This window comes from Echinops telfairi, unplaced genomic scaffold (assembly GCF_000313985.2).
Source record: "Echinops telfairi isolate 266 unplaced genomic scaffold, ASM31398v2 ScPeMD7_1;HRSCAF=3_0, whole genome shotgun sequence".
Lineage (NCBI taxonomy): Eukaryota > Metazoa > Chordata > Mammalia > Afrosoricida > Tenrecidae > Echinops > Echinops telfairi.
Window position 1 is genome coordinate 30,103,675 of NW_022103896.1, and position 56,120 is coordinate 30,159,794.

General features: G+C 41.3%; 1 protein-coding gene across 1 annotated transcript; it reads right to left on the minus strand.

Annotated features, from left to right (window-relative positions):
• Positions 1 to 14,958: 14,958 nt before the first annotated feature.
• TRHR (thyrotropin releasing hormone receptor) lies at positions 14,959 to 53,438 on the minus strand. Its single transcript, XM_004697431.3, has 2 exons — positions 52,502 to 53,438; positions 14,959 to 17,123 (listed from the first exon to the last, which is right to left on the minus strand). Exons 1-2 carry the CDS (start codon positions 53,288 to 53,290, stop codon positions 16,716 to 16,718), a joined length of 1,197 nt encoding a protein of 398 aa, XP_004697488.1. The 5' UTR covers positions 53,291 to 53,438; the 3' UTR covers positions 14,959 to 16,715.
• Between the last annotated feature and the right edge of the window lie 2,682 nt (positions 53,439 to 56,120).

Genomic DNA, 56,120 nt, shown 5'->3' on the forward strand with positions numbered 1-56,120 from the left:
TCTGGGGGATGGACAACAGAAAAGTAGGTGAAGGGAGACTTTGGACAGTGCAAGATATGACAAAATACTAATTTATAAATTATCAAGCGTTCATGAGGGAGGGGGGAGGAGGGAGGGAAAAATGAGGAGCTGATGACAGGGGCTTAACTGGAGAGCAATGTTTTGAAAATGATGAGGGTAATGAATGTACAAATGTGCTTTACATGATTGATGTATGTATAGATTGTGATGAGTTGTGTGAATCCCTAATAAAATGATTTTTAAAAAAAGAGAAGAATACAGATTTTCATAGTACATTGTTATTATCCTTTTAATCTTATTGGGATTTGATGTAATTTCCCAGTTTCATTCCTCATCTTGGCTGTTGATGTTTTCTCTTCCTTGGTTAGGTGTACCAGCGGTCTGTCCTTTCTGTTGATCCTTTCAAAGAACTAGCTTTTTGCTTCATTGAATTTTTGCATTGCTCTCTTATCTTCCCAGTCATTTAACTCTGTCCTGATTTGTATTATTTCTTTTCTTTTGCTATTGAAGAGATTGTTCTCTTGACTCTGTTCTAGTTGATGAAGGTTTTGTAATAGCTTATTAGTCATGTCTCTCTTTCTTGTTAATATATACATTAATCACAATTAAACTTCCTCTGATGACTGCTTTTGCTGTATCCCATAGGTTTTGGTACATTGTACTCTCATTCTCATTAGTTTACAGAAGCTTCCTAGTTTCTTCTCTAATCTGGGCCAGTACCCATTTGTGTCACAGAAGATTGTTATTCATCTTCCAGTTGTTTGCCCTTGTTTTTCTGACTGTCCTTTTGTTGATTTCTAGCTAAATGTCATGGTGACTCGAAAGGGACATCCGAGTGATCCCTATGTGTGTGAATTTACTCAGGATCGACTTGTGTCCCAGCATGTGGTCTAATTTTGAAAATGAGACATGTGCACTTGAAAAGAATGTGAATTTTTTTGTGTGTGCGTTTGGATCAAGAGCGCTCTAAATGTCTATCAGGTCCAGTCGCCTAATTGTAGTGTTTAACTCTGTAGCCTCCTTGCTGAACTTCTTTCCCAGTGATCTCTCTTTCTCTCATAGTGGTGGTGTATTAGTCACCTATTATGATTGTTGAGTTTGTGATTTAATTTTTCATCTTTTGAATAATTTGTTTAATGAAATTCACAGGTCTCTCATTTGGCATATATATATATTTATTATGCTTACTTGTTCCTGGTCTACTGATCCTTTGAACATTTTACATTGCCCATCCTCTTCTCTTGTTATGGTTTGCACCTTGAGGTCAATTTTGTTAGAGATTATGATTGCAACCCCTGATTTTTTTTAAGTTGTCATTTGCCTGGTATATTTTCTGCCAGCCTTTCATTCTTAGTCTATTTTTGACTGTGAGCTTAAGATGTTTTTCTTGCAGGCAAAAGATTGATGGGTTATGTTTCCTGCGCCAGTCTGCTAACCTTTGTCTTTTAATGGGTGAGTTCAAGTCATTGACATTCAGAGTTATTACCACCATCTCTGGTTTCATTCCTATCATCTTGTACCTTTTGTGTAGGGTGTTTTCCTATCTACCTTCATGTCAGTGTGCTGTTTTTATGCGGGCAGCTTCATTCTTGCCTTATTTTCACTCTGAGGCAATGTTATCTTGGTAGTTGTTTTCAGCAAGTTGACTTCTGGATGGAGTTGCACTACATGGTATTGTCCTGCTTGCGCTTGGTGTATGCTGGTCTTCCGACCACAGTGAGTCAGCAAGGATTTTTGCAGGGTTGGGTGTCTTATGGTGTATTCTTTGAGTTTCCCTTGTCCTGGAAGACTCTTACCTCACTGGCTATCTTAATAAATAAATATTTTGGCATGGTAGAGGATTCTCGGGTTGGCATTTTGTTCTTTATGCTTTCAGAAGATGTTACCCCACTTTTCCCTTCACGTCATGTTATCTGCTGATAGGTCTGAGCATATTCTTACCTGAGCACCATTGTATGTGACTGCCTTTTTTACTCTTGCTGCTCTTAAAATTTTCTTGTTCCTTGAAGTTGGATAATTAGACTATTAGGTGCCTTGGTGAGTTCTTCCTGGGGGTTTGTCTAATTGGTGTCCTCTCTTCTTCCTGTATAAATTTCTGATTCTCATTCATTAAGGTGGGAAAGTTTACTTCCAGGAATTCCCTCACTAATTTAGCTGTTGACTTCTTTGTTGTGTCTTGTTCTGGTAGACCAATTATTCCAATATTGTTCCTATTCATCGCATCTGTTATTGTTCTCATGTTTTCTACCACCTCTTTGATTATCTTGTTTGACTGTCTTTCCTGTTTGTGGAACTCTACCTGATTGTTCTCAAGCTCACTGGTATGATTCTCTGCCTGTTCTAGTCTGTTTGTGATGGCCATGATCTTGTGTTTTGTTTCTGTCACCTCATCCATTAGTTCTTGTATTTCTATTTGGTGTGGGTGGACTTCATCCCATTCTATCATGGGCTTCATCTCCTCTGTTATGGAATTCATCTCCTCTATCCTTTTGTCCTTATTCTGCGTTGCTTCCCTCATATCCTGTATTCCTCCAATCAGCATTCTGAATATTTCTTTTTGTGGCAGATCAAAGTCTGATTCTTCTATGAGCATCGTTAGGTTTATGACTTCCCCAGCTGTTGTGTTTTGCTTTTCTTGTTTTCTTGTTGAGGGTATTGAGGTATGTTGCTGTCTGCGTATCATTTTGTAAGAACTTAGAGCCATGTTCCTGGGAGACCAAGGGCCCCTTAGCTCTTTCTCTGTGTGACTGGTATGAGTGTTTTTGATGACTCCTTGTGGCCTACAATGTCGGTGGGTCAGTCAGCCTGCTATGTAGGCAAGGTGCTGCAGTGACTCAGTGACCAGTGGCAGTGGGAGGTCTTATGGCGGGAGCTGAGGCAGGTATGCCACTGGGCCAGGTTGGGGCAGGCCTGCTACACCTGCACGGGTTTGATTTGGACTGTCTGACCACAATTTGAAGCCTTTTAAAGACTCTGTGGAGCCCAAAACTGGTATAGCCAGATTTTGGCTTGGGGGTGGCTATCAGAACCTGTTATCTTTTCCTGCTTTGTTTTGTTAAAATACTAGGTTGTGCTCTGTGCATTAGAGTTCTGGCTGTCTTGTTATGTTAATGTTATGCTAATGGACAGAGTTCTGGCAGCTCACATTCAAAGTTACACAAAGGAACAGAGCCTGGAATCGAAAGCATTAAAAAATTATTTTTCCCTTTTTATACTGGGCTTGTGCAGTACTCTGGGTGTGCTGAACTGTCCCCCCAGGGAAAAGCAATCAATCAAATTTACATGAAGGTGCATAGGCAAAGTGAAGACCCCAAAACAGATGAGGGACTGCATAAAGTGGAATTGATATCAAGGAATTCAAGAAGAAAGTAAATGTTTTTGAAAATTATGATGGCAGAAATTGTACAACTATGCTTGATCTAATGAAACATGGATTGTAATTATATATGTAAGTACTACTAATAAAATGTTGAAAAAAGAAAAGGCTATTAAAAGGACAAGAAATAAAAGATCACAGTGGATATTAGAAGAGAATCTGAAACTTGCTGCTAATAAAAGAGTGGCTAAGGCCAATGGAAGAAATGATGAAGTCAAAAAGCTGAACAGAAATTTCCAATGGGTAGCTTGAGAAGACAAAGTCAATATTAGAATGAAATGTGCAAAGACCTAGAGCTAGAAAACCAGCGCATGAACTATCTCATCATATCTTAAACTGAAAGAACTCAGGAAAAAGTTTAAGCCTTGAATTGCAATCGTGAAAGTTTCTATGGGCAAAATATTTTATAATACAGGATATATCAAAGGAAGATGGAAAGAATACAGAGACTCACTGTACCAAAAAGAACTAGTTGACATTCCACCATTTCAGGAGGCAGCATATGAACAAGAACCAATTGTACTGATGGAGGAAGGTCAGCTGAACTGAAGGCATTAGCCAAAATCAAGGCTCCAGGAATTGATGGACTACCCATTGAAATGTTTCCACAAGTTGATGACACACTGGAAGCACTTACTTCTCTATGCCAGGACATTTGCAGAAAGCTACTTGGCCAACTGACTGGAAGATATTTATATTTATACCCATTTCAAAGACAGGTGACACAACAGAATGCTCAGATGATAGAATAATATCATTGATATTGCATGCAAGTCCACTTTTCCTGAAGACCATTCGATACCAGTTCTAGTAGTAGATTGACGGGGATCTGCCGGAGATTCAGTCTGGATTCAAATGAGGAGGTAGAACAAGGAATATCCTTGCTGATGCCAGATGGATCTTGGCACAAAGCAGAGAATAGCAGAAAGATGTTTATTTCTGCTCCATTGACAATGGAAAGGCATTAGATTGGGTAGATACTAAGAAACTATGGATAACCTGGAGAAGAATGGGAATTCTGGAACACTTCATTGGGCTTATGTGAAACTTGTGCATGGATCAAGAGACAGCTGTTTGAACAGAATAAGGGAATACTGCATGGTTTAAAATCAAGAAAGGTATGCTTCGGGGTTGTATCCTCTCATCATATGTATTCAATCTTCATGCTTTGTGAATAATCAGAGATTCTGGATCATATGAAGAAGAATGTGGCATTAATATTGGAGGAAGGCTTTTTAACAACTTTCCATATGCAGATGACACAACCTTGTTTATTGAAAGTGAGGAGGACTTGAAGCACCTGATGATGAAGATCAAGGATTACAGTCTTCAGTATGGATTAAAACTCAATGTAACAAACACCAAAATTCCCACAATGGGATTAAGAGGTAACATCAGAGTAAATGGAGAAAAGCTTGAAGTTGTTAAGGATTTTGTCTTGCTTGGATCCACAATCAATGCTCATGGAAGCAGCAGTTAAAAGATCAAATGATGAATTGCATTGCATTAGGTACCATATATACTCGTGTATAATCTGAGTTTTCCAGCACATTTTTAATGCGGTTTTTGTGGTAAAATTAGGTGCCTCAGCTGATATTCAGGTCAGTTTATTCTCCAGCATATGCTGGTGGAGTTCAATGCCTTTGGGGCATACATCAGCATTGCTAAAATAACTTTGTAACATTTCTAGAACAAGGTCAAGGAACCAAGTCAGAGGGCCAGTGAGAGCCATACTTACAGGTAAGGATGATGTGTTAGTCTGGATTGACTAACGAAACAAATTGATGGACATGCATATGTGTGTAAGGGAGATCTTTATGTAAAAGAGAGTGATTGTATATTGAGAAAACATCCCAGCCCAGTCCAGATCAAGCCCATAAGTCTGATATTAGCCCATGTATCTGATATGTCTATAAATTCCTCTTCAGACTCATGCAGCCATGCAATAATGCCGAATGCAGGGAGATCACAGGCCAGTGGGTGGAAAGTCTTGTGGATCCAGTGGTCATGGAAGTATCTCTGTGCTGGTGTGGGTCTTCACATGGCTTCTCCAACTCCCTCTGGCTTCATCAGTGTAGCTTGCCAACAGGAATGTCTTGCAGGAAAATAATGTGTCTGGCTTCCAGTGAGCTATTTATCTCTGTCACGCCTCCAAATAATGTCATCTAGCTGTTACATGATTGGCAGGCTAGATTCTACCCCTTCCTCAAGTTGACAGATTATGTAACTACCACAGATGGTAAGAGTGGTCTTGAGTGAAGACCTGTCTCCTGACCATTGTTGAACCTGACTCAAACCTGTTAACTTCACTAATCACTCCCTGGTGGCATACTGGTTACACATTGGGTGCAAACTGCAAGATCATCTCTTCAAACCCATCTCATCTGTGGGAGGAAGCTGAGGCTTTCTACTCCCACAAAGATTTATAACTTGGGAAATCTACAGAGACAGTTCTACACTATCCTATAGGGTTGCTATGCTTCGGCATTGATTTTTGAGTTTTGAACTTTACTAATAAACCTCATAATAACAAACATCATCTGTGAGTGGCCATTGCATTGTGTGGCTGTTGTATTGGATTATTGATCCCAGCAGAAAGAAGTGAAGAATGCCTGGGGAGGGATTGTTGGTGTCACAATTGGTAAAGATTGGAAACAGGGGCATATCTAACCTCCATCTCATAGGAATCAGCTTTAGGGGAAGATGGAGCTTAATTTTTCTTCCCATTCATGAATTTAGAAGTCAAATCAAGCTGCAATGTCATTTTCACATCTGCCACAATAGTTGAAGATATGAGCCACATTGTGTGGTAGTTACATAATTTCATGTCAGCTTGAAATGTAGGGGTGGAGTTTAGCCTGTCAATCAGGTCACAGCCCGATGGTGCCTCCCTATGGGCATGATCTCCTTATAAGGAGGGTCCTGGGAGTCCTCCCTCTCACTCTGCCCTCACCTTCTTGTGTGGAGCCATGCAGAAACTATGCCAGCTCTGTGACGCTGCCACCACCATTGGATCCACACAACTCTGCACCCACTGGCCTGTGATCTTCCTGCTTCTGCATCATTGCATGTGGCTGTGTGAGTCTGAAGAGGGATTTATGGACTAGTATCTGACTTATGAACTAATGTTGGACTTATGACTTGAACTAGACTGGGCTGGGATGTCTTCTTGATATACAATTACACTCCTTAATATAAAAATATTTCTTATACATATATGAGTGTGATAGGTAGGTTTATTGTGCCAACCTAGACAATAGGAACATCTGGAATTAATCAGGTCACATTTGATTGGAGGGCAAAGAGATACATGGCTCTGCAAGGTCCGCCTCCCTCTCTCTTGCTCTCTGGTGATTGAAGCGTTCTGGGGCATGCTGCTCCTTTAGCTACACTACCTGTGGGCCAGGCCATCCCATAGATTGTGTCACTAGAGCAGTGGTTCTCAACCTTCCTAATGCCATGACCCTTTAATACAGTTTCTCATGTTGTGGTGACCCCCAAACATAAACTTATTTTCATTGCTACTTCATAACTGTAATTTTGCTACTGTTATGAATCGGGTGACCCCTTTGAAAGGGTCGTTCGACCCACAAAGGGGTTGCGACCCACAGGTTGAGAACCGCTGCACTAGAGCTCGAGGCTCCCTCAAGACCTGCTTCACTGCGCTGCTGGTGCTAACTTCGGTTGAGCTAGAGGCTTGTGGATCCTGTTGCCTTGAATTGCTTCCATTCTATATCCCATCTGGGCCTGCTTCACTAAGATCCTGAGCTGCTATGTTGGTGGCCCACCCTGATGCTTGCTGCCAGTGGGCAGACTCTGTTTACCTTGCCCACGGGAGGATTCTGCTGTCTGCTTCCTTGACCCTGGACCCAGAAGCCCACGTGAGTTGAAGGACTTCCAGTGTATTAACTGTGTCATGGAATTGAGTTGAACTGAGCCCTCTGTACTGCTGTGTGCACTAATTAGCTGTTATATTCCTTCTCTTGCTGTATAAACCTGTCCTCTTATATCTCTATAAAATCATAAATATCCTGTGCTTGTTTCTCTAGAGAACCCTGCCTAACACAATGAGTGTCTCTGGATTTGTTTCTCTAGTCAACCTGACTTAAAACATATGGTATTTAAGTTTGTAGTGTGGAGTCCTTGTTGAAACATTATAATTGTCAATGCTGAATTTTCGAATCAAAGACAATTCATGTCCTTTTCTTTGGACTTTAAAAATATCAAAGATACATAATATATTTTCGTTGATGAATAAATGTGTGCATAAAATATAAAATGAAAAAATCTGTGGTTGTTGAAAATATCTTGATATTTTTCAACTACTAATAGCATATTCACAACTTTGCAAAAATATTGTACTTATGCTGGTTTCAAGAATTTTACCAAAATATCAGAGTGTGCTGTGGTTCAATATTTCTGATTTTTTGAGACATTGGATATCACATTATTTGATACTTTTATAATGTCTCTATGTGTGAAAGTGTGTGTACATAGGGTCTGGTTGGTGTGTGTGTTTGCTTGGACTAAAATGAGACTTTTAAATTATACTGTTCCCAATAAACTATGAAGCTAACCGGCTAACTGAGTGAAGTGTGTGTCATTCAAGAAGCTTCTTGGAGAAAAATTCTCTGTTGTACCTGAATTATGTTCTATAGCCATGAACATTGTTAATCATTTTGAAAATGGAGTTGGCCTAGTTTTCACACTTAGCTAATTAAAAAACCAAACAAACCTGTCTTAGAGCCAAATTTGAAGGCTTATGGAGGCAGATAGTGTTGGGGGTAAAAAACTGCTTTTGCCTTGAGGTATATAAAAGCACCCTCACTTATCTGCTGAACACTAAATGCGTCAAACAATTTTATTTTATTTGGATTCTTCAAGTGTACAAGAAGGAGGTCATTAAAGCAAAGGTTGACATGTATTTAAGCAAGTATTTCCTTTCACATGCCAAAATGAACTTTATGGAGCTTAGTCTGCCTACTAGATCAGCAGCCTGGGGTACTTGTCCAACAACAGGAGTCCACACAGAGCTATAATATTGTCCTGTTTGGGAGAAAGATGAGACTGTATGCTTCTGCAGAGACTTACAGCCTGAGAAGCCCTGTGGAGAAGTTCTAATCTACCCTATAGTGTTGTTAGGAGTCGGGAACAACTCACTGGTAGTGGAGGAGTTATCCTGATATTCTGATTTTACTGGTGGTAGCAAATTTGAAAGAACTAGTTGCTTTCTTTAGTCAATCACTGATAAACTGGGCTGGTTTTGGAAGCATATAGTGTTGTCTACAGTCTTGTCTAAGGTCCATTTGTGTTTATCTACCTTTAATTATTTTATTTTTCCCCAATAAACTTTGTTTCTAAGCTCTCAATCTATATCAAATTTATTTGGAGCCTCAACAATAACAGATCAATTTGCTATACAATGACATGTAAATATTTACATTTATTCTACTATTATTGAAAAGAAAGAAAGGCATTTGATACAACCTCAAACCCTGTTGCCCAATACTCAATTGATCTGTTTAATCCTCATGTTTTTTGCCTTTTATAACATCACCGCTAAATGGACTCCTTAATATATCAGTGAAGTAATGGATTTGAAGACCTGGTCATATTTGTTCCAATGCAGATGAATTTATTATTAAAATGGAAGACATCGATCTGTGTATTATCATAGATCAAGTGATGTAGGGTCAAACACTGGAAATGAAATAACTTGGGAGAAAAAGAGAACTAAAGAGCCAGATGTCTCAGTTCGATGCTTTATTGTTCACAATGCACATATTGGAACAGACCACAGTTTCCTACTGCAGAGAACACAATACTGCACTTTCTTCAAGAGGTTTTGTCCTGCAAGGACACAATGGTCGTGTCCCAAATGATGAAGTGAGTTAGTGTACAACTGTCTAAATGCGATAGAAGAAGCCAAGCTTTCAGAAGGACACTATAAGCTACACGCAGGTTAACAAGATTGTCACAGGTAGTCTGAAGCTTATCACTACATTATTATCAGTTTCATATTTAATGTTAATGCTCATGAAGGGCCTAGATCCTTGACCTTTCTATTTAACATAATTGGATAAATCTACATTTGTTAAGATTCTTGAAATATATACAAGTGGAAAAATATTGTTTCACATATAGTGACAATATAATGTTGAAATACACACACACACATACACAGAGGAGCCCTGGTGCCACTGTAGATTGTATGTTGGTTTGCTAACTTCAAGGTCAGCAGTTCAAACTCACCAGCTGCTATGGGGGAGAAAGAAGAGACTGTCTTCTCCCATAAAGGTTTACAGTTTCAAAAACCCTGTACAGGGTTGCAATGAGTCTGAATCAACAGGTTAGCAGTAGGTAAATCTACATCTCTCTCTCTCTATATATATATATATATTTCACTGAGAAAATTAAAATGATAAGAACACTTAGAATTATAACTCTTCTCAGAGAAATAATATATTATTTTTCTATAGATAAATCAAATTCACATCGTTTAGAAAATAAGCACAGGTTCCACATATATTTTTGCTTCATATTCTTGTGTAGGAGTGATTATTTCCTTATCTGACATAAGTACATGTAGGTCCGAACTGCCTTTATTGGGAGTGTTCTTGGTGGCAGCAAAATTTAAAGAACGAGTTGCCTTGCTCAATCAATCTCTGATAAACTGGATTACTTTTGGAAATGTATCCTCTTGACCTACGGTTTGTTTACTCCTCTTATTTTCCCCCAGTGATTTTTCTATTTCTAAACTCTCACACTAAATCAGACACATCCTTCAAAGAACCCTTACCTGCTCTACAAAGCCCTCCTTAACAACTCTGGAACTCACCGAGGCTGCCTTTAGATCGGAGAACACACTGAAGTCTGAAGCCAGATAATTTGGCTTCCAACCACATACTCTGGTTTTCTTACAGGTTTTTTGGTCACTAAATTGGTAGAGCCAATGTTTTAGCCTTCTTTATTTTTCATTATTAATTAGCTGATAGAAGTGAAAATGTTACTGAAACATGATACATATGTAAGGGGTAATTTTGACCACCACCCTGCACACTGAAAGCAATGCTTTTTAGTGAGCTGGGATAACTGTTTAAAAAAACAAGTGAAAGGAATAGAAAATTAGTGATCTTTCTGTGAGACTACATCTATATGAACATTCTAGACAATCTAAGAATGTAATCCTTTAGTTTGGCATTTATTGATTTATTCATTCATTGAACAGACACTTAGGAATATTATTCACATTTGGGTCATCTGTAAAGTATAAATACGTATCTCCGAGACTTACTTTTAAAGAGTATTCCTTTTGATTGTTTATTAACTATTATATGATAAATAAGAGCCTCAAAGACTATGTGGAGCATTAGGGCTCTGTGGTTTTCAAGGTACAATTAGAAGCCTCCAGGGCTCAACATTGCCAAATGGAGGATAAACTTCCTGGTTATTCTGTGGTATACCAAAGCGAACATGGTTTATTCTTCCTGGCTAGGTAGCCAAGAACTTGGCATCCTTATTGGGGCATTTGTGCCATTTCAGGGATACCGAGACCATTCATACTCACGTTTGAATTCAGACTTCCTATTTGTGAAGGTTTATTCTGCCATGTTGTATATGTTTTTCTCTTCTGAAAAGGCTCTATCTTCCTCTCTCTCAACCTTTTAAGATTCTTGGCAAAGTTCAACACGACTCTTTTATGGCAAGTCAAAGTCACCCCCAAGTGCAAGAAGTGAATTCATTATTTCTGAAGCATCTGCCCCTTCAAGTCTCTGATAGATTTCAGGATCTCTCAGTAACCCCATTAATCTCCCTCATTCTTTTTCCTAACAATTTTCAAAGTGCTTCCATTTCCATGATGCCGGTTGAGGGCCCATGGTATGAACTTGATCCAGACCCTCCTTGGTGAGGTCATCCATGCATTCACTATACAAAGTTACTGTTTGTTAGCAATATAATATTTTTCTTGTTGGACCTAGATTTGATGGTTGTGACAATATGCAGTACTGACAATGGGTAGTCCATTTATTTCACTCGCTCCACATATAATTTCCAAAATTCCAATCCATTATTTTCTACTGGACCTAACCATGAATGTGCTTGATGTAGGAGAATATAAAAACAGACATGTCGACTTTGTGTACAAACATTTATAATCACTCTTGGCAAAAGACCTTGTGTAAGGTTTAAAATAAAAACTATAAAGGATGAGTTTATATCAGTGTAGTCTATTTGGTGCTAACCAGCTCAGTAATAAACCGTGCCCTATGGGATTTGTTGCTAAGTGATTTGAGATTATTTAGAGCAGTGGTTCTCAACCTTCCTAAAGCCGCCACCCTTTAATATGGTTCCTCATGTTGTGGTGACCGCCAACCATAAAATTATTTTTGTTGCTACTTCATAACTATAGTTTTGCTACTGTTATGAATCGAGTGACCCCGGTGAAAGGATCATTGACTGATTTAGAGCAAACAAACGGATATAAAAATATTAAAAACCAAACTGTTACATTGTCTTTTTTTGGGGGGGTTGGGGGTTGTCATTGGATTGTGAATGCCTTAAGAATAGGAAAATCCTTTCATTTCTCAAACACATTTTGTGCAGCAGCTTTGCACACATTAGGTATTCTTTTATTGGCTTCCACCTGAAACCTTTGTAATCCAAACTGATAACCTTGTTTTGTGTGAAAAAAGTCACACTGAGCTGTTCAAACCCATGCATGATTCTTACCAGGTGGATGGGGACGGAAGTGAAATAGCAATACTAGTTGAATCGTTTTTACATAATTTGAAAATGATTTGATGACAACCAAGATTTCCAGAACAACATATTTCCTTATATATACATATACTGGAAAGAAAACCTATATTTTTATTTAAAGATGTTCATGTTCATTTCTAGTCGAGTGAAGTTAATTGAATTTTTCTGTTCTGAGAAAAGCGATGCTTGTAGAAATATAAAAGTTCATGGGAGAAGAGGGGAAGGAGAAAATAAACACCAATACAGAATTCTGTTAGATTTCTGTATGCCTATTACTCTTAAATTTATATTCACTTAGCCAAGTCTTGTTTTTAATGGCTAGTTGTTCTAGGAATATAAAAATAAATAAAGAACAAATTGTTAGATATTTTAATGGTCACCCCCACCCCTTAGGATAAGCTCTGATTCCAAATATTTTGAGAATTTTTTTCTTCGACTACTTTAGTTGCTCTCACTCACTGCTGGTTTCTGTAATGCAAATACAGACATGTCAACCCTTCTGCAGGTGGAGTTGAGAGGCACACGTAATGGTGGATGCAATACATGCAGAGCTCACAGATTCACAGATCCTGGCATAGACAATTAAAAGTTCCTTTCAGCTCTTTCAGGTCTCCTCCCCCCACCTAAATTCCTTTTTTGGGTAATGCCTACTGAGCTAGCATAGTTTAGAATAATACAACTCTTTCATCATTTGAGAATAGACCAAAACTTGGCTAAAACATAATGCCCTTATTATTGCAATATATTTTTCTGAAAAAAGACTTCAAACATTCATATAAAACTTGTTTACACTAAAGTAAGTTTGATGCCACAGTTTTGATTTTATCAGTTGTTGCTCAAATGAGTCATGTGGTTTGGCCCGTTGTTAATGGGTGTAGGTCTGGCACTGACGCTGTCAAAGAATGAAGAAGATAGAGTTTTGCACCCGCCCCCCCAATTCTCTTGAGCATTTGGAATATTTGTCTCAGAATTTATTCTCAAGAAATATACTCAGGATACTAAACCTTTCTTAAGAAAAACATTAGGTTTGCTGGTTTTATTCATGATCCGTGCCTTCTGCCTCATTACCTCAGGGCAAGACCTAACCAAAGACACCAGCAATTAATAAAACTAGAAGGTAATAAAATAACTCAAGGAATTTTATTAAGAGATACCCTTATTACATTAATTTGCTCCACAAGAAAAGTTTTAATCTACCTCCTGATTTTTCATTTGATAACATATTAAGTTTTGATTATTTGTGGGACTAGTTTATGATTTAGTATAGTGTGATCGACAATATTTAAAAAAGTTATATCCCTTCTGTGTAAACCTAAATGTCTATTGGAGATTTCAGGGGAGCATTTAATTTTATAATGGCATTTGCTTAGGGTTGAAACAGTATGAACTGTCTTCTTTCAAATTTCCCAGGTGGTTCAAAACTAAAAGATTATTCACAGATAATGTTTTAAAAATTAAAATGAAAAATCTAAGCCCACATATTAAATTTCAAAAAGTGGGAAGTGTATTTTCTTCTGTGTAAATTATGTAACAATAAATGTAATATTTTTCAGCCTCTGCAATATATGGTTTCTATTAATTGGGCCACTAGGTGGAAGGAATTGTAATCAGGATGTTGGCTTAAAGCAAGAATAAACTGGGGGTGGGGGAAGTATTTTCTCCATTCCAGAGGAGCTTACACAATTTAGGGGAGCAGCTTTCATCCTGCATCTCTGATCTTATTAAAATAGAAATCATAGATATAGTGACATGTAGTGAATACAACATTGACCACATCAGACTCAGTTCTTGTCTATTAGGTCTGCTATGCATTCCTTTGTCTAATGACATTTCTGAATACCCCAACCACTTTTGTTAAGCAACTTGGCACATGTGTGTTGCCTTTAGAGTCCCTGGGTGGTGTGAATGGTTAATGTCATCAATGGTTAACTGGCTTCTGGGCTCTGGTCTACCTAGAAGTAGTAGCTCTAGAGAAAACACTAAGGCTCAACTTCCAAAAGAGTAAGCCATTGAAATCTTGTGGGTCACAGCTCTGCTCTGAAACACTCAGGGTTGTCATGAGTCGGAGTGCATTCGAAGGCAATTGCTTTGGTGGTGTTTTGTATGTGCTTGCTTGATCTGGGGTGGGTGCACTCTGGGGCTCTCTTAAAGGATTCCAAGTAAAGTCAAACCCAGGAGGAAAAGTCAGTTACCATAGATTGCTAAGTATCACATGCATAGCCCTTTAGGGCACATCCTATAAATATTTGTTTGCCTTTGTTTACTGCTACAGTGATGGGATAAAAACGTCCACTTGGAGTCAATGAGGCCGTATTTCACAACATCATACTTCTGATGACAGTTTCCATGAAGCAGTCGCTTAAACAGAAGTTCTAACATAGAGCGATGTGTAGGCATGCCTCCAGGATATTGAGGGCTCGGTTCCAGACCACTGTACTAAAGCAAACACCATGATAAAGTGAGCCACACAGATTTTGAGGTTCCCCCAGAGCATAGAAAAAAGACAGTTTTACTATCATGTAGTCTATTATGTAGGCTGTTGTAGTTAGGGGTCATCAAGTCTTCTCTGGCCCACAGTAACTCTATGCACAATAGAATGAAACACTGCACGCTCCTGCGCCATCCTCACAATTGTTCTTATGCATTGATGCGGCCATGGTGTCAATCCATCTTCTTGAGGGCCTTCCTCTTTTGCACCACCCCTCCACTTAACCAAACATGATGTCCCTCTCCAGGGACTGGTCTCTCTTGACAATATGTCCAAAGTGTGTAAGATGAAGGCATACCATCCTTGTCTCTAGGGAGTTCTCTGGCCTTACTTCCTCCAGTACAGATCGGTTTGTCTTTTCTGCAGGCCATGGTACTTTCAGTAGCATCTTGGAAAAGTGAGATTGTGTGAGGACTGTCAAAATGCAACACACAAACAGGAAGTGAGTGCCTGATGTTGGAAAAATGGGGCCAATAGACTTATGTGGTGCAGATTTACCATAAAAACATCAATTTGTTTTTCAAAAGTGCAATATCTACAATGGACAATAAAGAGCTGTACAATAAAGTGAAGTTTGTCTGGATTATTTATTGAGATGAGGGGAAGAGTAAATATTACTAGTAATTCATCTTCAGGAAAAAAAATACCTGAAACATAGAGATGAAACTGGGTAGAGGAAATGATAGCCAACAGGGCATTTAAAGGTGCCTAGCACTGTTTGATCCAGGGATTAACGATGAAGTATTACAAAATCGTCGACTAGGACAATTTATATACTGGGAGAGGCTCAATGACCAATCTCAGCAGGCGAGTGATTTAAAAGAAATAAAGGTTAAGAACTGAAACAATGTCCTGGGCAGATTCAATTTCACACCTCTCTAATAAACACTGCGAGCAGGTCTAGGCCAGGACTCAAAAGAAGAAATCCCGATGCTATCAGGAACTTGGTTTAACGCCATTGGGGAAAAAAAAAAAAGCCAGCAGAGATTTTGCAGAGACTTCAAATCTGAAAACAAACTATCACTAACCTTGGGCATGGATGGGAAGAACCGATAATGACAAGCACGGCAGGACAGAAAGACAATTGCAGCCAACTTAAAATCCATAAGCTGCAATGCTCTCGGGCAGGGCTGCACCCGGAGGGCCATCAGCCAGCCTGGGCTTTCCTGGAGTGCAACTGAGCTGTACTGACTGTTTCAGACGGTAAAGCAGGGAGGAGTCACCCGACAAGGTTCAGCAGTTCATGCACAAGAATGTTCAAAAAGGATTTTCTTCCTTAAATGTTTCAGAGAGAAAGTAAAACCTGCTTTTAACTATCTAGTCATGTCTTAGCAGTTGCTTTCCAATATTGCCTGGTATTTTTGTGTGTTCAGTTATTAACCATTACTTCTACTGTCCTACTTATCAGTGAAGAGGCTCAAAGAGTTGATAGAAGCTGGATTTATCTAAAAATCACATCTAATTTTGGATAGCTTTGAAATTCGCTTTGTATTAAAGTTGAATGATGAGCTTCCTCATAATTTTATAAATAAACATGACATTTGGTGCTGTGTTTTAATACGGTAAACTAGAAACTCATTCTCAGCAAGGAACCGTTCTCCGCATTTCCCCCATCGTCTCGGATAGTCACGAAATAGTCCGTACTTTCTTAAAAGAAACATTAAATACGAACATTTGAAAATCTGCATGCTGCCAAAACTATCAAATGTTGACATATGCTTTGAGGGAAGAAACCAGTTCTTTGAAAAAGTTGTAAGTTATGTAAAATCATGCTTAGCTTTGATATAAATTGCACAGCCTCAGAAAATACGGTGGACGTTTCAATTTAAATGGAAAGGGCTTTACTTTGATTTGTTTGGGCTGCTGTCTAGAGCTGAGCCACTTTGCCTGTAAGAAGGAATAGCGGAAACATTCCGATGTGTTGAAGGAGTTAAGGCCAAGACTTGCTAGAACCATGGCAAAGACATTTTCTGCTGTCTTCACATCCAATTATTGGCCATTGCCTCTCTTTTGTTGAGAACAACACACGTTCCGATTTACTCCGAGGTCCATTTTCTCCTAATTCGTAAGTCAACTTTGACTAAAGGTGGCCTCCGAAGCCAAGCAGGTGTCATCGAAAGACACCTTTGTGGCAGACAGGTAAGAGTCAGAGACGGTGAGGTCATCCAGCTCGGTGCTGAAATGGTCGGACTCCTTGATGACGCTGTAATTCAGGGCGACGCTGTAATTCGGGGGCTTCTCGGTGGGCTTCTGTTTGCAGTCGCAGAGCTTTCTGAAGGCCGCACGGAACTTCTGCGACATGAGGTTATAAATCACTGGGTTGATGGCACTGTTGAGGTAAATGCAAATTCTGCAAAAGAGCAAGAACCAATTTTCCTGGAAAGGACTGGAGAGAAAGGAGTTGACGACCACAAGGGTCCTGTAGGGCATCCATAAAAGGGCAAAGAGAATCACAACCACTGCCAGCATCTTAGTGACCTATGGTGGAAGAGAGAGAAAAAAGATGAGAACACAACAAAATCCTCCAAGCCGTCAGTGCCCTAGACGTCGTCCGAGACCAAGGCTTAATGCAGGCCGTTACTTGAAAGGTTTACGTGGCTACCGGGACAGGGAGACAAGATGAAACTCTACAATGAGGGGTGCCACCGTGAGGGTGGCCACCGTCAGCGAGTGGAGCGCACGGAATGCACTTCAGAATTGTCTGTCTGCAGGCAGAGGGGCTGAGGGACTTATTCTCTGGATGCTATCTTCCATTTGTCGATGGTACTTTACACGATGGTACTTTACACGACCAATCTCCCAGCATGCTGCTGCTCTAGAATTCCTGAGAGACAGTAGATCCCTGATGGGATATGATCTCTATCCAATCACTGTCCATTCCAGTCGTGGTGCCTTAAATAAGAAAGTTACTAAGAAGGTGTGACCCAGGGAAGCCAGCGGGTCTACACTAAGCTTTAGAAAACCTGGTTAATTTTTTAGTTAATTTGCATGTGGCCCTGAGAAACTGTAACTAACTATTCCCAAATGTCAACTGTAAAAGTGATCCAATATTGTTCCTTCAAATGATCTCAAACAACAAACCCACAAGATGTTACTTAACATCTGCTATGTGTTACACATAGGTCATGTTTACATAACTTAAAAGCTCTACTAAATAGGTATTTGTGTTAGTTAGATGATTTTGTGTCAATTTGAATTTTTATGACCAATTTGAATTTTTATGACAGTATAAGGATGGAAGCCAACCTGCCAATCAGGTCCGAGTCTGATGATGCCTCCATGTGGGTGTGACCTCCCAGAAGAAACTGGGAACCTCCCCCTCTCTCTGCCCCTCCACCTTCCTGCCTTTTGGAACTCTGCCTGCCTCCAGGGCAGCCCCATGGGGCTGCCTGATCCCGGGAGCTGTACGGTGCCCTGCCATGTTTCCACCAACCTTGGGTCCACTTGACTCTGTACCCAAAGGCCTGTGAGCTTTCTGCTTCCTGCTTCATTTTTCGGGCATTACAGCTGTATGAGTCAGAAGGATTTATAGACTAGCAGCAGATTTATAGATTTTAGTTAGACTGGGCTAGGATGCTTTCTAGATTTATAATTTCTTGATATGAAGCTCTTTCTTATACATATATTAGTGTCACTGGATTAGTTTCTCAAGACTTCCTGTCCCAACAGAGTATTATAACCTCTAATCCACACAGTGGAAAACTCAGTGGAAAAGTACTTCTAATAGGTAAGTACTTTGTTAGAAGCTGCAGAATATTCTAGCTGGGATTGGAATAGAACATGGCCCAAATCCCAAGTGTTTGCTTTTTCCACTGAACAACTTTGTTGTGGAGCAAAGGGAGGGAGAGGACAGAGAAAACAAATTCCAAAATTTTATGCATATTTCAGCAATGTACACGATGGAGGAAGTACATGTCTAAGACTGCCCGGGGACAAGACTATCCATGGGCATCATTTAGTAGCTTCTGTCACTCCCCTGACTGCTTACCAAGATGCTGGCGGCTGGCCTGAATTCGCAAGTTGGATCATCTGAGTTTGAGTCCATAATTGGCTTTATTACCTTAATGAAGCCATTCTATTTCACCTGTACCTCCATTTTCACATTGGAAAGCCTGCCTGATCGTATTATCTCATTACTTCATGAGGCTATTGAGAAAATCGCATCAAACAATGAATGTGATGGGACTTTGAGATTTTAAAATACTACTTTAAAGACATTACTTTTTTTTTATATCAGTGACAATATAAAGAGACCATGATATTTCAACAGTCTGAAAGCTGTATTCCCCTAAAGCCGGGATTGCTTTAGGTGGAGCGATAACAACTGATTGTTTTTCTCTGAGAGCAAGACTTTAGACATTTTGAAACATTTTCCCTTTGTCTCCAGTCTTCCACTGTTTGAGAGAGTTCAGTTCCCTTAGTTTAGACTTTTAAAGTATTCTTCACTTGAAAAGTACTTAAATTAAAATGAACGGTCTCTTCCTCCATCCTAATCTCCTAGCTGTTTCATTCAAGCCTCCAAAGGCATTATCCCGACATTAGGGCTTTGTGTAAAAATAAAGATGCTGCATTTAGACTCCTGCTCTATCATTAGCATCTACAAGTGCCAACCTTGTACTTAATCCTGGTAATGAGCTTTATTTTGGTTCCCTGTGTGAGAGAGTGTGCTTTCCTCCCCAGCACTCTGAGTCTTCTGCCCTTGACCATACCTCTTCTCCTTCAGCTAAGAACTTCACATGGACCCTCTAATGTTGTGTAAGAGATAATGCTACCTTCTTGCTGCTATTCCTTCTGATTTAATAGTAATTATTTGCCTCTTTGTCTGGTTCTCCAAATGTCAACTTGTCTAAGATTTATCATCAGGCACACACAGCCCTTATCTGTCTGTCTTTGGACCACCCCTATGCCACCTAGGAATCATCCCCCTACTCTCAAGCTACTGGGCTCCCTCTGCTTCCAGAACTTTGCATTAGTGTTCGTGTGCTCTCTCTTCCAAGAATGTGACCCAGATCCCAGCCTTCCCTTGTCTACCTCATTCACGATGCACTTCTCTTCCAACTCAGTGTGTGTATGAGGGCAACACTCTGTATTTTGCTGGCTGGATTACAGAAGTGGTTCAGTCGGAAACACAGTTTTCATACCAGCTGATCAAATACCAGGGAAGACATTCCAGAGATTCAGACTTCTTTTAGATACAGGAACGGTCTGGTCAGCCAAGAGGTTAACTGAAGCTCAATTTTTCCTAAGCAGACCTTCAGGTTAGGAGGATGTATTTTCTTTGTTCCTAGGAAGCCAAAGACTCAATTCACTGAAAAACATTCTGAGTTTTGGGAAGCACTAGGATCATCAGCATCTTTATTACCATCATCATCATCATCATCGACATTACCACTGCCTTTGCTCTCTGCCTGCTACTCTTGATTTTTTGGCACAGCTCTCTCCTTCACCCTTAACAACAGCCTCCTCCTCTCTGCCAAGGACAAAGCACTCTACATTTGAATCCTTGGCTTGATTTGGGAACAGATTGCTGCCACTATCACTTTTGAGCACTTTATGATTGGCCTAGTAATTCAACAGGTGCTATGTAAATATTGTCTAATAATGCTTATAATAGCCCTATAAATAGGTAATATTCTTTCTATTTTACATAGGAAGAAATTGTGGTTGAGATATTCACCTAAGCACACATGAATAATAAGTAACCGAGTCATGATTTAAATCTAAGTCTATGTAAGCCAAAGCTCAGATAGTTTCCCTTTATATTTTAACCTCTCTACAAAAGTCTTTAATATTTTCAGTGATGAGATCGCTACTGTATTAACCCCATGTGGTCATCAAATAATTTTATGCCTCATAACTTCAAACCCAATACATGAACTGCTTCTAAATTTCAGAAAGATTGAAATTTATTCACTTCACATTTTACTCTACCGTAATCAGATGAGACATTTAATCTACCTTCAGTAGCCACCTACCCCTTTTCATTTGAAGTCAGTGAGGGGAGCAGCATTTCATTGTCCTTTAAAGAAGAACAGCTTGACTGTCCTTTGTGCTCCCACAGTCTCTCTACATACTTTGTCATCACTCCGCAAACATCTTACTGCAGGGAGCTGGTCGGTGAGTTTCTCCAGACAGGCCTACTCTTCCTATTCCCATCTTCCGGGATTCAGCACCATTTGTGAAACAAGGTAACCCTGAGGAAAAGTTGGATATATTCAACCACGGCAAGAACCACCTCAAAAAGTATAATCAACATTTCTCCTGGCCCTAGGACTCCTAAGAGGGGGCTTCAAAATCATACAAAAATGGAATAGAAAGATAGTGGAATTTTCTCACAAACGATTTGAAGTCCCAAGTATGTATTGTGAGAAAATCTTTGTAAGCATTTTATTTAATTAAAAAAATTAAAATATGTTAAAACTTTACAGATGGAGATCAGGTTAACTATCAAAATGAATCTTTTGATAAATGTGGCCTTTTTTGCTTCAAATATTTTAAAAAATTAAGGATGGGTGAATGAAAATATAATAATGTTTCTAAGACTGATCAAGAAGAAAATAGGGCTCCAATAGGAGAATAGAGACTATTGTTTTATTTTTCTCTTAATTATTTCTGGTTAATTTCAAATATATCTGAGTGGTTTTAACAAATTCTTAAAATATTCGTAAAGTTTCACTGTTGCCATAGCTCAGATTTTAACAACACAAGGGAACATTTCTGAAGGTCATTGTTGAAATTTAATTTTTGTTGTTATTCTTTTTCCCAAATGAAGTGATACAACTGTCAGCTTGAAAAAAATCCTTTATGCATTTGAGTCAAGATCTTCTGACTCTTGGTTTAGTTATCTTTCTAGATAACTGCAAAACCCACAGTCTACAGTGAGCTGAAGACTTCGCATTGCTGTCAGTAATGTGTGTGAAATATTTGGAAGGGATAGTGCTGTTGCTAGCAATTCTTGAGCGCTTTGGGTCCATTTGTGGTTTTCCACCCTCCACTTGGTGTGCGTTACTTCTAGAAAGTACTGCTTAGGGGAAAAGGTTGTCATAACAAGTCAGGTGGGAATCCTTCAGGCCAATCTCTATTCTGGGAAACAAAAAAAATAAGACATTAAATGAAAAAGTCCCCAAATGAAGAAAACAATAAAAGCATCTATATTGCAATCTTCAGGTCAATGAATAGCATGACAATTTACTAGCTTCCATTTATATGGATCTGGGAATATTTTGATTAATGATCAGAATCAGTCTATTTGTCAGCCCAGAAAGACATGAAAATTTGATCGACACCTCCATTCCCTAAGGAATTCTTATATTTGGATTTAGTTAGAATTCTTGTACTGATGATGGGTTAAAGATTGTACCATGCAACAGATATCAAATCATGATGGTATGAAAAGCCACCAGAACCTTTCCCAAGAATATCTTCTATACAATTCAGGAAAAAAGGATGTGTGAGGACAGGGGTCACTATCATCTGGACACTCTTCCTTTGGAAATAAGTCTGTGGTATCAGCTTGCTAAATCCTTCTGTGACTTCGTAACAAAATGTGGTAGGCATAGAAGACAGCAAAAGCGTGCTGCAGTTCTAAGGAACTTGGGCGAATCTCATGACCCCTGCCTGAACTACGTTCACTCAGAATAGGAAATGTAAAAGTGGAACAACACTTAAAGGTATTTAGAGCTCTAACATTTTAAGAAAATAAAATGTACGTGCTACTAATGGAAATAAAGGTGGGGAAATCTGCAAAAGACCTTCTTTTTGTGTGAGTGAGAAAAGGAACGCTGTCACATGGAGGCTGGGATATGCCTGACACAGCATGGTGTTTTCAGTGGACTCGTTGACCTGTGAAAGCTGGACAACGAGTCAGGAGGGCCAGAGACGCATCGGTGATGCCTTTAAATGTTGATGCTGGTGAAGAACGCTGCTGGCCCGTGGACTGCCAGAAGAAGGAGCACGGCGGTCTTGGAAGAAATACAGCCAGAATACTCCTTAGACGCAAATACTGCCTGACCGACTATGTAATCCGTAGGGCCTACTCCTGGAGAAAGACATCATGCTTGGTAGAGCAAAAGGTCGGAGTCAAACAGGAAGACCCCCAAGGAGCTGCCTCCATGAACACAAGCAGTCATGCCTGTGAGGGTGGTGTGGGAGCTGCCCGTGACGTGCTCTGTGTGTTGCACGCTGGAACCAAAGAGAGGGCACTAACTGCCAAGAGCAGCAACAAGGATAACAAAACATTCAGGTGCGGTGGTGACCATGCCCACTTAATTGGCATTTGATAGGTGAGGGTTATGGGGTCAGCAATGATGAAACCATGGAACATGGAAATATATGTCCCTCAAGGTACTGATTAAACATAAGATTTTGTTCCTAATCACAGTGATTATCAGTCATCATCTTCATTGCCACATTTACAGAGACAATGCACTTTCCTGGGGTGCTGAAGATGTTGCTGAGATCATTCTAATTTCCTGTATGTAACAAAGATCATGGTACAGCTCTGGACCTGGAATCCTGGCTTCTTGAGTTACTATTTTTTTCAAGTTCATTAAAACAAAAGTGTTGAAGAAGTGATGTTATAAAGAAGGACATTGGTTTGAGGACACAGCGAAGTAACAACTTTAAATGAAATATTCTTAAAAACAATCTGAAGAGATTTTTTTAAGCAATTGTCAAGGAAAAAAAAACACACCTTATTTAATAAAAAGGTACTGGGTCTATTCAAATATTTAACTGCCATTCAGTGGCAGAATATCTAAATTTCTGGGCACTTCTTTAGCCCTAAAAAGACAAAGCCTCATACCAGGGGAGGATGGTCACATCACTTGTACTTGAGGAAAATTTCATGCTTTTACAATGAGGAATTTCAAGGGCATCACAGTAAACATTTTAAGAAAAAATTTTGAATGGGCTCTTTATCAATTCTGGGTCTCATATTATAAAAAGTAAAAGCTCTATTTTGTGGCTTTAAGAACAAAATAAATCTGCAACAAATAATTTTATCACATTTTTATTGCAGGTAATGTTGGGAGGAATCTTTACCTGTGTACCTGTCATGTAATAAATGTCCAATGCACAGTTGAGTTATGATTAAGCAAGACTTGTTTTTCACAATGTTAAAATATGACAGTGGTGTTGTGCTTGAATTTAGGGTCCTGTAAATCGGCCAAAGGCTCTCCTTCTTATTCTTCTCCTGGCTGGACTATTTCCGTTTTCAAATGTATACTTCCTTCTGGAAACCTTGTCTTTGTTAATGAATCAAAAACCATTAGCCTTTAATATTCTAATGCCTTTTTAAAAATGGTAACAATATGTTCTGAGTTTGGACTCTGTCCATGTTCTTCGGCATTGCTACATATTCACAGTGTTCTGTAACTCAGGATATTTTGCTCTCAGTCTGGTCTTGGCAAAGTGATCAATGACCCTTTATATCTTGTTACAGTAATTGAACCAATTGAAGGATAAACTTAATAATTAAATAAATCTGAATGGAGTCAGTGACTGTCCTGATTAGGAGCTCTGGGAATTTCCTCTTGCAGATTGCTCTGCTATGTTTCGACTTGGTCCGTGACGGGACACACAGTTTTAAATGAACAGTTATAATCAATGTAGGGGGCTCATTTCATGGAGCGAGATCACCGGTAAGGTTTAAAAATTAAATGATGGAGCCTGGAAAGCTCTTGGAACCAACTTGACATCAGTTAAATGGCAATGGAAGTGAATAAAACTGGAGTGATGATTCATGGTGGTGAGATTATAGAGTGCTGTATTATGCATTATGGATTACTTACAGATTTTACCAGGGAGTCTAGTGTACAAGTTCTTGACTCTGTCTGTCAAGTGCTGAATCTAAATGTCTCATTCAGAATAGCCATTCTGGCAAGACGTTCACATTTTTTTTTTGCCTCTACCTGATTAAAATGTCCATAAAAATATTCGTGGAAAAAAATATTCGTGGAGATCCACCCCAGAGAAACTCTGCTTGTATTTAGTAATGGTTGGGAAAGAGAAAGACTTAGGGGAAATAATGGTGAGGTAGGATATTGACTATAAATTTCTAAGTATGGCTTATACAATGAAATGATTTTCTTTTTAAAAAAATTCTAGGGGTTGCTAAGGAAAGCAGAGCTGTTTCCTGACAAGACACTTGGGAGACAGAGCAATGGACTACCCGTCTAACTCGCAGTGGGGGTTCTGCATGGGCCAGCAGAGCCCTGTGTTCACACTGCTTTGGGAAGGTAGCAGTTGGAGTCACAGACCAGCATATGACTGATGGGCTATGATGGGATCCTTCCCCAGAGATTACTCCAGCTCACTGCGGTCAAGTCCATGGACACATAGCGACTCTAGGATAGGGTAGAACTGTCTCGGTGATTTCTGAGACTATAACTCTGCTGGAAAAAGCCTCCTCCTCCTCCTCCCGAGGAGCAGCTGCTTGTTTTCATCTGACGACCTTGCAGGTAGCAGCACCACACGCAAGCACGCCACTGCCAAGTTCTTCACTGAAAGTACTAAAACCAAAAATCCCAAATCCATTGCCTTTGAGCTGATTCCAACTCACGGTGACCCCATGTGTTACAAAGAAGAATGATTCCCTAGAGTAATTGTTATGGAAACAGATGACGAGGTCTTTTTTCCAGGACTCCCCCTGGTGGGTCTAACCCACTCATCTTTAGGGTAGTGGTCACGCTCAAACCATGGCACCACCCAGGGACCAGTAGTAAGAGTTGTAGCTGCTGGGCTGCCATCAAGTTGATTCTGACTCACAGCAACTCCATGGGGCGGAGCAGAAATGCTCCAGGGCCTTTTCATGTCGGACCTTTTTCCCTGTGGAGTCACTGGGGGGCTTCAAGTGGCTTCAAACAACCAGTCTTTCCACTAGAGCTGAATTTATAATGGAGTCACTAAGTATCATCAACACCGAGTATGAAAGACCTTTCTGAGGACTATGAACGGAGGTCTGCATCCACGGTGAGTGTGCGCTGACTCCAGGAAGCTTTGTGTTTTCAAGTGCAAATTAAAGTCGTAAATGTGTGACTAGTTGGAAGTTGGGATGAAGGAACTCTGAGTGTGTCGGTTAGTGTAGCAAGGGCTTGGGGCTAAGTTACATGAAAATTATTCAGGAGAAGAGAGGCTCTGTGAATGGAAGCCTAATTTTTCCCCTAAGACTGAGGCTCTGAAAAGTTATGCTTCACAGATGACAGCCACCCTTGAAGGACGGGTGTGTTCAACTTGAAAATCTTGGGGTTTTTTTTGCTTTATTATAGAACCTTGTATTTGATGAAAGGAAATCCCTATTCCTGAGTTTTGAAAAACTGAAAAAGAAAACCTGGATTTAAAGGTTGGAATTTGTTTTTTCAGCAGGTTCCGTATTTGGCTGCTCACTTCATGGCTTGCGATTTAAACCTACCAGTTGCTCCGCAGGGGAAAGACAAGCCGGTATGCTCCTGTCAAGATGGACAGTCAGAGACACTGAGGAGCAATGTGCTCTGTCGCTGAGTCAGATTCCACTCAATGTCAGTGGGCTTTGAGTGTTTAATTTTGTGGGGAGCAGGGAGCATGGAAACAGATTCTGCCCTGGGGTTTATGCAGAGAACACCTAAGGAGGAGGTTTCCATTCACACTGTTTCATGAAGAGTCGTTGGTATGTAGGTTTCCATGTTCATTACAGGACCCTTCTGCTAAGGGTGGAAAACAGCTGTGTGCTAGGTAATATTTGCAACTATACTGGAAGGTTAGATGCAAAACTTTGCAGAATACTAGTAAGTATTGTGACTTGGGGGTTTCAGTGTTGATTCCAGAGCCTGATCATTGTGCATGCAGAAAGGCTGCCTCCCCTCCTGTTGCTTGGATGTTTTCTTGTTCACAGGAGGCAGCTATTTGGAAACACGCTGGGAAGGGAAAACCTCAGCTGGCAGCATTGGGCTTCCAGTTTCAACAACACAGCCATGTAGAAAATAAAATGTCATTCTGCATTCTTTCAGGGGCCATGCTGCAATAATGCTACCGCTCATCTGCTACGGGTTAAGCTTGCTATTTAGCCTTTTCCTACATTATCTGTCTTTCAGGTAAACGATTGGCAGATGACTAAGCATACTGAAAAGGCTGCCCTCCTAACCGTTTGCTTTACAATTCTCACCTCTGTTCTCTAGGGTCTGGCTACTTCTCCTGATCGATTTTTCCTCCTTGGATCTGGGACATGAAAATTCTGACGGGGACTTCAGATTGGAAGTGACCAGCTGCTAGTGGTAACGCTTCTCTGACGCTCTCCATTCTCTCTGAGGGAGATATTTCCCAACCGTGACTGGTCCCTGTGATTCTCTGGTAAGGACGACATTGGGCGCAGTGGTGACCCAGGGATACCATTCAGTGATTCAATCCTTGCTTTTGATGCAGAGGCTTGTGTTTGATTCTCCCACAAGGCACTTTAAGTGCAACCACCCTTTATCTGCCATTGGAGGCGTGGGTGGTGCTGTGGTGCTGAGCTGGTTTCTGAGGAAATTCTAGACGAGGAAGAAAAGTCTGCCGATCTACTTCTGAACAATCAGCCAGCGAAAACTTTGTGGGTCACAATGGTCTGATCCCTTTGTTCATGCGGTCACCCTGAGCCACCTCAATGGCAGATAACAATGACAGTAGTGACAAGAGTCTGCGGTGCAGACTGACAGATCGACACCCGCTCCTTCCGCTGCTTAGCTGTTAGATGCTGGGAAGTTGAAGACTTGAAAAACTATGAAATGCAAATGAATGATGGCGGCACAGGAAGGGGATCTCTGAATAGAAGTGACCCTCTTGGAGCTGCCAAGTTCGTAGTGAACATTTCATTTTCTTGCCTCCCTAAAGGTCTTAGACAGAGTCCCACGAGACAGAGTCCGTCCTCGTGGGGCTCCGAGTGCCTGGGAGGCAGCCAGTTCCTGCTCCACCCATGCCTCTTCCCAGAGGGACAGTGTGTTCCATGCTTGGGCCCATCTGAGTTACAGAGCGCCTGGTCTGGCTGTCCTGAAAGAACTGAGAGGCAGCCAACGTTGGGGAGGTGCCCTTCTTTTCTCCAGCAGCTCGTAAATACAGGCCTTTCCCACTGCTTTCCGCTCTCTGGGGTACTAAACGACCTGGCTTCCAATCTCAGCTTTATCGCTCACAGCTTTCCTAGCTTTGATGTTTGCTTTTACTATATGGGGAAAAAAGTACCAGAATCAATTGCAAGGAGGACTTATGAACACTTCACAGAATGCACTGTGCTTTCCTAATATAAGAGACTTTACACGAGCCTTTACCCATCTTGAAATTTGTGCTGTTGGATGGGACCATTAGCTTTGTCATCACGTATTAACCTAACGGACAGAACGGAATTTCTTTGCACTTACAGGCTTTAATAATAGTACAACAAGAACACCAATACTTTATTGAACACTTACTATAGTTCAAGCAGCACCAGGAACTTTGCCGAATTATTTAATCTTCCTAGAACTTTGAGTTAGATATTCTCTACATTTTACAGATGAAGGAAAGAGAGATCCAGAAAAGTCAACATTTCTAGAGAAAAGTCCTAAAACACGTAAAGATGTTACTTTTCAGACTGAGGTGCACCTGACCCAACCCCCGGTAGTTTCGATTTCCTCATATGCATTTGAGAGCTGGACAGTGAATAAGGAGGACCAAAGAAGAAGTGATGAATTTAAATTTGAATTATAGTGTCGAGGAAGAATATCGAAAGTACCACGGGCTTCCAAGAGAACAAACAAATCTGTCCTGGGGGAAGTAGAGTCAGAACGATTCTTAGATCCTTACAGACTTTGGACATGTTCTCAAGAATCACCAGTCCCTGGAAAAAGGACATCATGCTAGGAAAGTGGAAGGTCAAATAGGAAGACCCTCAACAACACCGACTGAAACAGTGGCTGCAACATGGGCTCAAGTAGAGTGCTGATTGTGAGGATGGCACAGGACTGGGCACTGTTGGGTCCAGTTGGACCCAGGGTTGCTGTGAGTCAAAGCCCACTGGGTGGCACTTCAAGCCAACATCCTACCCTACCAGGGATAACCTTCTAGAGAGGGCCTGCCATGCCTGAATGAATCATTCACAAGTGATATTTCATTTCTGGTTTCTCCTTGGCATTCCCTGTGGCCCACAGCCGCTTGCACCCTTGTCACAAATGTGCTTATTATTTTGCATCTGGTTTCTTCTCTTTTATGCAAGAAATTGATACCAGGAATGTGGACTACAAATTCCATCTCCAGGCCTAAAACAGTGCTTGGCATAAATAATGCTTGAAGTTAAAAACGAAAACAAACATGCCAAAATTCCTTCTCAAGAAGGTGCGTGGTACAGTTCACAATAGCAAGAAGCTGGAAATAGCCTAAATTCCCATCAATAGCAGAATGGATAAAGAAACTCTGGCACAGACACACAATGTAATACACATCCCTGAAAACAGCGATGAAATCATGAACCACCTCAATGCATGGAGGGATCTGGAAGACATGCTGAGTGAGTTAGGCAAACACAAAAGGACAAATACTATATGTGTCCACTGCGGCAGGAACAAGCAGCAAAGCCAGCATAAGCTCTAGCTTGCAGGGCATCCAGTCTTATGGTGGGAGACCAGACAGCCTGGTAAAGGGCTGGACCAGTGCCAATGAACTGCACAGCATCCTCTAAGGTAAATATAGTGTCGACTACTGGGCCAGAGGGCACCTCTGGACAGCCGGGATCAGATGGTTGGGATAGAGGGGCGATGGTTGGTTGTGTGTGTGGGATGCGGTCTGCTGAGTGATAGCCCTGTGCATCTGGGGTGACGTTCCCTGGAGAGGGAGGTGGCCCAGTCAGAGGGATGAAGCTTACTGATGGGAGGGGCAGCGCAATACAGGGGAGAGGGAATGGTCAAGTCAGGGTGAACATAGGTGCATGTCTGTTGGGAGCAGGGAAGGGAGAGCTGATTGCCACCTGTGGGGAGGAGAGTCTGTGGATGCTCTTGGGATCACTAGGTAGGGAGAGTCTTTAGTGGCATACAGTGAGAGGGCAGAGTTGACCCACGGCATCTGGGGGTATCCCGAGAACCCAGCCAGATGCCACAGGACACTGGAACACTGAGTCCTGGATTTTCTGGGTGCATGCCATGCTCTAGTGGCTGCATTGATGAGACTCCAACTAGGAATTCCATTGGGTGAACTTGACTCTGTAACTGGAAGTCGTAATCCGGAAAGCACACAGGTCCGAGGTAGAAGACAGCTGCACCAAAAGCTGTGTACTGGGGGCTGGTGAACCAACAAGGTCTTGGTACATCAATACCCTGTATGCTGTATCAAGACACATATTATTTCAGCAATCCTTTGATGGCCATTCTGTTTATGCTCATTTATATTAGACGTATCTCCGGGGTGCATCGTCATTGGGGCTCACCCTCTTAAAGCTGTGTTATTTGTTTCTTTGTTTTTTGGTAAATGAAACCCAGGGATGTTGAGCCTACAGGGAAAGAAACTATAACAGGCATGTGGGGGAGGGGGATTTAGAGGGCTGGGGAGATAAGAGGGAGCTGATGTCAAGAAGTCCAGGAAGGAAAAGTAGGCTTTGGGAAACATGTCTGATTATGAAATAAATTATACAATTAGGTTTGACATGATTGAATTATGAAATGATATGACAAATGTATTAGCTCCCAAATTACAGCAAATTTAAAAAAAAGGCATAGATCCAGGAATGAATTTTGGGCTCCCACTAAATCCTAGTTCTAACTTAGGAACAATTACTTCTTACATCATGGCCCTGCTCGATGCTCACCTTCATGAAATGATCACTGAAGAAGAAGGTGCTACAGCAAAGCGTGGGGAAGAAAGTAGATGGTGCCTGGCTATTAATCAGAATAATGTCTGGGGTCTTAAAGGCTTGTATTCAAACACACAGGCATTTAAGCAAGGAGTCAACTAAGTCCACACGGAGAAGCACACCAACTTGTGGGATCCAGAGATGACAATTACAAAATTTGAATATGGCGAGGAGAAAAGCATCGTAGCAAAAATTGTGAACAACCAATTTATGGAGGGTTCTGGGAGATGGTGGGAGCCCCAAACCCATCTGCAGAGTATCTAGTCAGACTGGGCCATTGGCAGATCTACTCGAGCCACATGCGAGAGTCTCAAACTACCTTACTAACAGGGAGAGACCACTGTAATCTTGATTTTGCTGGATCGGCCTTAATACCTGGCCAGCTGACCCACCTATAGACAGGACTTGTATAAGTTCTGGGTGAAAATACTTCTTACTGGTTCCATGGCAGAAAATTCTTCTTTGGCTTTTTAAATGATTTTTTGGGGGTCTGTTTCTTTGTACACATTATTTGTATATATTTTCTACTATGTTTTTAGCCTTACCACCTTACTGCGATTTTGTTTTTTATTGTTTTCTGTTGAGTCTCCTGGCTGTGAAGCAGGGAGTGGATGCATAATGCGGATAACTGATACAGGGGGATATAGGAAACACCGCAGGGGGAAGGGTGGATGCTGGGGAGGGTAAGGGGATCTTGGGAGTAAAGTGAAGATGGGGGGGAACACTAGAATGGATTGTGATTACATAATTCATCTTGGAGGCGATTTAACCATGGGAGGGGGGACATTCTAAAAAATTGATGTGGGGGTGGTTTTATAATTCTCCTTGATATGATTGAATAATTGAACTAGAAGTTATGTAACTTACTTGCCAATAAAACTGTTGGGAAAAATAAATGGTAAAAATTAAAAAAAAAGAAAAAGAAAAAAAGAAGGTGCATGGTAGATCAGACTGAAATCATGAAGAAGAAAAATTTCCAGAGGGCAGCTCATTTTTGTGCAGAAATAAAGAGCAATTGGATAAGCTGCTCTAAAGAACTTAAGAAGTGTAAGGGCTAGGGAAATGCCTCTGCAGTATGATTTATGCAGATTTCATTTCCTATGACTGGATTTTGACAGACATTATGTTAAAATCTACCAAAGGAAGATGGAATTTGATCCCAAAAGAGACATCCCACTTCTGTTCTCTCTACTCTTTACATTCAGTTGTTGACTTCTCTGTCACTCAGGAAGCCCAAGAAAACTATTGAACTGTATGCCACCCTCCATACGAATTTGTAATGTTAGAGTCTGGTGAAATCCCAGAGAGTGAGCAAAGCACATTTACAGGGAAGACAGAGCCAAGATGAAGGCAAGTGATTAACTAGATGCTAATCTGAGCAAGGAGTGGGGAAACATTTGAATTTTCTTGTTGGTCATTTTGTACAATCCAGGCTTATTCAGTAACTAGTTATTTATCATTTATCTCTTGAGTGCATGTTATGTTTCAGTACCTGTGTCAAATATATAATACAAAGAGGGTTCAGAATGTTGGAGGAAAAATCTGTTATCATGTAATTTCATTTTCCCATGAACTTCTTGAAGCTTCCTGGAATTTTCACAAATAAACCTGTGACAGGAATAATTTAGGGGTCAGCAAACCTCTCCCCATAGGACTAAGAAATGCATATTTAGTTGTAGGCCATGCAGTTGCTGTCACAGCTATTCAACTCGGCCCTGGAGTGTGAAGTTGGCCATAGAATGTAAATGGATGGGCATGGCTGTCTTCCAACAACATTTTATTAAAAATAAAATCAGGAGGGGCTGAACTTGGCCCACGGCTGTAGTTTGCTATTCCTGGAACAATTGAGCATTAAAAAGATACCCAATGGCATAAAAGATATTTCAAACTACTGTGATTTATACACACTTTTTTTCAAATTCTTCATTGAATGATGAAAAAGGAACCGAACCTATGGGAAATGTGGGTCAGATAATGTTGACCCTCAAATTGTGGGCTAGCATTTTGATTTAAAATGAGATCTCTCTTATAAACAGCATCGTGGTTAGCCTTATTATTCTACCAATACCTTAGAAAGTCGTGCATTAGCTTCACTTTTAAAAGTCCTGGCAGCTACTCTTCCAGAAGATAGTCACCCTTGTCACTGGTGGCAGTTGCCACTGAATTGAGCTGACACACAGAGACCTCATGTACATGCATAATGATCTGGAATGCCGGGCAGACCCCAAGAATGTGTACCAAAGACACTCGTCGGGGAAATAGCAGTACTCTCTCTTACCACCACCGGGCTTGTCTTCTTTCTCGTGGTCTTCCAATGTAATGTACTTTGAACCGAACTGCTTTCTAATGTGAGTCTTCAAACACAAAGATTTTGTTTACAACGGATATCTTGAAATATTCTTAGAAATTCTTTTTGCATGATATTAACAGAAGAATCCAGTGGAATATTCAAACGGTGATTCCTGAGCTGGGAGGGAAAGGTTCTGAGGAGGGTTGTAAGAATCACTTGGTGAAATTTTTGGAACTCCGATCTATGGAGGAGCTGGCAGGTAAGCTTTGGTCTACTAACCCAAAGGTCGGTCGGTTCATCAGGCCAACCAATTGCTTTCTGGGAGAAAGATGAGGCTATCTACTTCCGTCAGGAGTCATAGTCTCAGAAACCGGTGTTAGGTTGCTGAGTTGAAATTGACTCGTTGGCAATGGATTTGGGTTTGTTTTTGATTCAACAGCTACGAGTCTGGGAGATGAACATGACAGACAGTATTTTTATGTGTAGAATAAACCCACTGCTTCTAGTCTGCAGTGAGAGGGCAGTGGGGTATGTCTCTGCTGCTGAAAGGAGCTGTCCTGTTCCTCAGGGTCTTAGGGATGAACTGAAGTTGATGACAACACATTATGAAGAGCCAGTATGTCTAACTCCTTAGGATGACTGTCAACATAGCCGATGTCTGTATATACGTATCTATATAGACCATGGACCACCAAAAGCACAGAGGTCTGTCTTGAAGAAGTAAAACCAGAATGTTCTCTGTAAGTGTGCATAGGGAGACTTTATCTCAAAAACTTTGGACCTGGTGTCAAGAGAGACCAGTCCTTGGAGAGGGAAGGGTAAAGTAGAAGGACGGCAAAAAGGAGGAAGAGCCTGAATGAGGTGGACAACATGGCTACAACAATGGGCTCGACCATTGCAACATTGTGAGGATGCTGCAGGATGGGACAGTGCTTCCTTGTGGTACGTAGGTGGCTATGACTTGGAACCGACTGCAGGGCACCTGACAGCAGTCTGTCTAATATCTACATGCACACATTGGCTAGCTAGAAAAGGAAAACATTGCTACTCATTACAAAGGTTTTTGTGCATAGTATTTCTCTTAGCATGACTTTATCACCATTTACTAAGATGCCTTATTTCTGAATGCAGCCATTTATATTTCCCTTTAGGGAAAAGTGCCTTTGTGAGTTTTATTCTTGCTAACCATTAGGTTTTAAGTTACCTTTTTGATGTTATCTGTGTTTTTCAACAAATTCTTTATATTCTTAGGTGTTACTAAGCACTTCGCCTCTCTTTCCTTACTTCTTGGGGTTGTGAGACTTCAGTGTGGCAGATATAGCAAGGTGAACTTAATGAATAAATAGACTTTTGAGCCTAATAGCTTTCCTCTGTAACATTTTGGAAGACAGCAGTGTTATTTGACAGTGTGCTAACAATAAGTTGTCGATTTGGGAAATAAATAGAATAGCTTCCTTAAATGCTCCTAAGAGTATCTTAATGACCATTAAACCAGTGGTTTAATGACCAATTGAAAAGATCATTCATTCTGTCATACCCAGAAGTTTTGTCTCTTGACTGCTGCTAAATGTCCTTATGGCACTGTAGGTTAAATGTCTAACCTCAACTAAGTCCAACCCCAGAAAAAAGACGAGACTATCTGGCATTTAAAGTCACCAGGAAAAAGATGAAGTTATCTGTAGGAATGAAAAGCAAGGATGCTACTTTAAGGACTAGGCAGCATCTGCCCAAATCATTGTATTTGTGCTTACCTCATTTGCATGTGAAAGTTGGACATTGAATAAGGAAGACCAAAGAATAATGGATGCATTTGCATTGCGGTGATGGCAAAGAATATTGAAAGCACCATAGATGGATAAATAAATCTGTCTTGGAAGAAGTAAGGACAGAATGCTCCTGAGAGGCAAGGATGGTGAGACTTTTCTCACATACCTGGGACATATTGTCAGGAGAGACCAGTCTCTGGAGAAGGACATCATGCTTGGTCAACAGGAGGGCAGGGAGCGAGAGCAAGACTTTCTAGAAGATGGCTGCAACAGTGGGCTCAAGCATAAGAACGACTGTGAGGATGAATAGGACAGGCGAGTGTTTTGTTCTGTTGAGCATAAGGTCCCTATGGGTTGGAACCCACTCAATGATCCCTAACAACCTGCCATCTGCTCCTATAAAGATTAAAGCCTCGGAACACCACATGGGTTCCTTATGGATCAGTAATGACTCGATGGTGTGGGTTTGCAGATCATGTGCCACTGAGTACATTCCTATTCAGAGTCATCCCAATGAAAGACAATTCCCCCAGAGGCTGGAATATTTATGGAAACAGTTTGCCAGGTCTTTTCTCCCGTGAGTTTGAATGGTTAGCAGCTGAGTGCATAAGTGTTGTTTACACAGGCTAACTGAACAAGCGAACTCACTGCCATCCTGTCAATTCGGACTCAGAGTGATCCCTCCCCTGGGGCAGAGTAGAACTGTCCCTTTGCGCTCCAAGGCTGAAGCCTCACCTTTCTCCTGCGGATTGGCTGATGGTTTAGAACTGAGGACCGTGAGGTTGCTGCCCCATATATAACCCACCAGAACTCCTCAGCTCACAGACCACACAGAAGGCATGTGCTTTCTTCTGGCACCTTAGCCTTCACGATTCAAACACCAAAATTCAAGAGAGTTTTGTCTTTCTGTGCCCTGGTGTCTGCCTATTTCGAAACATGTTTAAGATGGTGATAGTAAACGTCGCTTGATTAATTATCCTGAGGAAGTGGGAGGAGGCAGGGAGGCACTGCAGCAGAGGTTGTTAGTAATTAGCTTACAAGTCATGGTCAAAAATGGTTTTCCACCTGTCTGAATTTTGGGTCTGCATTGGCTTTTGAGTGGCTGGCACAGACTCCTTGAGTTGAGAGAGCACCCCTCAGGAATAAACAAACACCCTGCATTATGTGGTGTTAAGAGTGGTGTGCTGATAAACTGTTATTATGTGCAGCCGCCCTGCCTGCTGGCATTCGTATTCTCAAGATTCACAATGAGGCACAAAACTCAATACGCTTGCTTTTGAATGAGTAGGGCCAAGAACCCTTACCTGTGTTGATCTCACTCAAGTGTTTGTACCTCGTGAGGGGCTCTGCCCTGGAGGTAAAGTCAGTAGCAACATGAAGAACTGTGCAAAGTGAAGGGTCACTTTTGTCACAGGGCCGATGGCTCCTGCCTTTGTTTCCTTTAAAAATATCCTTCAGAGAGAAAGCACAGTGAGCCAAGTCATTTGAGGGGAACAAAAATGGACTCAGACCCCAGGACACATTGCTGAAGATGTGGCTAAAGGAACCTGCCTCAGGGTTGCAACGCAGGAGTGACTGCCCACGAGCGGACCCTCTCAGTCTTTCTGAATAAGGGGGGTGACTGAAATACTTAGCCCTGGTGGTGTAGGTGCTATTAGCCCCAACGTCAGCGGTTCAAAACAATCAGCCATTCCCTGATAGAGTTATAATCTTGGAAACATCCACAGGCAGTCCTACCCTGCCACACAGAGTCTCCATGGGTCAGAATTTGGGTTGCTATGAGCCAGAATTGACTCTGTAGCAGTGAGTTTGAAGAATTCCTGCCCCGTGGCAAGTTATCAAATTCAGTCTGGCCCTTTATCATAGATCTTTGGCCCTGTAAGGAGCCCTAGTGGCGTAGTGGTTATGGATTGGGCTGGTATCCTCAAGGTCAGCAGTTCAAAATCTACTAGCCACTCCTTGGGAGAAAGATGTGGTTTTCTACACCTGAAAAGTATTACAGTCTGGGAATCCCACAGAAGCAGCTCTCCCCTGTTCTATGGGGTTGATACGAGTTGGTATAGACCTTGATGGCAGTAGTTTAGTTTTTTGAGTTTGGTTTAGCGCTTTATCTTGGATCTTTGCCCGGGAAAGGGAAACTAAGTGCTAAATGTGACATTGCACTGGTTGATGATGTCTTCACTTTCAACTTCAAGGGCAATCAATGCCTGCTAGGTTTGGGTCAATGGACATGTCTCATCTGAAAATGAGTCTGCCCCAAAAGAGCTTCAGGAGTAGAGTCTCTTCAATAGGTTGAGTAAGATATTTTATTTGGAATTAATCTAAGGACGGACTCTCCAAAGTGTGAAGATCCCACTCCAAAATTAAAATTATCTATGATTTGCCATCATGGGACTTGATGCTATTCACTCTCTGCCTGTCATCTCCCTCTCCCCTCTCCACGAGAAACTGCCATGCCCCCGTCCCTGCTGTCTATGCCCCTGCTCCTGCTAGAGCCCTCTGCAGTATCAATCATTTTTCACCTACTTCATTGAGAAAACAGTGGTCAGCTAATAAGAACCCGGCATCTCCTCCCACATAACCTACAAAGTACCTGCAACCATGCCGGGTCTACTCTTCCTCTTTTATCTTTCATTTCTCCTTTTATTCACTCATTATTTCATTTATTTGACAAACATATATTGAACACTTTTATGTGGTGGAAGATGATGAATTGGATGCTGACAGAGACAGAAAGGGTGCTAATAACTTTGCTGACATTTCCTATTGTATCCCCTTCTGGCTGCCTCAGGGACCTCCGTCTGTCCATGAGTCTTGATTGAAGCCACCAATAAGTCCTCCCAGCCCGTCATTTGTAAACACTCTCACATTTATTCTATAGCAATAAGCGCAATAAGACAAACCTATCTTGCTTTCTTGCTACTGTTCTATCTCATCATCAAGCTTGTTAAGAACGTCTTCTGCTTTCATTGTCTCATTTAGTTTTCCTGTTTTCCTATCCATTCATTCATTATCCCAGGAAATCTAGTTTGTTTTCATAAATGTTATAGAATCAATATTCTCAAAAGTTACTAAGGCACTCTTTTTTGGGCGCCCCTGCAGTTTGTGTTTTTATCTCTACTGACCTCTTTAGAGACTCTACTCTTTCCGTATCTACAACTCTACTTTCTGGTGGTGTCGGGGGCTGTGGATGGGGCTTCTAACTGCCGACTAAGGCTTTCAACTCCTGTAAAGATTTACAGTCGGGAACGCACAGGGACACTTCCACTCTGTCACATGGAATCACGACGAGTTATATATAATCCTCTCGATGGCAGGGAGCTTCTTCTCTGCGTTTGAACCTCTCCTTTCCTGCTCTCTTTATTTTCTAGGGTCTTCATCTTCTACAACTACTAGCGACACTAGGTTTCTTTCAGAATTCTAACGAAATTCTTTCCCGTGATCCCCTTCTCTAGTGTTTTCAACCATCCATCGTCTTTATATCTAACCATGTGCTTCTATTTTATAGACATTCCCAAACAACATGAGCAGAACCGAACTAACCAGCCTCAGGAAACAAAACCAAACCCTCAAGCCCGAGACTGTAATTCTTTATGGAGCAGAGAGTCTCATCTTCTGTGGTGCACTTGGTAGGGCTGAGCTGCCGCCCTTCAGTTCGTAGTCCAACACCGTATCTCGCAGCCTCTTTAACACCCTCAAGCCGCTGGAATCGGACCTTGCACTCAGTCCTCACGTAGGTGAACGACACTACCGAGTGAAGACCAACAGCGCCGCGGTGGCTAGGTGCCGTTGACCTCATTTTGACTCACAGCCATCCCGTGTGACAGTGTAGAACTGTCTCATGGTTTTCTAGGCTAAAATCTTTATGGGAGCAGAATCTCAGGTAGTTTTCCTGCAGAGCCATTGAGTGGGTTTGAGCCACCAACCTTTTAGTTAGAAGATGAGGTCTTAATTGTTGTGCCACTAGGGTGTGACATTAATATCAACATTAATAATAACAGCTAATATCTATTATTTCCTGTTTTTAGGCATGATGGGAAGTATTTTATATGAATTTTTGGCATCAAATACTAATAACTACCTTGTGAAATAGGTACTGTTAGTATCATTACTTTTACAGATACTTAAACGGAGACTCGAAATTATAAATTAACTTGCTAAGTCACATCGTAACCAATTCTGAATCTCGTTGTATGATGTCATATTTCAGATTGCAGGCTTTCAACTGTCCAACCACATTCTCAATAATGGTTCAAGTGAGTCATTTGGATTCCTCTCTTTGCTTGCTGCCCAACGAGTCACTTGAAGTATGGCTTCTACACGACATGTACGAATCAGTCCCCACTGCTGTGTTTTAGCACCAAGCTTGTACAGACCTTGCAGATTATTTTGCCCATTTTGTTGTAGCATCTTGAGTCCTGGCCTTGGTCCAACTCTTGGCCTACACAATTGTAGACCGAGTAACCATCCTCAAACCTACCTTTGATTACTTCTCTCCTTGTATCGTCCAATGACTTATCAAATCAGTACGCTTTACAATAGTGTCCACCCGGCTTACGCTTCTGGTGAATCTTCTCTGATCACAGCTGAGGGATGTGAATTGCCCTGTGATCTTTCAGAGCGCACTGTCAAGTCAATTATGGCAGATGCGTGAAGTGTAATATCATATCATTTGATCTCCCTTTTGGCTTACGGTGGTTTCATCTAAAGAAGGAGCAATGCATGTGGATTAAGTCCTTTGTAAATCCGCTCTCCCCAAGGATGAGAATCGCTTCGCTATCGTGCGGCCTGCATTGGACATGGATTGTTGCAGATGTAGTTAGATGGTATTTAAACTTGTTCTGGTTTTTAATATTTTCTGCTTTCTTTCCATTGAGGTTTTTATCTGTTTTACTTTGTTATTGCTGTTACTATTTTTGTTTTCATGGTTTTCTGTATATGAAATCCAAGACAGTGATGGTGCCTGGATTAATGCTTCCTTGTGGGTATGGCAGGAAAGTTTTTTTTGGGGGGAAGATGGGGAGGGGTTGGGGAACTAATAATGATGAGTACAAGAATGAAGAAAATGTTCAAAAACTAATTGTGGTGATGATTGCTCAACTATCCTTGCTAGGTCTGAACCATTGATTTGTATGATATGTGAATTTTATGCCAATAAATCTTTTGGGGAAAAAATGTCCTAATCCCTCTACAAACTAAATGAAGACTTTATGTTTGGGTTACATCGAACCTCGAAAGGTTCATAACTTTGTTGCCTGTTATGATAATCATCATGGGAGTACTAGTGGTTTAGTGGCTTAAATGAGGGACTGCAAACTACAAGACCAGTGGTTCAAATCAGCCAGCTGCTCCACGGGAAAAAGATGAGGCTTTCCGCTCGATGGTCATTAGCTTGAGTTCATTCTAATCATCTGCTCACTTTCCCTGGACAAATCTTGTTATTCTGAACTTCTGACCTTCACTGCCTGAACCAATTCGACTTCCCTTTCCCCCTATAAAGTTCAAGGCTTAATTTAGGAAACATCTTTTCCAGAAAGTCTTTCTGTTACTCACTTCTCCCCAGGTCACCCAGGTCAGGGACTAAAAAGCATGCGGATCTGTGGGTTTTTGCTCTGATAACACATTCCTTTATAACCGTAATTACCAGTGGCATATCCGTGTTCCCTGAAAGACTAAAGTTCTTTCACTAGGGACACTATCTTGTTCATTTTGTTTTCTAGAGTCTAACACATGAATGTTGTACAGGTTTTCAATAAAAGTGTGGGTGGGTTGATACAAATCTATCTTAAACATGTGCCCCAAACCAGAAAACCAACTCACTACCATTGAGTTGATGCCAACTCATAGACCCCTGCATCTACCAGGAGGCTTCAAAAAGTTCATGAACAAAAAGTACTGATAAGTAAAAATTGATAAATCATTTTAAAATAATAAAATCACACATAATAATGAAACATTTCCATAAACGTTTGGAATCCCTCTTATATAATCTGTTCCTCAATATCACTCTTTTCTCACTTTCTGTACTAATTCAGTGGAAGGAATTATAGTTCTTTATCTAGACTATCCTTAAGTCCAGGATAGAGCCTCGCTGTACACTACAATTGATTCACATAAACGATTGACTGATTACTCTTAACTTTTTCAAAAAGATGTCTGATTGACTTAAGAGAGAAATTTCTAGAGGGACACCCTAGCATTTTATGTTCCCCCAATGAAACATTTCCCTCATAAATTCACCCTGAATCTGAGCCTATTCTGTTTTTACTGATGGCGAAGATATATACATGCTTGCGGCTATCCTCCAGCCCCACCTCCGCCTCGCCCCCAATTACAACCATCATCCAATTCTTCTGTAAGACAAATGTTTGACCGGAAGCATCCGCCACAAAATGAGGTTCCTTCCAGAGAGAACAGGGCAGGGTGTTGTCCTGCACATTGGCAGAGGCGGGAGCCCGTGACTTTACAAATCATCTTGAAAAGCCATTGGGTGCGCTGCCTTCGCCCTCTCCCTCCTCAGTGTTGCCACCTCTCACCGAGTCACTTCCTGATTTGCTACAGGAAGAGCTGCTGCCTGCAGAAAATATGCTGACCTCTCCCAGAGCCGTAAATCCCCATAAAACTCAAACAACAGGGCGCAGAATGGAGAGCCCTAGGATATTTTACTTGCTTGCAGCTGCTATACAACAATTATCTCCAGGCCAATCTATCCAAGGGGTTTAGCTCAAAGTCACCAGTGTTTAGAAAAGGCTCCAGTATTTTCATTTCAGCTAAGTATGCCTATTGGGTATTGGACACTATTTATCCCATTTTGCATACATAGGTACTCATACTTTGCCCCCCCCACTTTTTTTGTATACTTTTATTTTTTAATGTCCAGAGTTAATTTCATTTGTAATTTTGCACTTATTTTCGTTCTCATCTGCTTCCTAAGCAGCATCAAAGAGCTGTGGGTGACTCTCATGGTGAGACCATGACTTCTTAGCTTTAAATAAATCCACTGATTATTATTATTTTAATTGTAACTCATTATTCTCTCTTCAGCTCATTTTTCCTTCTTTGTTTTCCTAAAATGGATCCTCGGTCCATGCTTCCAAGAAATGAGCCTTGTAATTTATATTTTTAAGGTTTATAATCACATCCCTTGTAAGCCTCTGAAGGTCAGTGCTAGGCATACCTCTTCTTCTAAGACGCTAATGATTCCCAAACCTACATGTCTGATCCTGACTATTCACTTTTAACGGAATATGCTTCCAGTTCCTAAATACAGCTTCTTGTTTTTCATTTCTATAATGGTGGTAATACTCACAGTACATAAAACTTACTAGTATGATCCTTTTCCAGAATAATTCAGGGCCATTTCATCCCTGCCCCATGTTGTGTGACCGTTGTCTTTATCTCATCCCAGAATTGTTTTCATCACCCCAAATGGAAAGTCTGTACCAATTAAACAGCTTGGTTTTAAATGGAACATATCTAAAACATCTCCCTCTCAGCACATCTTTCAACAACTTTACCATTTTGAGGCTCCTAAAAAAATCATATTTGACTTTTCTGTTTTATCTTTATATTAAGCATGTATTAGTTTAAAATTCATTAATATGCCCCTAGCATCACATAAGAACGGGGACAAAAGAATGAATAGAACAATGCTCCTGCCATTGTGCAATATATAATCTAGCAGGGCTAGCAGACATTTGAAAGAAATATTACAGCAATGGGATGTTGGATAGATGAAAAAGAAAATGATAACGAGGGAGGAGGAAACATCAACCCCAGACAGTGGAGGTCAGGCAAGCTTGCTCTGAGGGGTGAGCTGTGGGAGGGTGGATGGGACATTGGAAGTCCCAGGTAAGAAGAGTGCTTAGGCTTAGGGAAGTATACACAAAGGGTTGGAAGGATGATGACAGTGTGTGGCCAGTTAGACCTTACAGACTGAAACCTGTAGGAAGGGGAAACGGAAGCTTATAAGGTAGACCAAGGAGATTATCAAATTTTCATTTTGGAGAAGATTATTTTGGTAGTATTCTAGGGGATAAATAGGAAGAGGGTAATTAAGAATTAAGATTTTATTAAAAAGCCGTTTAAACAGTTCAGTGAAACAAGGATATTAGCCTATCCTACAATACAAAATGTGAAGCTAGAAATGAGGCAATGGGTAAAAATTATCCGTATACCAAGCACTTTCTCACAGAAACCCTAGGATTGGATAGTATTAGAATCCCATTTTATATATACACAGATGAAGTACCAAGAAGCAAAAAAATTAATATATCCAAAGTTACAAAGATGAAAAGTAGCATAAGAATAATGTATCTAAAGTGACCAAGCTAAAAAAGATATAAATTGGATTTGAATTTAAAGCTTTATGACTCAAGAGCTCCGGCCTTCAAGTATAAATTCAGTACTATGGTCCTTGATCTAACCAGAGCCTGAGCTACATGGCAGATTATGGTGGAAAGATTTGGAAGTGCCAAGAAGAGGAAGTGTCGAGAGGAGGGAAGGCAATTGCATGTCGGAAGGAATTGCATGAGCAAAGAAAGCCTCAAGGAGTGAACGAGCTTGATATGCCTAACTGCATAGAAAAACAATACATATAGGTAAGACCCTCCTTTCTTTGAATTCCTTCTCATTTTTAATACCACCATCACCTGAACACTTATCCTAGCTATGAATTTGAGGATCCCGTTAGAAAACTCTTCTTATCTGGTAAGTTAGTTGCTAAGTCTTTCTCACCTACATTTTGTTGTTGTTGTTGCTTTGTTAAACTGAAAACACGGGAAAAAAACCCAAACTCACTGTCATCAAGCCAATTCTGACTCATAGTGACCCCTATAGGAATAGAGTAGAACCACCCCTGTGACTTTCTAAGTCTAAATCTTTCCAGGAATAGAAAGCTCCATCCTTCTCCTGTTGAGCTGGTTTGAACTGCTGACTTGGCTGTTCGCAGTCCAACTTGTAACCAACTGTGCCACAAAGACTCCTGTCCTACGTGCTATTCAATTTGGTTCTGACCCATGTGTGACTCTACATACAACGGAACAAAACACTGCCTGGTCCTATACCATCCTTACAAGTACCAGCATGCTTAAGCCCATTGTTGTAACCACTGTGTCAATCCATTTCATCAGGGGTCTCTTCTTCATCATGCCCTTCTATTTTACCAAACACAGTGTCTTTTTCCAGTGACCAGTCTCTCCTGATAACATGATAATATGTCTGAAGTGCATGAGATAAAATCTTGCCATTTTCCAGTCTAAGGAGCTTTCTAGTTGTACTTCTTCTATGACAGATCTGTTTGTTCCTTTGGCATGTTATGGTTATTTCAATGGTAATCCCTAGCACCATAATTCGGGTGCATCGATCCAACCTTCTTTATTCAGCCTCACTCTTAAGCACGTTAGTGTGAGAACACAAGCTCGCAAATAAGCTCCAGCAGGATGACTAATCCAGAAGCACATATACAAAGCACTACAGAGACAGAGGCAGAACATCTAACATATAGAGTCAATAACTAGGCAGTCCCCTATAGAAGTTGACCTGAATAATTCAGGGCATGGCACTGGGTGGAGGCACGTTAGATCTGAGACTTGAAAGATAATTGGGAGTTTGTCTGAAGGGTGTTCCACATGAGAGAACATAGCTTGCTTCGAGAACAACAGATATGTCAATATTGTCAGAGTATGACGTGTGAGTTGAAAAAGCCACAAGAGATGACACTGAAAAGGTAGGAAGCAGATATGACCTCATTTGTGATGCTAAGGAGTTTACACGCTAGGCCTTGGCAAACGATCAAATCATTTTGATCACAGAGGTCCCTTAGCGCTGTTCAGAATGATTTGGATGGCAGTGGAATGCCTGCTGCAATCAAGCAAGCGGGAAGAGCTGGTACCGGCCAGTGGAAGCATGAGAGAAGAAATAGGTCGGATCTGCAAGTGAGGAGCTCCGATCACTGGGACTTGACTAGTGCTTAGATTTGAAGACTTAAGCGAAAAAGATATTTAGAAGGATTGTGGATATCTAGCCTAGGATTCTAAGCTAGGAAATAAATAAGGAGATAGAGAGGTTGGAGGGGAGAGAATGCTTTCATCTCTGGACAGGTAAAATTTACACGAGGTCCAAAAGGCATGTATGAGTCAAGAGAAATCTTTGCTCGAGCTGCATACTGGAGATGCAACGGGCTATAGGTAGTAGTTTTAACCAGATGTGTGGATGAGAGTAGAGGAGCCCTGGTGGTGTGGTGGTTATGCATTGGGCTGCTAACCATAAGGTCAGTGGTTTGAAACTAGCAGTCACTCCATGTTAGAAAGATGGGCTGTCTACTCCCGTTAGAGTTAGTCTCAGAAACTCACAAGGGGCAGTTCTACCCTGTCCTAGAGGGTTGCTATGAGTCAGCATTGACTTGTTAGCAGTGGATGAATTATGACTAAGAGTAGGAGGGGGGCAGAAGACAGGACTACGAACCCCTAGAAATCAGAGTAGTAAAACTACAATTTGGTTGAAAGACCACTCACTGTACAATGTCCTTACTTGCACTCTAACAATCCTAGACCAGTCCATTCCCAGTACATGTCTGGTTACCTCTGCTCTACTTCACTGTTCCTCTAAAATATCCTCCATTTTCCTTTTCTCTGTCTCCTTTTTGCTACTTTTAGATGCTCTGCCCATGACTAGAGTCCCAACTCAAACCTCATGGATCCCAAAGGGTCTTCCTCCATCCTCCCTCATAAGGCTTCAGTCTCTCTTTCTTCCCCGCTGCTACAGCCTCGATCGTAAAACATAACATGCTGTTCGGGGTTATCTGTGAACATGCCCACCACTGAGCTTCTTGAAGGTGAAGATATTCTCCTGATACAGGTAGTCTCCACATCTGAGCGATGCTAAGCACTTTAATTGTGGAAGATATTAGAAAAAAATTTGTTATTCATAATCCAGTTTAACTTTATAGTTTTTATCCTTCCTTTAATTCATAAACAGAAAGAAATGAAGTTATGGCCCCACCTTCATTTATCTGTTACTTGGGGTATCTGTTTTCAGTTTGAAGAACTCATGAGAGGCAGCCTAAGGTATATAAAAAGTATCAAGTAATATTTCTTTTTTCCCCCTCCCCCGTAATTTATCAAATTTTTGATTATTTCTGTTCTGTTGCTCTATGTCTGTTAATTAAGTTTCCTTGCCTCCTTACATTCTCATCTTTGTGCTTTAGAAAAAATAGTTTTATTGGCATGTATTCCATGTGTCATGCATAGTAATCATTCAGTTATCTTAAGAAGTGTTCTACAACCATCAGCACAGCACAATCAATTTTAGAATCAAGGAGTTTTTCCAGTTTAGCTAATTTTTAAGTATCATATGTGTGTGTGGCTAGACTGAGAAATCTGTAGCAGTAATCAAATACTGGATACATCATTACTCCTTACTGGTGAAGTTATGGTTCAAAGCTGCAGCTGTGAAATTGGGAATAAGCAATGCATTTTTATTTAAGCTAAAAGACACCAAGCAGGGAGCTGCAGGGGATTTGCACTCAGTCAACTCATGGGACATGCTCAAAAACGTTCCTTTTGCAGGATACAAATCAAAGACTAAAAGGCCATATTTTAATAATAAAAATAACATGACAGAAATACTTCACGACCTGTGTGGTAAGTGACATGTTTTAAATCCAATCTGGAACTCTTTTAAACTACTAAGAATCTAGTTCAAGCCAGATAATCAGAATGCCCAAACAATCAACCCTTCACAATGGAAGGTGGACCTGCCAAGACACTGTGACAACCAGCCCAGTAAAGTGGAGAAACCTCAGATTTAGGCCTCACGGTGAAGACCTCAACTCCATGCACTTGTTTTGTAAGTTCAATCATGGATTCAGCTGCCGGGAGTCAGTGTGACCTTAGGCAAGTGCTCTCTCAGCTGCTGCTGGAGCTGGCAGTTACCAGCGATACAATCCAAGAGGCTTCTGTTTCGGACTGCCAACCGTGCTTCCGGACAGTCCACCGTCAGCCCTTCGTTCATGTGTGCCCTCGAGGGTAGCCGTGTTTCAAAATCCAAACTCCAGGCCCTGGAGTCCATTCCGACCCACAGAGATCCGGGAGAAGCCCTGGTGGCGCAGCGGTTACTCTCAGGCTGTGGTCTGCTAGGTCAGCAGTTCGAAACCTCAGCCAGAGAGCCCCGCTGGAGAAAGACCAGGGAGTTTTCTACTCTCGTAAAACAATCAGTCTCAGAAACCCACAGGGTCCCTTCTACTCTGTCCTAGAAGTTCGTGATGAGGAGCCTTCGTTAAGACGTTGTTTTTAAAAAGAAAAAAAAAGACGTTGTTTTTAAAGTAAATAGCACAGGAAACAGATGCTGGAGGACGACAGCAGAGAAGAGACGCTGTGTTATGCAACTTCTTATTCTGAGCGCTCTCGTTGCCCTTGCTGTGGTTGAAAGATGGCCGGATTTGACTCTGACCCCTGGAGAGCCTGCAGGGCAGTCGAACAGCCGCGTGGGGGTCGCCAGGCTGTAGTCTTGATGGGAGCCGAGGGCTGGGGTTTCCTCTTGCAGAAATGCAGGTAGATTCAAACCACCTACTTTTTGGGTTGCCCAGTGGTTACCAACTGCTTACCACTTCTCTGGTTAGGGCTTCTTCTGACCCCCAAAGGCATTGTGTTACTGGGAGAGAGAGACTGAGGGAAGAGAGCCCTGGGGATGGGAGTGGGCACCAGAGAGTCATTGATCGAGGACAGTAGCTGAACAGACATGTTGGAAGAGAACAAAGATTAATTTTATCAGATGCCTCATTTGATTCTTACAAGTCCTTCCAGGAAGGAATTGTTATTTTCATTTTATTGATGAGAAAACTGAGGTTCAGAGAAACTAACTTAAAGTCCCTGTCGACTTGTGCTCTCTGCTTTCTCTTTGAAAATTCGTTTCAACATTTAGTGTAAACGGAAAGTAGCATATGGAATCATATATTTGTGTGTGGGTGTACAACGTCTATACATAGAGAGACTAAATTTCGTTGAAAGTAATCAAGTGGAAACAAAGAAAAGAGAATATAACAAAATGTTACTAATTGGGGGTCTTTGAGCATTGGCTCCACTCACTGCCATCAAGGCAATGCCAACTCCCAGTGGGCCAGGAGGACTGGATGGAACTATTGCTGGGTTTCTGAGACTCTAACTCAGGATGGGAGTAGAAAGCCTTTCTCCTGCGAAGCAGCTGGTGGTGGTTTTGAACTGCTGCCCTCGAGGTTAGTGACCCAACAAGTAATTATGACGCCACCAGGGCTCCTTGGAGGGTTGGGTAAGGGGCACCTTTTCTCTTCTTCCATGAGTTTTCATTCTCTGTAAGACACACTGTCATTTTCATAACAACAGCAGCAATAACAACAGGCAAACATGACTTTGTTAAAGAAAACTACTTTTGTTTCTTTGGCTACCATTTCTTCTAGGAAGGTTGCTGGCTTTAAACATTTTTATGGAAACAAAGACTGATTGGGATTTGAAAGCCCTGATGAGTCAAGGAAAGCCCATGACTGAAACTTTGCGGTAAACTCTCCTAGCTCCTATTTCGACTCTTATCACCTAATTCTCCCACCAGCTAAATTGTAAGCAGAGATTACACATCAGTGACTCAACTGGAAAGGAAAGCGTTAGCCTCATTATCAAGCACATTGTAAAGCCCTGCAACCCACAGAAAGCAGCATCTTTTCTCAAGTAAATCTTTGAATTGAATGTATTCATCCACATTGTAGACTTTTCCCTGGTTTTCAGGCTTTCCTGTGTCTCCGAAATACGAGATGACCCAATCACTCCCTGAGAAATAGACAATCAAGAGTAGAGGTATTTCATGTGCACAACCTGAACATCTGAATTGACTGAACGCGGGCCCCCTTTTGGTATTGTGAAAAGAGAGCTGACATGTAATGTGGTAATTTATATGCTGTTCCCAATATCAAAACAACGAGTTGTAAAGCAAAAGATTTTGTCAATCTTGATGGCAGGGGGGTTTGGTTATATCCATAAGTCATAAGTCCTGGTGACACAGTGATTAAACGCTTGACTGTTAACCAAAAGGTCAGCAGTTCAAACCCACCAGCTTCTGAGAGGGAAAAATATGTGAAAGTCTACTTCTGTAAAGTTCACAGCCTGAAAAAAAATTTTTTATAAAATATCAATGGCTCATGAGTGAGGGAGTGGTGAGTGGGGGGGATGAGCTGATACCAAGGGCTCAAGTAGAAAGAAAATGTTCAGAAAATGATGATGGCAACATATGTATAAATGCGCTTAACACAGTTGATGGATGGATGGATTATGATAAGAACTGCAAGAGCCCCCAAATAAAATGATTTGGAAAAAAAAAGTTGAACAGATTATTTTTTCCCCCATGGTCTATCCCATTCCAAGTCCCCAGTTTGAATAATTATTTCATTAGATTTATCTAATCTTTAGATAGTTTCCTAAAATGTAATTGAAGTGCTGAGTAACAGGAGGAAAATTTCTGGCTGGTTTTCTGCATAAAGGATGTACATTAAATGAACAAACACACAAACAGGCAAACTACAGCCCTTATTTTCTCTTTACGTGTAAATGAACTTTTATTCCTTTTCTAAAATATAGCTTTTTCTCCTGTCTGCATCTGGTGTTAATAACTTGGTAAGAAAGCTCTTTATTAAAATGTAAATTAAGCTTGCCTGAAAGAAAAAAATTAAAAGAGGCAGGGGAAATGTTAAAATAAACGCCCCTGGGATATAGGAGATGGAGGGTTGAACCTTTTGGAAAGCTAAGCACTGAACCATTCCAGAAAAGGAAAAAGCGAGAGCAAAAGTCATTGATTCCGGGCAGAGCTGGCTCCCCTTTGCAGGTCTCCAGGTCATTCATTAGAGCACCCTGGGTCTCCTACTAGGACCTTGCTCAGACTCAGAGGCCCGGGGGGCCTGTTTAATTGTTCCTCTCTGCTTTCTCTGTGTCCAAAATGTTCACCTCTCTCTCTCCTTTGAAACGCATCTCTGATTTACAACTTAATTTAAATAGCCCAGCTAGACGATGCTACCACTTCCTGTCTGAATCACCACCAGCAACCTACAGAGTGCTCTTTTTGCCAACAGTATCCGGCCCTTCAAATGTGCACGATACCATTTTACTCATCACCCAACACTCCTGCATCACATTGTCATTGCTGATCTCAGCTCACTGCTCATAATCCTCGCTATTTCTAAATTAAGTCCAACTTCTTCCTCTGCCTGATAACTAGGGTTGTCTCTCTCCCTGTCTCTTTCTGTCTCTTCCCACCCCTCTGTCAGACACACTTTTATGCACTTCCATCTCACCTTCGCTCTCCCATCAAATGTATCACTCATCACACTCTACCGAGTCACCCCATCTCCTAGCAATCCCACTGGAAGCACGCTTCTTGCCCCTCTCCCACTGCCCCTCTGCCACTGTGCTCCTTTCTACCAAGATGCCTGGTCCTTTTTGTGTGGCCTAATCTCCCTCTTCAACTTTTCTTTCCGGGTTATCCCTGTCATTCTAAAGCTTCCTCAAATGCTTCCTCTTCTGTGGGTTCCTCTCATGACCACAGCCCCTCAACTTCCCTTCTTTTTCTCAGCTCCCATCTCATTTATAATTAGACAACATATTACTTCAATGAACTTCTATTGATTTATATGGCATTCTATATTCTAAACGAGAGTGTTATTGGCATCGGTAACTGGAAACCTTCATTGTGCATAAGTGTCTTGAAATCGCAGGACATTTAACATCCTTGGCTTCTGAATGCTGATAAGGATGATATTGCAGCCAAACTGAATGCTTTGAATGTTCTTTCAAATGTGCTAAGTATTAAGAAGTTCTTTAGAAAACTAATGACAACATATACACATCTATCCAACAAATGATAGTGGTTTAAATAATAAAATATATTTTCAGAACCAAAAATTTCAATTCTTCCCTTATAAGTATCAACATATTCTCTCTATATGTATATGTATGTATATGTATATGCTGATTAACATTCAGATGTTAATCACCACTTCATTTATTGTAGGTGGCGTTCATAAGACATTTTATTTAACCTTCTGACCAACCCTGGTTGTTGCTATTTATCTTCCTTTTATAGATGAGGAAACTAAGGGTCAGAGAGCTCTGCGTATCCAAGGTCATGTAGCTTGATTAGAGCCCTGGGCTTTACCCTCCTGATTGTTTGGAGCCAGAGTTTGATTTTCTTCTGTCACTTGGCCTGTATAAGACAGCCAGTCGCTAACAGCTTTGAAATAAGAGTGTGGACATGTAACATAATGAACAATTTAAAGCACATGATTCATACTGATAAGTATGAATGGATGTTCATTGAAAGAAAGGACATTAGATCAGGTGAATGGATTTTTAGAATTCATAACAAGAATATAAATTGTAGTCTAATGAATGAATTTACTCCTTGACCTTCCTTGTTGCAGATATTTGGTCACTAATTGAGGTGTATGCATTCTTGACTCTCTCATTGTGTTTGCTAATGTTTGTCTTGGCAGATGATCAACAAATCTCTCTGAATTTCCATGAATGAAGTTTTGAGTAGTAGGTGGCCGAAGAGACCTTGTCTCAGTAGCACTCATGGCTGGACATAAAGCAATAGACATAGAAGAGTTGGCAATAATTCATCAGATTATATGTTTCTATCATGTAAGCATTTTCAATAATACCTATCATATGCACCCACCATCACAGTAACAGTTAAACTCCATTTATTTTTGTTAGAGTTCATTAATAATTTAATACATATCTAAAACACCTACTCTAGTGGTGCCTTATTTCACTGTTTACCCATACATACAATTATAATTTTCTAGATATCATGTAACCTGGAGTTCAGGAAATGATAACAAGGATGATATATATATATATATATATATATAACTACACCCTGCTTCTATCTCTGCACACAGGTAGACTTGTATTCCTTATGGGACAAAAGATGAGAAAATTCAACCCATTTGAAAGAATCAGTATTGTTCAGCTTAAATTCTTTTTTAAAGCTAGTATTATGAATGCTCGCCCTGTGTTGATCCTGTTCAGCAAAGGAGAGAGAAATAGATCTGAAACCTAAGTAAGATGTTAACTTAGGACAATTGTGTAACTCCAGCTGTGTACAAGATATACAAACATATCATTCCTGTATTGTTTTATAAACCTTATTTATGGTAATAAAAGTTGCACTTCATTCACTAGTAAAATAACGATTCAAGGATAGCCCCATGGATGTGAACTGCATGTGAAAGCAGAAAGGGATTTTCTAGCAGGAAAAAACAGATCTTTGACAATTCCAATCATTCGTTACATCAATTTGAGCTCAGTATTGAAATTTTTACTAGAAGATTTCCTGAGTAAAGTGCATCTTCAGCTTCTACATGCCGGGCTCATATTTAGGGCAATTCAGGGATAAGAGGGAAGAGAGAGTGATAGTATTGGTCCTTACTGAAACTCACCAAAACCCATCAGGGAACCTCTCTCAGACATGGGTCTCATCTGTGAGCAACTACAGAGTGACAAGGAAAGTTTCATTCTTGTCCTGACTGATCTCTTCTGAAATTATCTTGGCTTTTTTTTCTGTTTGCAATGGAATTCTTAAAAAATATTCAGTGCTCCCTATAGAAGCCCAGCATTGTCTAAATATTTGGATAGCATTGCCCAGAAAGGCATAAACATATCAAAGATGGCATTTTTGAATTTCCTCATTTAGAAATCTTTGTATTTCCCCATATCTTAATAGCCCCTGAACGGGATGCATGCTGATGTGATATCAAATTCCTCCCATCTATTTTTAGATTTTCAGTTGCTCTAGAGCTGAATTTCTCATGTAAAGCAGAAGCTTACGCTGTGATACAATTTGCATGATTGTATTTTGGTTTCTCCATCAGCTTAAGTAGGGCAAAGTGAACCCATCTCACAGGCTGACTCCATCCCACATTTCCTCTGGGGGCTTGGAGGTATAGATTGCTTACCTGCTTCCTTGAAGACACGGTGCTGTTGAAACATCTATTGGAGGTCTTGGAATTCAAGCTCTTGTTTTGATAAGTTGAGTCATTCTTCCATGTCTTAGAGTTTTCTTTAGGAACCGGAGGGATGGGATCTAAGAAGAGGATTCTAGCTATGAGTCCATAGAGGACGGTGGCCAGGATCATTGGCACAACATAAAAGACCCCGAAGTCCATGAGGTAAATGGGTGAGTAGTAATTCCTGGAGACCTTGTAGCCACAGGATACCACAACAGCGTCTTTATAGGTGTTGATGTTGAGGTCCAGCAAGAAGAACCAGAGCATACAGTATATGGATGTGAAAGCCCACACGAAGATGATGATCTTTTTGGCTCTGGAAAATGTGCAGATAAACTGGGCTTTGATCGGGTGACAGATTGCGATGTACCTCTCGATCGTAAAGGCGGTTATTGAACAAGAGGATGCGTTAATGCCCAAATACTGGAGATAAGTAATGCAGAGGCAGCCGACATAGCCATAGACCCAGGAGCCGTAGATACTGTCTGTTATGTTGGGGAGGCCTGCAGCCACCAGGACCATGAGATCAGCTACTGCCAGACTCACCAGGTAGCAGTTCGTGGGGGTCCTCATATGCTTGGTTCTCATTACCACCAGGACCACCATGATATTGCCCACGATGCCGAGACCACAAATAACGAGCACAAGTAAGATGGTGACCACCTGGTATTCTAAGGTCACCACGGCTCGCGGCTGAAGCTGTGTCTGGTTCATTTCACTTACTGTTTCGTTCTCCATCTTTAGTGGCTTGACGTTTCTCTGAGACACTTGATTTTCAAAACATCTTCCTTTCAGTGCCTGGCTGCCTTTATCCTAGTGGTCTAATTCCCCCTGTGAAGAGTTGTTATCCACAGTCACTCACAGCATCACCATTTCAGAGCAAGTCGCAGTCACTCAGAGCTAACTCTCCCTGCCTCTCCTTTACCACAGTTCCAGGCTGACATGCACTCCTGAAAACTCCCCCACCCCACCCCACACACCCCCCATTTATCTTTTGCTGAGACAGTGTAGTGTGGAGATATGCTTCGACTAGCTCCCAGTAACAAAGCCTTTCCCTCTTCAATGGAGAAAAGTGCTTTAGGAAAGAAAACAAGAAAAGCTCTCTGTTCTGAAAGAGTTCCCAAAGGGGAAAAACTCAGCAATATCTGCTAACGGAAACAGAGAGACCCAGAGACCTCTTACACGCTTGGGGAAGGTATAATAAAAAGGCAAAAGGTACCAGGAAGAAAAACCCAGCGGTTCAATGATCATTGCGAATGGGAATTTAACGCTGCCTCTTCTGCTCTCAGAGGGCAAGATCTCTTCACCATAAAACAGTAAGCTTTTGAGCCCATATTTCCCCAGCGCCCCCCTGCCCTGCATACCCCCCAAAGAGAACAACCCCTTCTCTTACCTTTTCCTCTGTCGTGCTGCCTGCTTTTCTGGGTGTGGAGAATGGGGACAGTTCCAAGTTTCCAATCCGGCAGGAAATCTCATCCACTTTGTTTGACAGGCACTTAGCAGTGCTCAGTCTTTCGAACTGCAGTTCCTCTCAGCCCCTTTCAACTGATGACAGCCCATGCAGCCGCAGCAGCAGCAGCAGCCGCAGCAGCAGCAGTGAGGCTGTCAAATCATAGATCGTCCCCTAATGAGAACACACACACACACACACACACACACACACAAATCATAGATCATCCCCTAATGAGAACACACACACACACACACACACACACACACACACTCACACTCAAACTCACAGATGCCAGTCAGTCCTCCTAGATTCCAGGTTGACTTTCTCCTGTGCTGATGATACAGTCCTCAGTGGGAGGGCTGGAATCGTCACCAGGGGGTCTGAAAGCTGCTGAGTTTGTAGTTGCTTATAATCCAAGCATTTCCTCTGAACTCCCATACCTGAGCTGCAATGAACTAGATGGACGCTACCTGTTTGATAGGACTTTGAGGGCAACAAATTCTTCCCTGCCCAGACACAGCCCTTGAAGCCTGAAATACCTGTCTGAGCTGAAATCAACTTCTATAGCCACTAAGGAAACCCTTCCACCACTTCTCTGTAAAACTGGATCCCTGTTCTCTTACTATATGAATGGAAAATGAGTTAAAATTGATTTAAAACCATTTCAGTCACAATGTTCTGAGGCTTATAAATTTTTTTTTTAACTATTTGAGATGGGGATATTGATTTCCACCTGCCTATAATCCGTTAAGTTTGTTTTGCAGCTTTGGCTCTGAATCACTTACCAGAATCTCCTAAATGCTCTGTGGATCTTTCCTTCTTTCTTTCTTTTTTTAAACCCACCCTCTGACCCACCAGCCACGTGTACCAGTCAACCACCTTTTGTCTCAATTTACTTCTGGGTGGACAGGTGCTCCAGCTCATGTAATCCAGTACCCCATACCTCTGACGCTAGGGAGGGTCATCTTTTTTGTTTTGTTGGGGGTGGTTAATTCATACATTTCAGTTGATTTTCATTTCTGTTAAATTGCCAGTGAGTAACTCTTGACACTTCTTCCTGGAAGCTCAGACACGTGTGTCCCAGACACACAGAAGACATCAGATGCTGCTCTTTGTCCACTGGAATCCCTGCCTACCACACTGAGCTGCTGAGCAGAAGATTGGAGTTTGGCATCAACACGGAGACACCTTGAAAGAAAGGCTTGGATGATCTCTTTTCACAAATGAGCCATGGCAAACCCTGTGTGAAGCTTAGTTCCACTCTGACACAGACAGGGTCTCCATACATTGACCTTGACTCGATAGCCACTGGTCACTGGTAAATCTCTCCCTGTAAAATTGCTCGAGCCATCCCCAGGGACTGCGAATGGATAGCTGCTTGACTTCTCACCCAAAGGGTGGTGTTTCAAACACACCCAGAGGTGTCTATGGAGATGGGTCTGGACAGCTCAGCCTGCAAAGCCCCCTGGAGAACACAGCTCAGCCTGCAAAGCCGCCTGGAGAAGTTCTACTCTGCGCACGTGGGGGGCCCCCAACAGTTGGCATCTAACGACAGAGTTGTTTGTGTGAGAATCAAAGGAATAGTGCCAGAGGAGGACACGTGAGAATGAATGAAATAGCCAGGCCTGGCATGCGGGAGGCTGGCACCAAGCTGAGGAGAGGTGGCTGAGCTGTACACAATGGTGAGTGTTAGGGAATGAGCAGTGTTCCCCAATCTCCCCCAAAGAAGTGCTGTGAATCCTAACCCTTGTAGTGGTTATAATTCCATGTGAGAGCAGGTTTTCTTTGTCATGTTGATGAGCAGATATTATTGTCACCTGTGCCTCCCAGCCATCTCTTTTGAGATGGAAAGGAGATGAGACAAGCAGGTAAGCGAGCAGAGATGAAGGAAGATAGATAGGAAGCCACAGGAAGATGACCAAGGAACAGGAGAGACGAGGACCTTCCTCCAGAGCCAAGAGAGACCGAAAAACTTGTTCTAGAGGCAGTAAGTACCCTGGATTTCAACTTCTAGCTTTGCAACCTTTGAGAAAATATGTGTTGTTGTGACGGCTTCGCAGTTGTGGTTCTTCTGTGAAACAGCCTTAGATCACCACGGTAGCCATGTTCGGAGGG

Coding starts and splice junctions, on each gene's coding strand:
- TRHR (XM_004697431.3), bottom strand. CDS start 53,290: ATGGAGAACGAAACAGTAAGTGAAATGAACCAGACACAGCTTCAGCCG. Junction 17,124..52,501: donor CCGTGTCTTCAAGGAAGCAG/GTAAGCAATCTA, acceptor CTTCCACCATAG/GTCACTAAGATGCTGGCAGT.